The following is a 72,089-nucleotide window of genomic DNA, read 5'->3' on the forward strand; positions in this document are numbered from 1 at the left end:
TCTTTGTTGCACCACACATACCCTAATCCATTACTCCATGTCATTTATCATGAACAATTGCAGAAGCAATGAAGGACATTGCAGGTAGACCTAGAATAATTACTCACTATGTGCATTTCCATGCCACTGATGTTGAATCACTTGGCTAAGTGCTTTGCACATGTTAATTGGTGAAGGTTCATTACCTGACTGTTGACATGCATCAGGGAGTGACATGTAGAAATGTTGGAATCATGTGTGAGTGTGTACACTCAGTAAACCAATGGAATCTGTGGTTGCATGACAAAAAGGTACAGTGACGTGCCATCCCATTGAGAAACATGTTAAAGGCCCTCTTCAGATATTGGTGATTCCTTGAGCCACAACAACATTCAATGGAGTATTGCCTTTTAGTTGTGTAATGTTAGAAGGGTGTACCAATTGAGACAGGTGATTTCCCTAGGCCTAGCTGATTCATTGTGCTACGGATATTTGTAGACAAATCTCCCAGACATTTTGACCAGACTGTCTCCAGTGTACCTTTCAGTGAAAGATGTGTTATTTAGCACAGCAACATTAGTACAACTTCAATGAGACTATTTAGACAATGGACATATTGTGAAGTTACCACTGGTGAGTTTTTGCAGTGTGACATGGGTGTTGTCACCTTCTTCCAGCTACTGTAATTCTTACTGTAACATGGCTGGATTATTCACACATCATTTCATTATTATGTGGTATTCTGTATATGTACATTTTCTGATTGAGGGACCTTGTGTGGAATCTGTGAGAATGAACTTGGAATTGCCATAATAGTTAATGCCAACAGGTTACTGTGGGGTGCTACAAGAGCCAAACCATTCAAGGTGACACGGTCTCCTACTTGATCCATGGGTATTGTGATTAGACAACTGCACTCATACAATTGAAGTTTTCTGTGATTCTGATTTTCCTGTGTGCAAATGTTTACAGTTCATGTAGCATGCATGCATGTGGTGTTGCAAATGTTGGAGGACCTTTGGAGGACCTTGTGGCTGGGAGCTACTGTACATTATGCTAATGTTTTGTAATCAAAGCTGTCGTTTAAGTGTGTTCAGCCACAAGGAATGACCATATTTGTATTTGGCATTTCAGCATCATCACAGGCAAACGGAGGGGACAGGGTCGATATCAGCGGGAAAGCAGCTGGCCACAGTATCTTTGGTCAAGAAATATCAGACATGGAGGGTTCCAGTGCCCCAGAGGGTGAGGGGAGTGCCACGGCGGACACTGTCTCAACGTCATGTTCTTCTGAGTTGACCTCCAGTGGATACTCCCTAGTGGTGGTGGACCTACACCTGTTTCATCCTTGTTTGCCACCCCCAGTTCTATCTTTACTCTCCATGTTGCTCCCTGCCCAGTTGCCCAGGCCCGTTCCCTCAAGAGGGTAGCCATCTCCTTCGTGCCAGGCACCTCACCCTCTGCCCTTTTTACCCCTGCTGCCCTGAGTGAGGATGCTATTGACCTCCTGAGGAGCATCTCTGTGGGTCAGAGTGCCATTCTGCATGCCATCCAGGTTCAGGGAAGCCAGCTCCAACAGATGGTTGGGTACCTGTAAGGCATTCACAGTGCTATGTCTGGCCTACAGAGATCTTTTCAGGATCTGGCCTTCCACCCCCACAGTCCTTCCCACCACATTCCACTTCGCCATCCAATTTCCTTATTTCCATATCTGTCCCAAGCACACTCACACATATGCATGCACAAACCTCAACAGCCACAAGCAGCACACAGAAATACAAACACAAAAAGACACACAAGCATTCAACACTCACCCCACTCACAACCACCACCACATCCACCATACCCCCAGACACCACAGACACAGATCCACACAACACCACCACAGCCACACCCACAGACCAACACACCTATCACACCATACCCGCATACCCCAAGTAACACCCACAGACACAGCTACCACTCATTCCATACCCCCAGACACCACCCCAACACCTACAGACATAGGCACCACTCACACCATACCCCCAGCTACCACCCCAACACCCACAGATACAGCCACCACTCACCTCATACCTCCAGACACCACCCCAACACCCACAGACACAGCCACTACTCAGATCATATCCCCAGAAACTACCCCAATACCCACAGAAACAGCCATCATTTACCCCATTACACACACACCGCTCCAACACCCACAGCCACATCCACCACTCCCACCTTACACATTACATCCACATCACAGCCCACCAAGAGACGCAAACACCTACACTCACACATATAGACACCACCAAAACACAAACATGTTTCAGACATACACACACCAACACCAACAACACTTAAACCCACACTTGACACAAGCACGTCCTGAACCTCTCAACCTCTAATCCCTCCTGTACAGGCTACCCATTTTCCTAAAGAAAGTTTCATGTTTGGCCTTGCCCTTACCCCTATGAATCCTTGCTCCCAAAGCAAATAGGACCCTGCCCACACCCGAACCCATCCCTTCCATGTCCAAACCCTCCTCTGTGACACCTGCACTCCCCCAGACCCAGCCCTACCCCAAACAAACCCAAAAAGAAGCCCACCCCTCCCAAAGTGATGTCCACCCCTCCCAAGACCAAATCCATCCATTCGAAACCCAACACCACCCCACCCAAGGGTGATCTTTGAGGTACCTGAAATGCCCATTGGATGTCCCTTCCTGTGGAGGTTCCTGTGTCAGTGATCTGTGAGGAAAAGTGTGGGGCACAGCAGTGTGCTCTGCACATTTGGTATAAGGACTGGCCATTCCCCTTTTCTCCATTTTGTGACTGTTAAAAATAAACATCAGTTGGTTGTTTTGCTACATGTTGGTCCTGTCATTACTTTTCTACCTTTTTAATGTTGATGAATGGTGATGTGTGACTACAGCTGTGTTTGTTTCACCCTGATTGATGATCCATTAGAAGTGGTTGGTAAGATCTGACTTTGGATCCTGTGATGGAGTTACCCAGGACAAGGTGAAATGTTCGATGGATGAATGTGTGGGATATAATCCAATTGGGGTGGCATTGCATTGGGTGATGTTTCATATGATAAGTATTTCATCTTTGCACATGTCAACATCTGTTGGGTTACATTTCTCACCCTGATATTCATCAAGCCACAGTTCCTGTGCAAGTAGTGGTTTTGAGACATGTGCAAAGGAAAATGTGTCCCAGGGCAGTAGCCTTCCTGTGGTCCCCCCGATGCCGTCATAACTGTTCTGCAGAGATTGTTTACATTGTGATCTTTGGATGTTTGTCACACAAATTATTCTGCATCCCATTTACTTTGCATTCTCTTGCAATATTGCTGATTTGTGTGAGTCCATTACAAGGATTTTGTAAGGAAGGTGTGTCTGGGTTCAATGACACATCCATATAGATATATATGTTATGTCACGACAGGCCATGGTATATAAACAATGTGAGGGTGTCACTTCAATTTTTAGGTGTGATATTGATGAGGATTTGCTGTTATGTGACCCAATGTTATGAACACATGACTATCCCTGAAACTGGGATGCACACACATATCAAGTTTTGTAGAGTGTGGCGGTGCAGTGATCTGGCCAAAGGGGAAGTCATGGCCCTGTGATTGGGATATACGTTGTGTAACATTTCAAAAGGGTGCACAGAAAATATATTTGGGCCACGAGCACAGCCCACATACCAGGTTGATGGCGGCTCATCAGTTTGCTGTGGAGTCAGAAGAAATGAGTAAGTGTTTGGCTTACAGGTGGTTGCATCAATGACGGCATCGATTTTGTGTACCATCAAGCAGCACAGACAGTGGCAGGATGTGTAGGATTGGTTCCATGGTGTCAAAGGATGTGTGACACTGTCTACATGTAAGTTTTTGCCTTTTATGCCTCTGTTTCCACCAGCTCAGATGTGGTGATTGGATCACCACAGTCACAACAGCGGAAAGCAACATCATAATTGGTCTGGCAGAACTCTGGCAGTCCGCCCTCGACAGGCACATCGGCCTGTTTCGCTGCTGCTATGGTCTAGTGTTGCTGGTGGTGTTGGCACTACTGTGGCGGTCTTTCATCTATGCAACTGCATGTATTGTAATACGGCGGTCGGACTGCCAACACAGCGGTGGTCAAACCTCCGCCACCATGGCGATCCCCAGACTGCTTAATCAGACCCTTAGTCACCTGTCCTAAATTAGAAAAAATTATAATATAAGGAAGTAGGGTAGGGATACCCTGACCACCCCAGGCCCCAGGAGGGAGGGACCCGGAGGGACCACCCAGGCCAAAAAGAAGAAATAAAACTGCAAAAAATGCTCCAATCCCCCAGGACTCCTGTGGGATCGATAGAAAAAATGGCAGCTGGGTCACATTTAATAACCTTATGCCACAGGGAGCCCGCCCTGAACTGTGTTCATAAAGGGACGAGAGGCTGCATGACCCCCCCTCTCCGAACCTCCATAGGCCCTGGGGAGCCTCACCCAGGGTCAAAATGTGTTTATATGGGAGAAGGGCCATGTAGCGCCCCCTCCTGAGCATCCAGAACCCCCGAGCCTACTCCCAGGGCTGAAATGTCTTTTTACTTTTTATGGGGGGGATGTGTGACTCCTCCTTCCCAAGCCATACAAAGCCCTGGGGAGCCCAACCCCGGGGCCGATTTCTTTCAGGGAGGTGAGCTGCACACCCCTCCTCCCTGAGCCATTAATGGCCTTGGGAACCCCATTCTCTGAGGCAGCCCCTCCTCTTTAATAAGCAAGGCCCTGGGGGATGAGGTCCCCAGGCCCAGGCCCTGTGACCATCACTCTGCCACACTATGTGCAGGGTGGAGTTGGCTGCTTTTTGGGGGGGAGTGGCCCCAGGGCTTGGCTGCAGGCCAGGCCTTGTGGCCAACCTCCCACCACTCACAGCCTAAATCTGTGTGCAGCGTGGTGTTGGCTGCATGCGGGGAGGGCTGGCCATGTGGCCAAACCCTTGCTGTGCATGACTGAAGGCTCTGCACAGTGTGAGGGTAGCTGCCTTTACAGGGGCTGGCCATAGGGTTCAGCCATAAACCAGGCATTGTGGCCAATTGAGTGTTGGCCACAGGCCAGGCCATGCGGCCAAGCCCCGACATGTGTAGCCAATGGCTGTTGGAGTTATGTATTATATTGTAATTAAATATTACTTTACATGAAAAAGACCCTCAAAGATTCATTGAGAAAGCCAAAAGTTAAAGTAACATTATAGTTAAGTGTGATAAAAAAAAGTTTTTATTTATTAAAAAATCTTAAAAATTCACTGATAAAAAACAGAGGCTAAAGAAAAGTTATAGTTAGGTGAATTTGTCAGTGACAACATTAATATATTGAACTATAAAAGCACAGAAAATCACCACTTAAGGTTTTCAGAGCTAATTATAACTGGCGCCGCAAACACGTACTGCTTATGACCTGACATGTGACATCATGCATGACTTGTTTTATGGCATCATTTATGACATCACTGATGACATCTTGTTGGGCTTCGGAGGGGTGAAATTTACTATTCTCACTCCAGCCTACACAACAGTAGGGAAAGTGTTGTAGCTTGGAGGGCTTAAATTTGCTATTCCAACTCAATGCAGCACAACTGTAGGAAAAGTATTGGGTTTCCGAGGGGTAAAATATATTATCCCCACTCCAAACAGTGCACAGCAGGGAAATTGTTGGATTTCGGATGGGTAAAATATTAGGCCTGGGCTGAAGTTGTGGAGTTTCACTCGGTGAAATTCCACGGAGTTACATAAAAACTCTGCATGATTCTGTGGAGTTCGTGAGTGGGTAGAGTTCGGGCATGTTGCACTGCTCGTGCTGATTTTTAGCACTGGGAGCTTGTTCCACACTGCAAAATCAGTGCGAACGGCACCACGTGGCTTGTCAGAGGGCCCTGGTTTTTTCTGCCACTGAGTAGATTTTCTACTCAAGGGGAAGTTTTCTCAATACAAATGGTCGTAATCTGCTGTGACCACCCACATTGAGAAATCTCGCTGGGAGGCATTCTAGCACCTGAAAATCATGCTAGAGGACACAAATTCTCACTTGTGCTAAACAAATTAATGTTGGTAAGCCATGCATCAGAAAATCTCCACCACACCACAGATAGTCGAGTTGGGCAAATCTCCACGAACTCCGCTGGTGGAGTGGAATTTTTCACCTACCCCCTATAAAATACACTATTTCCACTCCATACAGCACAGTAGTAGGGAAAGTATTGGACTTCAGTGGAGTAAAATGTACTATTCAAACTCCCGTCTCTGCACCAGTAGGGAAAGCGTTTGATTTGGGAGGAGTGAAATTTACTATTCCCACTGCTTCCAGTGTAACAGTAGGAAAAGTTTTGGACATATGAGGGGTAAAATGTACTATTTCCACTCCCGTCTATGCAACAGTAGGGAAAGTGTTGGATTTTGGAGGGGTGAATGTGAGAAAACAGGGCTGATTGCAGAGGCCCCCAACTTTTTGCCCCCATTTGCCACTTTTTGCTGGTGTTTTCCTGACTCTGATGGTGCCCTGGGTACTGCTAACCAGTCCCAGGGCCTGTGCTCTGTGTAAACTCAGTATGCAAATTAGGCTAATTATAATTGGCTAAGTCAACCTACCTATAAGTCCCTAGTATATGGTAGGGCATGTAGGTTTAGGGACCCCAGCATAGGTAGCACTGCTGACGTGCCCAGTGTCATTTTAAAGGCAGGCCTGCCTTGCTGGTTGCTTTTAAATTAAAGTTACATGCAAATTCGACTTTTGAATTAAAAGTAGTTCAAAAAGTCTTAAACTACCTTATTTTTACATATAAGTCACCCCTAAGGTGTGCCCAATGTGCCTGTAGGTCTGGGTGCCATGTAACTATAAGCAGGAGACCTTATAAAAATAGTTGTATAAGCCCTGGTGAGGTAAAACAGCCAAATTCGTTTTTCCCTCATTGTAGTGAATGGCCTCCAGAGGCTAGAATAGGGAGACTTTATTTTAATTTTAAAAGTCCCCTTAAGTAATAGATACAAAGAGTTTGGTATCAAATTAATTGTTATAATAAATCCCACAACTTCCAGTTGTTGGATTTAATATAACTTGTTCAGGTAAAGAGTTTTAAACTTTACCTGAAAAGTTGCCAACTTCAGCCCTGCAGTGTTTTTGCTGCTGTGCTCTGATTGGCCAGCCTCTGGCAGCCTGGCCAGGCTGCCTTGATGAGGTGTGAAGTGGCCTGGCTTCACACAAAGAGATGTGCCTGTGGGAGGAGATCTCCCCTCAGCAGATGGTGAGGCAGGAAGGGGGAGGGCTGCCAAACTGGACTTCAAAGGCAGAGAAGGACATTTGGAGCAACCCAGCAACACCCCCACATCCTGCAAACCCAGACAATTAGGTGCCCCCTTGATTAGATTAGGAGAGGGGTGTGTTTAGGATTCTTAGCAACACCAGTGGGTGGGCTCAGCCAGATGTAACCTCCAAAAATCACTTTCAGCCATGATGGATTTTTGAGGAATGTTGCTCCCTGGGATTTATTTTTGCCACACTTCCCAGGAAGTGGTCATCACAGGGGGAAGCACCCTGCACCTGATTGGAGAACCAAGACCCCCCCTGTTTTTCACCCAGGAGCAGGGATAAAACTGGCAGACCTGCACCCACACCGCAGTTCCCTACCAGATCCCTACCAGGAAGAACTACAGAAGAAGAAGGACTGCCCTGCTGGACCCCTGGCCTGCACCCTGCACTCTGAAGGACTGCACCAGTTGCACACTTGGGCTTCACCACAAGAAGGACTTTGCCTGGCTTCAACTGGCTCAAGGAGGTTCTCCCTGTTTGCTACAGGTGAATAATTGCTAACCAGAGTCCCTTGCACCAACTCCTGAAGAAATCAACCAGCTGACCACTGTCCAGTGGCCAAAAAGGAGTTCGCGCCAGGTGCATTCTGGGAGTTGTAGTCCACCCCCCCCCCAAGGATCATCTCAGAGCTTCTGGAACCTTGGGGGGAGCTGTGGACCCCAAAAGAATCTTAAAGGAACATCTGTGAGAAGATCCAGAAGTTTGGAGAAGTTTGGAGAACTTTTGGAAAAGAAAGCTCCATAGAGGGACCGACCCGCCGCGGCAACTCTAGCCGGCTTGCCTCAACCGCAACCCGGCCTGACTTGCAGGTTCGTCCCTGTGAAGAAAATCTCCAAAAAAGAGACTAAGTCAGAACGTAGGAAGTTGACCGGGACCTCCCAGCCAGCGTATCCGAGGAGGGCTCCAAGGACGCCGGATCAAGATCCAGGTTTGCCCCGGTCGAAGGATTTTCACCTCGAAAAAACGACTAAGTCTGAAGGTAAAAGTCTCCACCGAGGGTTCCCGCAATGCGTATACGAGGAAGAGTTCCAGGAGGTCGGATTGGACTGGCAGGTTCGTCCCGCTGAAGAAAATCTTCAGAAAAGCGACTAAGTCCGAAGGTAAACTTTTGACCGAGGCCTCCCGTGGGCTGTAGCCGAGCCGGGCTCCATCGCGGTCGGCCTTAAACTTTGACTTTGCCCCGGTCGAGGAGCGACCAGATGACCAGATTGGCGGTTTTTGTTTCTAGGCGCTCGAAAACAAAAATTCTTTACAAATTCATATCTCCGGTTCCCCTTATCCGATTTTATTTGTTTTTGTGTCATTTTAAAGCTAAAATTATAGGCGGTCATTCTGACCCTGGCGGTCAAAGACCGCCAGGGCGGAGGACCGCGGGAGCACCGCCGACAGGCCGGCGGTGCTCCAATGGGGATTCCGACCGCGGCGGTAAAGCCGCGGTCGGACCGGCACCACTGGCGGGCTCCCGCCAGTGTACCGCCGCCCCATTGAATCCTCCAAGGCGGCGCAGCTTGCTGAGCCGCCGAGGGGATTCCGACCCCCCTACCGCCATCCAGATCCCGGCGGTCCGACCGCCGGGATCCGGATGGCGGTAGGGGGGGTCGCGGGGCCCCTGGGGGCCCCTGCAGTGCCCATGCCACTGGCATGGGCATTGCAGGGGCCCCCGTAAGAGGGCCCCTAAATGTATTTCACTGTCTGCTGCGCAGACAGTGAAATACGCGACGGGTGCAACTGCACCCGTCGCACAGCTTCCACTCCGCCGGCTCGATTCCGAGCCGGCTTCATCGTGGAAGCCTCTTTCCCGCTGGGCTGTCGGGCGGTCTGAAGGCGACCGCCCGCCAGCCCAGCGGGAAAGTCAGAATTACCGCCGCGGTCTTTCGACCGCGGAACGTAACCTGACGGCGGGACTTTGGCGGGCGGCCTCCGCCTCCCGCCAAGGTCAGAATGAGGGCCATAATCTATTGTTATAAATTGGTGTTAGACTTTTAAACGGTTTCCTGTGTTTTATTTAATTACTGTTTTGTGATATTTGAATGCTTTACACTCTGGGCCTGATTCTAACTTTGGAGGACGGTGTTAAACCGTCCCAAAAGTGGCGGATATACCACCTACCGTATTACGAGTCCATTATATCCTATGGAACTCGTAATACGGTAGGTGGTATATCCGCCACTTTTGGGACGGTTTAACACCGTCCTCCATAGTTAGAATCAGGCCCTCTGTCTCCTAAGTTGAGCCTTGTCACTCGTTGCCAAGCTACCAAGGGTTGAGCGGGGTTTAATTTACTGAGACCTAACTGGACCTAAGTGGAGGTTAGTGGCCTATTGCTAAGTGTAGGTACTTACCTGCCCTTACCAATAACCCATTTTCCAACAGCAAATTTTACTATTCCCACTCAAAACAGGGCAACTGTAGGGAAAGTGTTAACTGCGAAGAGGTTAACTTTACTCTTCCTACTGCAGTCTAAGCAAGAATATGGAAAATAATTCACTTCAAACACTTGCATATGTCAGGAAACATAGGGGGTCATTCTGACCCTGGCGGTAGACTACCGCCAGGCCAACGACCGCGGATGCACCGCCAACAGGCTGACCAACATTCTGACCCGCCGGTTTCCCGCTGCCCTGGGGAATCCTCCATGGCGGCGCTGCAGGCAGCGCCGCCATGGGGATTCCGACCCTCTTACCGCCAACCTGGCTCTGGCGGTTTTGACCGCCAGAACCTGGCTGGCGGTAATGGGTGTCGCAGGGCCCCTGGGGGCCCCTGCAGTGCCCATGCCACTGGCATGGGCACTGCAGGGGCCCCCTAACAGGGCCCCACCAAGATTTTCAGTGTCGCACCCCTTCCTCTCCGCCGGCTCCATTCGGAGCCGGCATCCTCATGGAAGGGGGTTTCCCGCTGGGCTGGCGGGCGGCCTTCTGGTGGTCCCAGCGGGAAACTCAGAATTACCGCGGCGGTCTTTTGACCGCGCAGCGGTATTCTGACGGCGGTACTTTGGCGGGCGGCGGAATGTTGAAAAAATTTTAAACTCTTAATAAAAAATATGTTCACATAAAAATATGTATTAAAAAACTGAAATGATGAATACATTTACATTATTAATATTCAATAAAAAATAATCAATTAATAAATAAATGCTATTCAATTATTAATTATTTAACTTTCCACCCTGTACCCCTACAAACGTAGCAGCCTGCACCTACAATATAAGTAAATAAAATACCTAATACACAGATTACATATTTAAAATGAATTAACTAGTTCACATCATAGACCACTAAAATCCTAGCATCTCAAATGAAATGCAATTAAGTAAGTATTCCAAAGGTACATATTTAAAATGCAGTTAAATCATTAATATACAAATAATAATTAATAGTTATTCAATTAATACTTAGTTACCTTCCCACATTATACCCCTACAAACGTAGCATTCTGATACTAAAGTATAAGCATATGAAATCAGTATTCCATGCTTTTCATGATTATAAATCAATTAAATAAATAAATAATTAACTTCCCATTCTACACTCCTACAAACCCACCATCCCACTAGCAGCCCCAACAAAAATATAGGTAAAATGAATAATTATTCTATAAATTACATAATTAAAAATCAATAGATAATTGTTAATTAATTCAATAGTGAATAATTACCTAATACACATCAATCATATAATTAAATTCAATGTATTAAATAATTCTAAATTAATTATTGTCTAATTAACTTCCCACTCAGTCCCCTACAAACCTAACAACCCACTACAACACTACAAATTACTAATACAAATTAATAAAAAATTCTAAATCACTTACAATTACAAGCTATAGTTTAGAAAGAATTTGTAACCTGTATATATATCTATAGCTAGTCACAAAATTAATATGCCAACTAAAATGCGATAAAATAATCAAAAAATTGGCACTAGCTTTACGAAAGATTGGAATCACCAGAGTTCCTAATTAAAAATGTTGGGAATTTAACATGATAATGTGGTTTACAGCAGAATGTGAGGTCAAAGATAACACAAGACAGGCAAGGTAGCGAGATGGGACTCTCAACCTATGAACTGAACATGGACTCTTAGGGCCAAATGTATCAAACTTTTTTTGCGATCTGTGATTGCAAAAATGCATTTTGGTATGAGTCAAGTCCAATTTGCGATTTGATAACTTGTTACCGAATCGCAAATCGGATTTGCGACTACATACCGATTCGGTATTAGGAAGGGGTGTGTCAAGGGCGTCCCTTCCTAATACCAAATCGCAGGGGTATGTATGATTGTTTTGTGACCAGGAATGCGGTAACAAAACAATCACAGCTACCACCAATTTCAAATTAGTGGTAACCCATTCGCAAAGGAAGGGACCCCTTCCTTTTGTGAAAGCATGCAAAAACATTTTTTAAGAGCAGGCAGTGGTCCCACGGACTACTGCCTACTCTTAAAAAATGAAAAGAAAACCTTTCATTTTTCTATTTTAAACGTATCCGGTTTTCCTTTAACTCACAAATTGCGATCTACCTCATGAATATTAATGAAGTAGGTTCATTTGCGAGCCCTTGAGAATCGCTATATGAATCTCTTTGAGTTTCATACATTCCAATAGCGATTACTTAATTGTGATTTGCAAAACTTGCAATTTGGTAATCGCTACTGAAATTAATGATACATCTGGCCCTTAATGTCTTCACTTTTAGTAACAATGATCATGACCACAAGTCATAAACGTACACACTCAATCTTATGTATTCCAATGAGGGCTGGTGGGCTCCGATTTAGGGCCTCATTACGAGGCTGGCGGTCAGATGGCAGTCAGATCTCTACAGACCTGGCGGTCCGAGCGCCCCATTATTGCAGTGGCGGAGTCGCCATGGTCCTACCGCCGACACCGCCAGGCTGCACAGCCATCCTGCAGCCTGGCGGTCCCAACGGTTGTAATCCGCAAGCCTTTCCATGGCCGTAAACACCGCCATGGAAATGCTGGTGGAATGGGGCATTGGGCGGGCCCTGGGGGCCACTGCACTGCCCATGCTAGGGCCCCTGCACAGCCGCATTGCGCATTTCACTGCCCAAATTACGGGCAGTAAAATGCACGATGGATGCTGTCGCACCCGACGTACCACAACATTGCTGCCGGCATCAATGTTGTGGTGAGTGATCCGCTGGGCCTGGGGGCAAAAATGCTGTTTTCACCTGCTGGTCCAGCGGAACACTCCTAATTTGGCAAAAGACCTCCAGTACTGGCGGTCTTTTGCCTACAGCGGCCTAGGCGGTTCTGTGAAAGGACCGCCGAAGTCGGAATGAGGCCCTTAACTTGTTGTTTGAGTTGCCTGAAAAAATAATAAAATGTGTTAAAAAAAAAAATCATGAGCCTATTAAAAAATCATTTTGTCACTAAACTGTGTTGCATGAAAGAGAAAGAGTACTTTATGTAGCCAGGATCCAATGCAGACACCCTTGCACCATTGTGCAGTACCTGAAGCATAGGATTTATATTGGCAGGGGTCCATTCTAGCTCAACACCTATTCTTCAAGGCTTGTTCCTCTTGGGATGTGTGCTGTACAATGAAGCACACTTTCAAAGTGGAAAAAACAAAAAGAAATACAAACATTTCTCCTTGTAAGGCCTACTTTGAGGTGGTGCAGGATTTTGGCAGATATCCCTGTCTGCAGTTCTTTGTAGATAGGGATCTGCGTCAAAACCCATAGGTGATTGCATGGGAATGCCCATGCACTACCCATGGAATGCCCCTTGACATAAAGTATGCAAGGTACCACATTGCTCAACTTTGAGTTACTCTGGGTTACTATCCAAAGCAAATTCCAGTTTGTATTAGATAGTAGATCCCACATGAACACTTTGTATCGGGTTTGCATTAGAAAAATAAAAAATAATACTCAGGGTTTATGAACTTCACAACTTGTTACAGCATTTCTTCTAAAGGATACCACATGAGTTAAAGTTGAAAGTCGTCAAATGGAGCGGTAGAAGCAGTCCCTGCTCAGTGTGATTTGTGTAAACTTTCCAAACACTGAGAACAATTCATAACCTTATTGAAATCTACATTATCATTTGCACACATTTTTTGAATACTTCATATTTGCAGAGGGTTGGCCCTCAATAATTATGCATCAGGATAAGGGTTGCCTAACATGTAGAATTATTCAAAAGGTGCCCCCTATTTTACTTCACAAATCACTTAGGGCCTAATTTAGAACTCTGTCACAAAAGTGATGAATATCCTGTCCGCCGAAAATCTAAAACCATTGAAATTCCATGTGTGACAGAGCAACCAGTCCGCCAAGTTCTAAATCAGACCTTTAGGGCCTCATTATGAGTTTGGCAGTCCCCCGCCCTATTACAAGTTCCTGCCAGTCTGACACAGTGCAATAGAGCATTCCCGTCAGTCAGAGTGGCAGGAAAAGTGCTACGAAATAGCACTCAGCTCTTTTAAAGGAGCTGAGAGCTATATCTCAGCACAAAGGTGGCCCCCAGCGCTAGTTTTCCGCTAGCCTTTTCATGACCTTTTCATGGAAGGATACCCACCATGAAAAGCCTGGCGGAAAGTGGGGTTGTAATCAGCTAGGTGTCACTGAGTTCAGCACCGCCCTGGCTGGTTACAAGCTTGATTACCATCACCCCTTCGGGATATGTGATCCCGGTGGGGATGGAGATCTTTAGGCAGGTCCTCTTGGCAATGTTGTAATGTGAGGGTCGACTGCCGCGGCAGTCCGACCGTCACTACAAGGCTGGAGGTCCTACGACATACCGCCTCGTAATGAGGCCATTAGTTTGGAAAATCCAAGAACATATGCTTTAGTGTTCTTGCATTTTGTAACAATGCCAACATGAGTCCATAACACAGACACTAATAATGGCTAGTTTTAGGGATATACACAATATGTTGATTTTATTATACAGTTAGCTTTCTTGACATATGTGGGCCAGATGTTGGAGGTGCTGTCCACCAACATACATGTGTAAGGATTGAGACATATTTTTCATTATCCAGTTTTGAACCAGGACAAAACAGCGAACGGCAGAAAGGAGAAGAGGAAGAAGGAGGAAGAAAAAGATAGGAAAACTTTCTGAAAGAGAAAAAAACTTGTATAGAAAAGAACCTGTAAGAATGAAATAACGAGAGGTGAAGAGAAACACGAGCAACTTGCAGCACCGGCTGTAGGCTCCTAAAAAACACACTTTAGTAAACAACACTTATTTTATTTTACAAGTTATGCTCTGAATATGTCCATCAGCTATATTGTCACCCTCTCAACATAAACGTTTAGGCTTATTTCATTCATCAATGTCCTTGCTACTTCTGAAAACTAAGATCTATTATCACACCCCAAGGGCACATATAGCCCACCTGCCATCACATCTGTCCTCCATATCTGATCACCAGAGGATGTGTGACCTCGCCTCAATTCATTCACATCACCAGTCAGCATTACTTTCGGTAGTGTCCTTCAGCAGCAAATATTTAACTATTGAGGATTTTTTATCAGACAAAACAAATTCCCTTTCTAAAATCTCAAATGTTTTACATTCATTCTGGTCAGTGATGTCTTGTCGTGAAATATAGTCCCTTTTCAGCCAGTACATCCGAGGAAGGGTATGAGATGTAAGAATTTTATGATTAAACCAAAGGGCAGACTCAGACCTCATTTACTTAATATTTACAGTAAGGTGAAGCCTCTTCAAACCAAGTTTTAGCAAATTTTATGACATGCCTGCATTTGTTTGGAATTTTAAGGTACATACTTATCGTTTGAGTGAAAAAGATGTGCAGTACAGATATAGCTGCAAAATCAGCACCAACTCACTCATTTGCAAATCTTTATATGCACATTCAAACAGTAGGGTCTTGTCTTTGTTCTTGGGTCACATTCATGTTGTGCCTTCTTATAGGGAGACCATGCATAGAAGGTTTAATAACAACTAGAAACAATACATACTTTTATTAGACTTCCAGGCCTATGGCAATAGGCAGCCATCTTTAAAATCCACTGATGACAGTAAATCACGCAAAAGGCCTGCAAGCAAACCTAGGTTTCCCCAAAAAAGTTATGGGCCTGCACGCCTATTTAGTTACACATCAAGCACTATTCAAACGAATCATACTTTGGCATACAGTTTGCGCAACAGTCCGTAGAGCGAACACCTCTACAAATGAAACACAGAAACTGTTTTTAGGCCATGCTATGATCGGTGTCTAATTTGTAAAATGACTTGTAGTCTAGCACACATGACACCATAGTTACCCCTAAAGAGGATAGTTTTATCAAGTAAGTTCCAAGGAGTCATATTTGTCGAAAGATTGCGGCTTTAAGAAGGTAGTCCTTTTGTAGCACTAATTAGCACTGAACATTATGAGTAATTCATGACAGTACAAACATGGACAAAACATGTTTGTGCAAAACATGAGCAAAGCAAAACCCCTCCCAATGTATACAGGAAAAAAAATCCTGCTGGGACTGAAATATTCCCTGTATAGTAAATCGGTGTGTACCTCTAAGTGAATGCTGTTTTCGAAAGTGGTATTCCAACTTTTTATTTGGCCTGTAACCACACTAATCTTATCCTAGTCTTTGACTGAGAGGGTTGCACCTAGCGTGGCCTCATAACTAGCACAAGGCAGTGTTTATTTCCTGGGTTATATGGTATATATGGTAAAGTTCATCTTTAGTGTGAACCCCAGATAGTTGGACTGACATTCTCTGTGCGTGCAGAACACGTGTGTGTGCAGTGGATGTGTGTTACATTTGAGGTAGTAGGTCTTGTGTGTGGTGAGATTCTTGAGTACTGGGACCAGTTGTGTCGATTTTGGATAGCTCTTGTTTAGCACAAGATCAATGGTGGAGATAGCTTCCTCCGATAAAGAAAGTGCATTGACTGTATTAAACAAGTATCTAGGAAGGACCCGTACTTTTGACTGTTACAGTTTATTATTTGATGAATGCTGATGACAGCCAGGTTTCGGAGATCTCACACTTCATTGCACCCAGGTTTTGGATGGTCCTCCTTAGATCAGCATAATTTCTACCTGCCGTGAAAGATCTCACCGTGTGCAAATGCTGTGTCTGAGTGGCAGCCAGAAAATTACATTTGAAGGAAAACCATTCCAAACTGGTTCCAAAACCTTAGGCAGTTTATTCACTTCTTCTGACTGGAAAATGAGTATCAAGGTGACCCCAAACAACCCCACTTTGTTCCATTTCCATGTTCTTCTTGACCAAGTAAGAGTGCTCTGCAGAGTACTAAAAAAACGTCTGTGCGACCATGGCTGGTGTCTGCATGACAGCTAGTCACCCAAAGGTGAGGGGACATCACCTAACGTCTGAATCTGGAGGAGTTGAGGGTCTGCTTAACACCTAGAAACATGCCTGCCTGGGAAAAGGAAGGAGATACCTAGCTGGGCAAGAGGACAGACTCCCCAGTAGGAGGAGCCCAACTTGTTCTTAGCATCAGAAACACTAAGTAAAAGTTGACTGTTAGTGAGAATGGTTTTTCGGTCTCTCTGAGTAGTTCTCATTGTGCACTGTACTAAATCACTGAAGTAGGAAGCAACTTTCTGTCGGAGTTGCCCAAGAATAACCCCCACCTTTGTTGATATGGAAGCCCTGTGCCGATTAGGAGGCTGCAACTGTCAAAGAGAAGAATCCACTGAAAATCTGTCCCAGAGGCTGCCACTGCAGTGACTGAGTATTTTGCCTGCAACTGGCCTCGGTAGATGCAACTTTCAAAGATGAGCCCTGTCCCAGACCAGTGACCTGTAAGTGCACTTTGGCTGCTGCAGCTCCATACCACTGAAGCCAATTCCTACAAGGGTGGGTTCACTAACCATGCCCACCAGTGCCGCCAGAGTCATACTTCCACTGAGCAGGTAAAGTGGGTTGTAACTGTGAATAGAATGGAAGACAGCTCACAGAGATATCTGCTGTGTGAATAACAGACGTTTTGCTCATATTAACTCTTTGTGGGAGACCCCATTGAATTGATCTGTGCATTATCCAATAGGGTAATCTAGAGTAACCTGCACCTGTGCTTAAATAATATCTATGCCCATAAGACATACCAGGGACCATAGACATGAGAGCTCCTAGACTGGACAGTAGGCACCAGAGGGAATGCAGTGCCTTACAGTAGATTGAAGATGAGATTTCACCTCTGTAACTGTTCCTTTATTGAAATGTGTGTGTTGCAATCTGGTTCTGCCCATTCAGTATGCCTGGAGTTTGGCTTTTTTGATCACCTGGTTTTGGATTTTTTACTGTGGGTGAGTCTCACAACTGTGTCTCACCCACGGTAATCACATGGCAAATGGACTGCATGTGTTTACTGCCAGAGTCCACCTTTTAAAAAAAGGCCACTGAGATGCAGCAAGGGTAAGGGGCATTTGGCTGGTTACATGTGAACACGTGTACACATGCATGCGCACCCATGTGCGGGCTGTGCATGGGAGACTACTGCAATGCACAGCCCAGTAACTCTACACAGGTAGCCTGGTGCAATGGGGACTCTGCAGTAGGCTAGGCCTTATAAGGTTACTATACATCAATAGGGAAAGTCAGTGTTATTTACTGTTTTGTCTATTGTGACACTTTGTTATTATACACATGGGGGAACTGCCTTAGAGAAAGTTTTGCTCTCCTTTGGCCTACAGAGACCATTGATGTTTTGAATCTAAGTGCAAACTGTGCAGGAAAATCAATTATGTGACTTCCAAAATGAAATCTGTACAGCTTATGGGTAATTCAGAGTTTTCATATTTTCCTAGCACAGCTAGGAGTCCAGGCCTTTTGTTACCCTGCTGTGCCATGTTAATTGTATTTCTCTCCAGCAGCAGGAGCAAAGGCTACCCCACACAAAAGGAGCAATTAAAAGTACTACTCCCTGCTCCTGAGCAGGAAAAGGATGGGGCGAAATGATCTACATCAATCACTCAGCTGTCACACTGCACCAGGGATGGGCCTGCCCAATCCCACTGAACAAGGAGAGTGCCCAGACAACTGGAGCAAACCCAGGGGCAGGGGCTTGCTTTGAATTTTTGGTATGCAAGGCCCTGGCAGTGATGTCAGTGAGGGGTGGGGCTGAGACCTCAGGAGCAGATATGACCTGTGGCTCTTGGATGACACCAATTTGGACTGTCCCAGCATGCTTTGCAGAAGGCTGGGATGGGGTGGACAGGTAATGTGGCACCCTAGGATTGGCCAAGGGTGCCTGACATCTGAAACCTTCCTTTCTCCTTTAAAAACTCTTTCACAAGGGGGAGACTCTTGCCTGCCTGTGGATTGTTCTGCACTTCACTTCTGGATCCTGAGACCGGCATGGAGAACAGGAAGGAGAAACCCCCTGTCCCTCACTCAGGACTAAGAACTTTTCCCAGTTGACCCCTAAACCAGTGTGCCTAACCAAGGGCCAGTGATGCTGGCACCCTTACACCCCCTGAGGACTAGTTAAATTATGGGACGGGCTTAGACTTTTCTGCACCCAGGCACCACCATCAGGAGTAGAACTGGTGCAGGGAGCCAGGTGAACTAGCTCATTGAGGACTGCACCACTTTGAAGGTGACAAGGGTTGCTGCAACTGCCTCTGGTGGATAGAGCTCACCACACAGAGTACAACGAGCCCAAGATCATCATAATCTGCCCAATGGGGCTAGCATTTTAAAATTTGCTGATCTTTGACCTTTCTCCGGCAGTGAAGCTAAGGGGGCTCCGCCTCACTTTCTTAATTTACCCCCGGGGTTGGCCAGGGTCTGGGGTTCAGCATAAGGATAATTCTTATGTTTGCCCCATGGAGGGTGTGTGCTCCCTCCCTTTATTCTTTTAAGCACCTGTGTGCCCTTCCTCCAGAGGGGCCAGAATCCTAACCCCAGTATGCAAAAACGCATTGTCACAACACTCCTCCCAGCTGTGGACATCCTGGCCTGCTCTCTGTGTCTATGTCTGGGGGGAGCAGGAGGCTGCCACAGACTCTAGCGGTTGCCTTCAGGAGTGGGCAGGCAGACAGACCTTGCTGGCTCCTGCAGCAGCATGGGACAATGCTGCCGAGGCAGGGAGCCGGAAAGGGTGGCCAGAGGTGGGTTCCCTGGGGCACCTCCCAACATGAACCTAATGAACCAAGTATAAATGCCTGATTAGCATTAACAAGAACGTTCATGTAGAATTATGATTCTTTAACAATTGCATGTAAGTACAAAATGGTGAACTTTAACCAATGGTTTGTTGCCTCCAAACCTTGCAAAATCAATAGACTCTCTTGATATGTTTGTGTGACCACTTTTGGGGGTTGCAGGTGATTAAACAATGTCATAAATGGTCATTTCCAACTGCCAATGCACATATTTGTAAATTATTGCTTAGTATTTCGTAGTGTGTGGGTAATAAATGTTCTTCTTCTTTTACTAAAGAAAAAGTACTGACTAGACAATCATTTATTGAGTATGATTATTGTGTGTCAGTGAATGATGATTTCTAACCCATATCACCTCCTCTTAGTAGGCCTTGGGCTGATCTGCCTGATTACCCTGAGAGAGGCAAGTGACACAATGGGGTGCTTGGTTCCCAGTAAGGACATTTGTGGGCATTTACTTGTGCAGGCCACACAACTAATAACCCAGTTTCCTTCAGTGTGGTATTTCAGTTTCCTGTGAGATTAAAGTACTTTCCTCTTTAACTAAAGTTAAGGGCTGAACATTACATTATTGGTTGACTGATGAGTTCTGAGCTTTGCCCTCACACACTACTTCACTGATAAACCTTTGACTGCTTGTCTTCCATACTCTGAGAGCCAAGTGCAAATAGCATGTACTTGGCCGAGTTTGCAGAGCCATAGTAGGATGGTTCTCCTGACCAGAATCAAATAACGCCAATTACCATGCTTGTGGCCCTGTAGACCCAGCCTGCCCTGTGACCCCTCAAATAGGGTCTGACAGAACACACCAGTACAATACATGTGATCCAGAACCAGAGGCCATATCATGAGCAGTTAAGCTAAGTGCCCTCCTAAGCATCTGTTTTTGGATTTTGCTTGCACTTTCTAAAGCCAATGCATATAACTCAGAATTTCTCTGAGTTGATGCATGAAGTGTATGTAACACATCTGGGAAACAGCTTATGGTTTCTAGCTTGTATTTTATTTTGTGCAGCAATGCGCTCTGCAGCTACACTTCTATGGGGCTTATTACAAGTTTGTCAGAAAATTCTAACCCTCGCTCAACCCATTGTTGCACACGGGTAAAGTCCCCAGTACATTTCAGCAGGTCAAATTTCTTTGAATTTAACAGACGAAAAAGGTCCAGTGTTTACCCAGACCTAAAAATGTTGGCGCATTCAGTACTAAAATCAACACGTTATACTCATTAAGTTCTGAAATTCAACAGATACAATTAAGATATCTGATTTTGCCAGGTGTGACAAATAATCAGGCCCTATGGTGACTAAATGCCTCTCTTCCCTCCTGACACACTCAAGGTTTGTGAATGGCAGACCTTTGGATACTTTTCTGTAAACAACGCTTCCCCTCCTCTCTGTTTCATCATGTTTTTGCCTAGTGTCTCCTGCTGGTGTTTTTTCACATCCTTATTTGTTTTTCCTACTCTGTTCAGTGTTTGTACCCTTGGGGCAGGGACATTTCAATCCATAATGCTTGTGAGTCATGTCACTGTTTCCCAATGGTTGTAGGAGGTTCACCTTCTTTACCTTTGCTGTTTTTTTATTTGCGACAGGTTGGGCTAAAGCAAGTGCGAGAAACCACTGGTGGGTTTTTGCATGCTTCCACCCATGGATTTTGGTGCATCTCCAGATTTACGATTAGTAGTAGACCTGGGAATGTGTCAAAATGCTACTCCTCCCCAGGTGAGGCGTTAACACGGATAAATATATTTATTTCTTATCATTTTTTCATCATTCTGCAGCACACACAGAAAGAGAAAATGCAGCTCAGAATTGTTTTTGTGCAGGAAGGGGCTCCTTCTTGCATTAAAACAATCCTGCCTACAACACACACACCCTTGCAACATGATGCAAAGGTGCCTGCATTAGTGGTAGGCAGCCAAAAGTGTGCCAGTGCTAGGAAAGGACAGGAATGAGCTGTATAATTGTAAATACATTGCATTCCTGCTCTTTCCCTTTCATGCAGCGCAAAGAATGATAAATCTGTCCCTGAGTGCGCAAGGCCAAAGGTGGTGCACATTGATGGTTGGTTGTATGGGAAGTTGCATGTAGAGCATAGCCAAAGGTCAAGCCCTGCAGCCAACTCCTGCTGAGCCTTTCAAAAGTCTGCATAGAACAAGGGGTCAGTTGCATGGGAGGCTTGATGCAGACTAACCTTAGCTCTGCAATGGTGCAAACTGGGGTTGGTTGAATGTAAAGTGGACACAAGGTCTGGCAGAAGGAAACCACTCTTGTGAACAGCAAGGGTTTCCCGATGGACAAGCTGGGTGCAAGGTGAGCTCAAAGATCAGATCCTGTGTCCAACTCCTGCTGTGCAGAGCCAGAGTCAGGAGTTGAGTGTAAAGAAGTCTGGATGAAGTACATGGATTGTTGAAGGTTGAATGCCACATACTGTACGTTCAGCGATGGGGGTTTATATTAGGATATGCTGGATTCAGGTTTTATTATTGTTTTTTTACAGAAAGATCTATGGACATGTGCAACCAGACTGCATGGATCCACAGATAATAAAACAATCTTATTGGTAAGATGGTTAAAAAAAATATATGTTAGAATATCCCTGATAAGGGTCTATGAGTTTATAACGATCCATTAATTAGTGACAGAAAGTATTCATTATATTTTTACCCAAAACACTTTTCCACAGAGACTTAAATACACTCCACCTTTAAGAAAGGAATCCGATGTGTCATGTTTGTGGAGACATGGCATGATTGCATTATTACTATTTCTGCAGGCTTGATCAATCTGTGGACAACAGATTTTGACCACTTCTATTACTGCCTCTGCGTGATCTTCGAGACTTTGAAATGCTGACTTATTGTCAAATGAAATTGCAATCTCTATCATAACTTTTATCACTGTGTATAATTATGTTACAGATGATGACACATTGAAATGTTGTCTATCATAGGTAAACTTGATGTAATTTCATTATTTTTATTCCCTTGAAACCTTTGCAAACAATATCCACAACTTTAAGGCCCATGTCAGTGTGCGAGGATATATCTACTCTTCCCAGCACTGGTTGAGAAGAGCTCAAGCTATCCAGGCATGAACTTCGACTCTGCCCAGCAAAGAGGAACATAGTAAGATTATGCACTTTCGAAAATGTCTGCAATAGACATAGATTGTAATTGTTTTTTTTTCTAATAAGAAATGACATTTGGTTGGTTCAGAAACAACAACTAGAGTGCAGAGTACTTTGGAGTACAGTCTATGTCACTTTTGTACTCTATGGCTTTTATAAAGAAAATACCATCCTGTACCTCTGGAATAAGCTACAAATGTCACCAAAAGTTCAGCCAATAAAGTATGATGCGCTGCATGTTTGAAAAAGGCTAAAGTAAGATGAACTTTACTCTACAGTTACAGGCCACATTATAAAATTGCACGTTTCATATTTCATTGCATTTCTCTTACAGTACTTGTTACAGAGTGAGAGAAGCAGGCTTCTGGAGAAAGCATTTCAAAAGATTTACCAGCGTCTATTGGGAACAAGCAATATATTTTGTGATAGAACAATACATCTTTTGAAACAACTCTCTCGGTGAACTATAACAATGCAGAGAGACTTTATGGACCTGGCATAAAGATGGAGCAGGGGCTCCTCTTGGTGTATCTGCAGGGCCCGGAGTGAAACATGCTGTCATGTGGTTCAGAGGAATCACCCATGAAGGCCAGGAAATGTCAGATTGCAGACCAGAAAGTTAGTGTAGTGATTCAGAGGAATAGGCAATTACATACCCTAGGAAAGGGCAGACACCATCAGGTTAAGGGATAAGGAATGAACAGATAAAGCAAGACAACCCTAATGTACAGTATATGAGCAAGGAAAGACTCTAGAACTAAACAAACGCACTAGGTTACATCTAAGGTTGTACATAGGTATGACCGAACTTCTACATCAAAAAACGTAATCTCTCTGTATACGTTATTCTTTCAGATAATCACTCAGCAAACCACATATAAAGGGGGAAAAATTACATGATTCTGTATCAACACGTTAGGGTACAAACTAGAATTGTTCTTATACACAAAGTACAAAAAACATGCATTTGTGGGGTCTCTAGTAAGAGAGTGAAGATTCCTAAGAAAATATCAATATCACAGTGTTACAATTAACGAGTTTAAGACTGTATGTAACACAAGACAAAATCTAGAGCAGCAATTACATCTTGGGATCACAGAGTCACCCAAGAAGAAAAGGAATACGCTTATACACAACGTAGGACAAAATAGTATACTTAATGAGCACAATAATCCCAAACAGATTACAAGGTGGTCAGCAGAGAAATCTGCTCTAAACAAGCACAGAGTAAGTCGGAAGAATTTTTAATGCAAGCATGAGACCAAATGAAACAGGGCGGTCACTAAGACACTAAGAACTGTGGTAAACATACAAGAGGACGGCATCAGTGTGAAACTGAACAACCAACAAGGAAGGACACACAGAAGAATGCTAGGAACTGAAGCAAGCAAAGCAAGGAAATGTTCGAGAGTAAATAGATTTGGACAAGTGAGAGTAAAAAGTGAGAGATGTGGACTGCAAAGTAAACTGGAGACTGCAAAAGAGGACCCATAGGCAATGAGTAGATAAAAACAAGAAGCAACAACAGAGACTGAGGAGCAGAAATAGTAGCTAAAGACAGAAGCAATATGAGTAAGCAAAAGTTCAGCAGGATCAGAAACAGGATACAAGACAAACAGCACAAGGAAAAGGTAACAGGAATAGAAATCACCCTAAGCTAAGTAGAGAGGGGACAGTTCAAAAAGCTGATCCTCACAGCAGAGTTATGACCCCAAAATCAGAATATCAAAATGCAATGCACTGCTGCGAAAAATCTGCAGCATTGTGCAATCGAGCAGTACAGAGATTCTTTACAGAAACAAGGCAATAACTGATCAGTAAACAAGTAACAAGAGTTCCAGAAAAGTTCAAACATCAATGCATGAATGTTATTCAATGTCGGCATATAAGCAGTTCCAAGCAGCAGTTGGTCCAGGGTTAAGTCACATGATTGGGCTTCACAAAAACAGCCACAGGTGTGTGTAATCCCGTTTACTCACATATCCTGAAAGAGGCCATCCAGTACTGAGGAATAGCATGGATAATCTTACTAAAAATATTGCACAATGGTTGCCAAGTCGTCATGAATATTTGGCAGTGCATTTTGGGAACTGTGGTACTCGGAAATACAAAATTTTTCAATATTTGAAATGACAGTCAAGCAGAAGCTTGACTCTGGATGAGCTGTGGTGGCATTTCTAGGCTTCGGTTTGTCATGCACAGTGCCTTCCAGAGACAGAGAGATGGAACTGTAACACGTACAGCTAAAGGGGTTTCTAAATGAATTCAACATATTTTGTGTTCAGAAAAACAAGTGTTTAGGAGGTATATATAGTCAAATGTGCATTTCCAATATTAATATATAATCAACTTAAACACACACCCCAAACATAAGCTGAATCCACGGTTTTTGGACTGGCACTGTGACCCTTTAGGTAAAGTGAGGAGTTCACTCTGAAGGATTTGCAGATCTAAGAAGAAAATATAAGTCTGGCACAAAGTGAAGAGATTTGTAATGTATTCTAACTTGTATGTAGCTAAAAGTGACAGATGTCTATGATTAAAAAGTTGTTTCTAGGGGTAATTTATACTAAACACAAGCCCTTAATAATGGGAATATTGAGCAGTATCCACAGATCTTAGTGAACAACTCATACCTGAGGATCTTTGTCTCCCCTGAGGTGGTGGTGAGACAATTTATTATCTGTGATTTCTAAAAATAAATTCATATTGTAGGAAATGGCCATCTTTTGTAAGGTAGACCCCCAGTGTTTTGCCTTATCTGATTTCCCAGCTGTCAAACTTTGTGCACTTTACCCCTGATAACCAGTAACGTGCCTGTGCTCCCCTTCAAACATGGTTGAGTTGGCATGGTCATAAGTAGTTTATTTAATGTACCTCTAAGTCCCTAATATATGTACGTAGTGTACCCAAGGCTTGTGGGTTAGGTGACAGTAGTGGACTGCAGCACCTATTATGGACATCCACTACAGTGCCAGTGCTATATATGGATTGAGGACTATAATTGTAGCCAGTTTGGAGCAGTTAAAAAACTGCAGTTCAACCTGCCAAAATAATTTCTTTTGACTAGTCTAAATCTTCCTCTTAAGTATTATTAAGCCACCCCTAACTAGGCCTCATAGCCCATAATGCACGGTGCATGGTATAAGAAATTAGGATCTGCAGAAACTCAATGTTGGAAGGCAGAAAACCAGTGCACTTCAAAGGGAAAAATCTAGAAGCTGACACCACTTCATAGGAAGGCCCAGGTATAAATACTGGTCCCCGGACATCAACTCTTCAGTACACTTCTGGACCTGTTGATACTCTGCCAGGAAGAAGGACTACTGTGCTGCTGAAAGGTCTGACACTCTGCTGGACTGCTGCTCTGAAGGACTGCTACCCTGCTGTGCTGACCTGCTGCCCTCTTGTCTGGATAAGAAGGACTGGACCTGCACCTATTGAACCTAAGACTCTAAAGTTACTCCAAAGGCTAATTGGCTGGCCTCCTGACTACAGACACAGGGACAGAAAGCTCCAACAACCTTGAACGTAGCACCTGGACTCTGCCATCTGTGCATCCTATCCTGCCAAATGATGCCAGCCCAGTCCTAGGCCCTTGGACGTGAACCTGAAGGTGCTCTGCCACCCCATCTGTGGATGCAGCAGAACCGACGCATCACATCTGCTGTAAGTATTCTCCAGACAGAAGGATTCCGCATCGACCTCGCAGCCCGCATCGGAACTGCCATCTGTGTGAAGCTTTCCAACACAGGCCCTAGCATCACAAATTCCTCATTGACGTCAGCATCAATGATGGTGCATATTCATGCTTCACAGCCTCACAGATCCTCGGAACTGATGCATTACACCTACTGCGCGACACATCCTTGACGCCGAACTTCACATCACAAACCCATGTCGATGGGATCCCTGACAATGCAAGACCTCACATCATAACTCCTCAGTACCTTGGGACCAACGCATCGCCTTGGTTGTGTGACACATCCTCGGGTAGAAATTCACAACGCTCCACAGCCAGGAACGAAGGTACTTTTGCTTAGAGGGCCTAAGTGGGTCCCTGTAGCAAGCCCACCCACCACTGTGGTCAGACTACACTTGAGATTTTGTCCGGGTCCAGCACGACAGATAACCACAGTTGCCACTTTGTGTAGCTTTAGTTTAAGATCTCTTTTATTGAGTTTAAAGGTATATGTAACAAACACAACATCTCCCACCTACATTCAATGGCGGTAGGGCATCAACGTTGTGCATCAGGTAAGGAAGGGTAGTAAACAGGGGGGGTAGTAAAGGGTAAAACAACCTGTGATGACTGCGTATGATGGTGGACATCTAGTAGGTCTAAATTAGGGAACACAATTAATGTTTGGCCTGAGTCGTGTGGCATTTAGTCCATCCTCGCTCGTCTACATTGGGCTTGTGTCATTATTGGTCAAGTGAAGGATATGCTAATACAAGGGACATGTCAATTCCCTAAACTTGTCCAAAAGGTAATGGATGCAGGGCCCCAAGGTTTTTTCAAACAGTGGCAGCAAACTTGTTGTTGTTTTTTTCATTCCTAATCTGTCCCACAAATTATGTAGCCAGTCTGCATATTTTGGAATTGTGCCCAAGCCCCAGTGGGAGAGCAACTGCTGCTTGGCGGCACCCAGCGCCAGTGTACTGGCACAACCTTTAGGGGACCTAAGAAGGTATGTTTGCAGGTTCGGGAGCCTCGATAAAATGTAGCTGGGGAATCGCGGGATGCTTGTGGCGTATATTTTGTCTATAGCTTGTAAAACAGTTTGTCAGGAAGAGTCAATTTTGGGACAATGCCACAGTATATGTGTAAGCATACCTGTCTTCCAGCTGGCAATCCTCTCCGGGGTATAGTACCAGTAATGGTCTATTTTTAGGAACAGTTCTGTAGTATTCGTGTTACACACTGAGACCTGCACCAGGTGTAAGACATCCAGCCACTCTCTGTGAAAGTGCGTTCGCATTCTATTAGTCACCCCGGCCATGCAGGGATTCTCAGTAGAAGTGGAGGTGTGACAAAAAAGTGTAAATATCAGATATGTCATTTGTCAGATGTACGGTGAGCAACCATCTCTCAAACTGGGTAAGAGGTTTACTCACATGGGGCAGATCATGGACAAGGAGACCCAGTGGCGAACAGCCAGGTATTGCCAATATGCCGTTGCAGAGAGGCCCTATCCCTCTTGGAGCTGAGGAAAGTCCACAACTCGATTTATATCAAAGAAGTTGTCAATTATTTTGCAATTGTATTGGATTGCCAAGGAGGGTTCAATCAGCACAGCTGGGAAGTCTGTGTTCCCAATAATCAGGGTTTGCGGAGATATGGTGGTAGACAGACCTTTCTGTGTTTGCACATTGTCCCAGACTCCCAGCATGTGAATTCTCCAGATATGGACTCCTGCCACTGCTTGATTGATAAAATCGTTGTCCCAATCCACATCGAGTCAAGACCACATGCGAAACATGTCAGTGCACGCCAATAGAGAGAAGAAGAGTGGGCAGTTGAGAGCGTTGAGTCTTATCCAAGAGGTGGCAGAGTTGCTTAGTGTTATAGCTGCAGGTTCTTTCCAGGATAAACCCAGTCTGATCCAGATCCTCCAGTACCTGTATATAGGGGCACAGTCTATTCACCACAATGCATGTAAAAAACTTGCCATCGAGATTCAGTAGGGTAATAGGATGATAAGAGGAACAAAGTTGGGGATCCTTCCCAGGTTTCAGGATGACTGTATTTGTGCCTGGGGAACATCCTTTTTTCCGACTTTTTTTTTCCGAAAGTCGTGGTTAACGAAAGCGCAACAACGCTTTTTTTAACCACGACTCCGTTTTTTTGTGCCTTAACTACGTATGTTCTGAACAACGAACATGCGTGGTTAAGGTACAAAGAAGTGAGTTGCCGAAGGTAAGTGGTGGGTTTAGGTTTTGGGGAGGGGGTGGGGGGTCAGGGGGTTTTAGGTTTTGGGGTGGGGTTGGGGGGGTGGGGCGTTTTTGGTTTTGGGGAGTGGGTGGGGGCTCAGGGGGTTTTAGGTTTTAGGGTGGGGTTGGGGGGGTGGGGCATTTTTGGTTTTGGGGAGTGGGTGGTGGGTCAGGGGGTTTTAGGTTTTAGGGTGGGGTTGGGGGGGTGGGGCGGTTTTGGTTTTGGGAGTGGGTGGGGGGTCAGGGGGTTTTAGGTTTTGGGGTGGGGTTGGGGGGGTGGGGCGTTTTTGGTTTTGGGGAGTGGGTGTGGGTCAGGGGGTTTTAGGTTTTGGGGTGGGGTTGGGGGGGTGGGGTGAGGGATGTAGGGTGAATGGTCCCTATTGCTAATGATTTTATCAGGAATGCCTTTACAATGAAATATCGTTGTTAAGGCATTCATGGTAAAATCATTAGTAGTAGTAACGAGGTAGGTGTTCCGACCTCGTTGTTAAGGCAGTAGTTGTTTTTGAAGTCGTTGTTTCGTCGTACAGTCTTTGTGCCTAGTTGCATCGTGGGGGTGAGTAAGCCTGACGCACTTAAGTCATTATATAGCCATGCCAGCACAGGGCCAATATCGTCTCAAACATTTTATAAAATTCTGCCCCAAAACTGTCATGTCCTGGTGCTTTAACCACCCAGTGGCACTGTATTGCCAAAAGTACAGAAGTACTTCAGTAGAGGTGATATCTTTATCTAAACTGGTGCTAGCTCTTGGGGGATTTGAGTCAAAGAGACTGACTCCAAATATGCCTCTATAGCAACTGAGTCAAGCTCCTCTGAGGTATAGAGGTTAGCGTAGAATGATTCAAATTCTCTAAGGATCAGCTCTTGCCAACAAGTAAGGGGGCCATCAGGCAGGCTTAGTTCCTTCACTCTATGTTGCGCTGCCTGTGAGCGGAGGAGGTGGGCCAGAAGACGTTCCTCCTTATTCCCCTCAGCAAAGTACTTCTGTTCTGTCCGCAACAGTACTTCACCCTGTCCGTGTCCAATGTTCTCAATTGTTTACTGGTCACAGGGAGGGGTCTCCTCATTGCTAATGAGCCTGTGAGTCTATGTGAGGCTTTGAGTTTCCTCATTTTGGGCCTGATTCTAACTTTGGAGGACGGTGTTAAACCGTCCCAAAAGTGGCGGAAATACCACCTACCGTATTACGAGTCCATTATATCCTATGGAACTCGTAATACGGTAGGTGGTATATCCGCCACTTTTGTGACGGTTTAACACCGTCTTCCAAAGTTAGAATCAGGCCCTTTGTCTTCTAATTGTAGGCATTTGTCGTGTTGAGGTGCACAGCAATGGTTATAAACTGGCCCCTCACTACTGCCATTTGAGTGTCCCAGAGCAGTGAAACAGGGGTTGTCGGTGTGTCGTTTGTGGCCAAGTACGACTCTACCATGTCCCTAATTTCTGTAAGTATATCATTGTAAGTGAGAAGTTTAATATTAATTGCACCAGAATTTCGGGCCGGGCTAGAAAGTGGGGGGAGGGGGGATAAGGCTCAAGCTGATGGGTGAGTGATCAGAGAGAGCGGCCACACCAATCTCTGTCAGTGACGCTGCACTGGTGATGTGTGTTGATGTAAGGAAACAGTCTATAGGTGCATACGTTTGGTGGGTGGCAGAAAAACAGACATTGTTTCTGTCTGTGGGATGTTTCAGATGCCATATATCCATCTGGCCTACCTCCTTTAACCAGTCCTGAAAAATCTAAGAGAATGCACCAGTCTGTCCATGACGATGGATAGATCTCTCCATCTGGAAGCCATGGACAATGTTAAAGTCACTTTTTACAAGTATGTTGATGTCTGAAGTAGTAAGAATTCTTCCAATTGCATCTTTAAGAAACGTTTCTTGTTGTTCATTAGGGTCATAAATATTCACCACTGTAATCCTACGTCCATGGATGTCAATGTGTAGGGAGAGAAACTTCCCCAATATCTCAGCTTGTGTGTCTATCACCCTCCCTGGAAAGTGTATAGCCACTAGGAGTGCAACCCCAGGTCATCTCCTGATTCCAGCAGAAAAGTACTGGCAGACACACCATTGAGACTTCAGTTGTTTCCAGTCCACCCTGAGCAGATGTGTTTCTTGTATAAAGCAGATGTCACTTTTGGCCTATTGGAAAAGAGAAAGAAGGGCCACCCTTTTCACTGGGTCGTTAAGGTCTCTAATGTTAAGATTAAGTACATTCACCATCATGAAAGCATGATTGAATACCTGAAGTGTGCCCCCGCAGCATGATTAGGGGTGGGGTTGGGGCTTCTCCAAGGGTCACCTGTAGATAGTGTCAGTGTTGAATATAGCTTAAGGAGGTTGTCGCTAGGGAAATAGGGGTAAACAGATGACAAACAACCAAAATAGTTCCCCACCTGGGAACAGAGACAAGCATGCCTGGAGTGTCCATAGCTATGAACCAAAATGGTGTTACCTCGTTGACCATTAGGGGTTGGAGCTTCGCCGCTACAATACAAGCAACAGCGGCCTGCTACCCATCAGCGATCCCAGGTAGATAGTGAGATATTCATGGGCCGCCATTCTGGGGGCAACCCTCATGAGTGGTACGTAGTCAGTATAAGCAAGTGCAACAAAATGTTAATAGTCTATGTCTTCCTCCGACGCAATGTCTGGGTTCTGAAGATAGCGGATCGGTGCAGCTCTCTCCTTCCTGCTCTCAACTTCCAAGGGCTTGTGTGGTTGATCCCTTCGGTGTTGAGGATTTTGGCGATGTTCCTCCTTATGTAATGCCAGTTCCTGGGTCAACTCCTGTGGTTTAGGGTCTCCTAAGTGCAAGTGCATGTGAGACAAGGAGTGGACCTCTTCTAATGTAAGAATACTGTGTGTCTCTTTATTTCAAACAAACTGTAGATGAAAGGGGTGACCCCATTTATATCGAATCCCCTTCTCCTGGAGGAAATCCATCACAGGATGAAGAGACCGGTGGTGCTGCAATGTCATCAACAAGAGATCCTGGAATAAGCCTACTTTGATACCCTCAAAATTGATTGAATTCTAGCCAAGGACTGCAGGTAAGATCACCTCTCACTGCTTATAATAGTGGAGTCATGTGAGGATGTCCTTTGCTTGGCCTGGAGAGTGGGCAAGATGGCCAGCCCTGTGGGGATGATCAAGTAGTATGTCCTGACCGCTAAGCGCTGCGGCCACATGGCAGAAGAGGCGGGTCACAAATTCCTTGAGGTTCCCTGAAATCACCCACAATGGTACTCCCTTGATGCAAATGTTGGAGTGCCACAATCTGTTCTCCAAATCCTCCAGGTGGTATTGCAGTTCCTTATTGCTGTCCTGCAAAGCAAGGATTTTGCATTGGTGGTGGTCCAATTCCTCCTCTTAGGCATCGTGTGTCCGCTCCAAAGAATTGACTTGTTGTCCCAGGTCAGAAACATTTCTCTTGAAGTCTTGACTTCTGTTGCTCTTTCCTGCTTGAGGGTGGCAAAATCTTTTCTGAGGACCCCAAAGAGCTGTTCAAAGAAGGATACTGTCATCGGGGTAGTATCACTATCTAAACCCTCTGCTTTCTCAGTTGCACCTGTGTCCACAGTTTTTCCTTTAGGAGGGTCTATCTTCTTTGTCAGTGTCTTGGTGAAGAGGTCTCTGAAGGAGCCTTCCTTTTGGTTATGGCTTTCCAAGGCCCTTATATTTGAAGTAAAGACTTGTTGATGGTGGAGGGGGGGGCAGTCTCATGCCCCAAGCAGATTCCAAGCTGCTGTACCCACCAGGGCCAGCAGCCTCACCCTCAGGGACCTCCTAGCTTCACTTCAATACCACAGGTCCTGTGGCCACAGGCGGGAGTCACAAACAGTGTGTGAGAGCAGCTGCACTTCATAGGGTGTCTCTGTGTCTCTTCCTCAGGGTGGGGGTCCAGTCCTGAGTCACCTGCCTTGTGTCTGTAATTCAAGGCCCTGCGGCTCTCCAGCCCCTACCCAGGGAGGCTCCGCTGCCGGGCCCAATGACAAAGCTGCCATTGATTTCCTGACAGATGCTATCCAGCCTTAGCACACGGGGCAGGGAGCCTGTGAAAGCAGCTCAACCAATGCGCCAGCCCCACAGAGAGGCACCAATACTGTCCTCTTCCCCAGGTCAGGCTCAGATCGCCAACACCTTTTGTGCCACAAAAACTCCTCAAATTACAGTGCCTTGACCGCCACAAACATGCAAAGGCTGACCTGTCCTGATGGGAAAATGGCCTTTACTGTGAGGCTGTAACCTGTCAGGCCATAACCACACAAGCATTACCACACTTGCCTGAACCACACATGTGCCTGAACCATGCAAATGTGTGGTTAAGGCACCATGCATATGCGTGGTTCAGGCACGCAGTTGGAACAGCCTGGAGAGGAATGAGGCGGCAGGGTAAGTGAGGTTGGGGTGAGTGGGGATGGGGTTTAGGACAGGGCAGAGAAGGTTGTAGGGTTGAGGGGGGGGTAGGGGTAGTTTTTAGGACAGGGTGAGGTAGGTTTTAGGGTTCAGGGCAGGGAGTCAGGGTAGTTTTTATGACAGGGTGGGGTAGGTTTTACTGTTCAGGGCGGTGCAAGGGGGTCAGGTTAATTTTTAGGACAAAGCGAGGTAGTTTTTAGGTGTCGGGCGGGGGTGGGAATGTGAGGGGGTCGGGGTAATTTTTATGACAGGGCAAGGCAGGTTTTAGGGTTCAGGGTGGGGGCAGGGATCAAACTAGTTTTCAGTACAGGGTGGGGTAGCTTTTAGGGTTCAGGGTGGGGCAGGAGGGTGGGGTGGTTTTTAGGACTGGGCAGGGTAAGTTTTAGGGTTCAGGGTGGGGGCAGAGGGGTCAGGGTAGTTTTTAGGACAGATCAGGGTAGGGGTTAGGGTTCAGGGGTTTTAAGTTTGTTTTTAGGACAGGGTTGGGGTAGGTTTTAGGGTTCAGGGTGGGGGCGAGGGTCGGGGTAGTTTTTAGGACAGGGCAGGATAGTTTTTAGGGTTCAGGGCTGAGGTGGGGGTGTTGGGGTACTTTTTAGGACAGGGTGGGGTAAGTTTTAGGGTTCAGGGTGGAGGCAGGGGCCAGTGTAGTTTTTAGGACAGGATGGGGTGTGTTTTAGGGTTCAGGGTGGGAGTGTTCGGGTCAAGGTAGGTTTTAGGACAGGGCAGAATATATTTTAAGTTTCAGGTCGGGGTAGTTTTTAGGACAGGGCTAGGTAGGTTTTAGGGTCCATGGTGTGGGATTGGGGTAGTTTTTATGACAGGTCGATGTAGTTTTTAGGGTTCAGGGTAGGGTGTGTAGGGATCAGGGCATGGGGTGGAAGGGCAAGTTTTAAAGGTGGGGAGGGGTGGATTGCAGAGTATGGTATCAGCTGTAAGGAGGCAGGGCGGGGGACAATTTACCATGCATGTTCCTTTACCAAACACGCTTTTACAACTAAATTCATTGTAAGGGCATTCATGGCAAAGGTATGAGTGGTAAAGACGCGGTCATTGTTGTGACTACGTTCTTAAGTCATGTGTGGTTCAGGCATGCATGAATCCATCATACAACCGTCCTGACCTGCTGACTCAGTCCGCTGGTGGGCGCTCCTAGACGGTTAAGTTACGGCACAATTACCTAGGGGGTAAGGGTGCTGGGGCCACGATTAGGGCCGCAGCAGACGCTGCAGGGCTACGAGAGGCAGCATGATAACTGGGGCCACCGCTGCAATCTCTGAATGCCTGTCCTCTCCAGACTCAGGCATTTCTGCCTCTGCAGGGCTCTGCCTCAAAATCGGAGCCCTCAGGGCTCACATGGCTGCCACCTTGGGAATGTTGCAAGTGGCCGAGCAGCCCGTGACTTTGCTGCATTCATGCCTGTGGCTTTAAATCAGTGGATATTTGGGAGCCAGCTGGCTCCAGCAATGGATCAGCCCAAAATGGTGTCTATGGATGCCCGATCCGCTCCCAGACGATCACCAACAGCTGAGCTCCGAAGGAACACTCCTAAATGGGCGCCATCGTGACCAAGCCCCCACTTTGTGGCTTTTGGTGGAATTTTCACCGAAATCTTTAAACCTCCATTGGATTTTTGTAGTTTTGGTCTTGTTTTACTTATTAAAAATTTCTAAATTTTTCTAAACTTGTGTGGGATCTATTTGTGATATGTTTTTGCTATGTTACTGTTTGAAGTGTTGCACAAATACTTCACACATTGCCTCTCAGTTAAGCCTGACCGCTCTGTGCCGAGCTACCAGGGTATCAGTGGTGAGGATTTGGACTTGTATTTGTGCTGTGCCATAAAGTAATTTTGTGGGACACTGCCGCCCCATATTAAAAGTTCAAGATCAAATCCTCCCTAGTTTTCTGATTGGCTATTTGTCCTTTATCTAAATATATGTTCCCTATTTCTTTGTTTTAGACCATGGAAGTGAAAAGGCTCAATGTGAAAAACCTCACCGGGTTGAGCTGCAGAAACTTTGTAAGGAGAGAGAGCTATGTGCAAGAAAAAAGACAACAAAACTAGATCTTGAGACATCCCTCAGCGCCAATGAGAAAGTCACTAAGATGCAATCCCAGCCTGAGGATGAGGATCCTAATGTGGAGCATCTTGATGAGGGGGGAATTCATTTGAAAATGGAGGATGGCCTGGCAGTATGCCTTTAGCAGGATCTCCCAGACAAGGGAGCTGCTCTACCCACTGAGAAAGAGTGAGGGCAGGCAGCAGTGTTTCTTCTAGGTACTTGTCCCTGAAGGAGCTGGGGGACAGGAAAGCAGAAAGGGAGTTCAGATTCCAAATGGCTAAGCCTATGTCAGAGGAAAGAAAAGTTGAGAGAGCCCTGACAGAGAAAAAAAATGTTGCTGGAGTATGAGAGGAGCCTAAAGGAACTGGCAATAAAAGCTAGTCAAACCACGGAAACCAGCAGCAATGGTGGCAGCTCACTTGTAGTGCTTGAAGGTGAGAAGAAGGTCTACCGACCCAAAGGCCTGTTGTCCCACTATGTGGTGGGGGATGATACTGACAAGTATCTTGCTGCATATGAAGTAGCCCTGAGGGTACACACGACCCCAGAACATCAGTGTGGGTGTGCCTTTTGGAAACATATTCCTATAGTGGGGAGAGGTACACTACTCATTCTAGTGGTAGATGGCCAGACCAAGCATGTTCCATGAAAGCCATCCTGTCTTCAAGTATGGGCTGACCCCTGAGATGTACTACCAGAGGTTTAGGTACTGCCACAATCTTCCAAACCAGTTTTGGGTAGACTTCACAGATTACTCTAGCAAGGTACTAAATGGTTGGGTGAGGGGCAGCAAAGTTAGTGATTATGATGGGCTGTACAACCTAATTCAGCAGGAGCACATGCTCAATATTTGTTTTACAGAGGTGCACCAGAAGCTAGTGGATAGTAAGTTGACTGCTCCCAGGAAGCTTCCTGAGGAGGCAGACATCTGGGTGAGCACCTGGGTATATAAAAAGTTATCTGGGGGGACCCCCCCAACAGGGTGGTAAGGTTTCCCACCAGAAAAAGGAGGGAGAATAAAAACAAAAAGGAGTTCTCTCAAGGCCTACAAAATAGTTAACAGAGGAAAGAGTCCCAATCCCAATCTTGCCACCAAAAGAAAGGTTTTGTGGATAAAAACACTGGTAAGTTTGTCCTTAAGTGCTATGAGTGCTACTAATATGTTTATGTCAAGGGAGGTGCTAAGTGTTCCATGAGGGTGCAGTCTCCAAGTGGTGGGCAGTCCCAGGAATTGGCCAGTCAGTGTGGGGGGTTGGGCAGCTGAGGTTACCTTAGTGTCCCTCGGTGATGGAGAGATGGTACCTAAGGCCCACATTCCTGCCAATACTTCCAAGTATAGACAGTGGGTCACCATCAATGGGCAGAGGGTCGAGGCTCTGAGGGACACAGGAGACAGTATGACTACTGTCAGGTTTCACCTGGTGTCCTCAGAGCAGGTGCTACCCAATACAATCCTCCAGGTTGTAGTAGCAGACAACCATGAGAGTCACTAGCTAGTGGTTATAGTTCCCTTTGAGTGGGGGGTCTCAAGTTCTCCTAAGGTAGCTGTGAGCCCTGCCATGCCTGTGGATTGTTTGCTAGGGAATGACTTGGAGCACACTGAATGGAAAAAAGGAGAGCTCAAGTCCTATCTAGAACTTTTGGGGTTGCCTGAGTGGGTCTGCGAGACCACATGGTCTGTGGCTGCCCAGGAGGAAAGTCAAGAGAGCTTGGAAGAATGGCCCAGGCAGCTGCAAAGAAAGGGAAGGGCAGGATGTGAGGGAAGCTCACCTTTGAAGTTCCAGCAGTACCTGTGGATGGAGCACTGGAGGAGGTTGTCCCGGAGCCCATCGGGCAGGAAATTGCCTCTCTAGGTGATGTGCCTGAACTTGCTAAGTGGCAAGTTGAGGGTGGGCCCACAAGGAAGGAGTTCTGCAAGGCGCAGAGAAAGAACTCAACCCTATATGGGCTAGGGCAGCAGGCCAAAGCCCTGGCAGCTGATGACATCCCTAGAGATCACCGGATCTACTGGGAGAACAACCATCTTTACAGTGAGCCTAAGGCACCTATGCATGAGACACCATGTGTGCTGGTGGTCCCCCAATGTTACAAGGACTTCCTATTGGGTCTGGCTCATGGGATACCTTTGACAGGACATCTGGAACAGGACAAGACCTTTGACAGGCTTGTCACCCACTTTATTTGGCCCCAGATAAGGGCAGCCTCAGATGCTTTCGGTAGGACTTGCTTCACCTCCCAAATGAATGGAAAGAGAGGGAAGCTCAAGGCTCCCGGGACTCCCATGCCTTTTATTTGCATCCCCTTTGAAAAGGAGGACATCAACATTGTTGACCTCTTGAACCCCAAAACTGCTTTGGGCAACAGGTTTATCCTGGTTTTGGTGGACCAATAATACCACACATAAGTGGATCATGCAGTATCCAGAGGCCATCCACCTGAGGACCATAACTGCACCTGCAGTGGCTAGGGCCTTGATGGGGATTTTTTCCCAAGTGGGTTTCCCCAAGGAAGTGGTGTCAGACAGGGGCACCAACTTCTTGTCGGCATACATGAATGCCATGTAAAAGAAGTGTTGGGTAACTTAGAAGTTCTCTACACCTCACCAGATGAATTGGCTTTTTGAGAGGTTCAATAAGACAGTCAAGGGCATGGTTATGGGCGCCCATGAGGTGGAAGTGGGACGTCCTCTTGCCCTGACTACTCTTTGCCTACAGGAACAAACCACAAAAAGAAGTAGGGTTTAGCCCTTTTGAACTCCTCTATGGTCACCCAGTCAGGGGACCTCTCAATTTAGGGAATTTGGGGTGGGAGCAAGCTCCCAAGAGACCCCCTCAGGATATGATTAGCTACATGCTAGCACTCTGCAACCAAATACAGATGTTCTGGAACAAGGCTTCAGAGAACGTAAACACTAACCAGGTGGTGCTAAAGCAATGGCAGTCTGATTTTGTTGAAAATGCTTGTCTTTTCAGAAAATGGCAAGGTGCTGCTCAGGACAGAGACAAAATGAGTGTACTTGTTTGAAACTGACAATGATTTTGAGGGAAAACGAGTACATTTGCAAAATGTTTCAAAATTATATTTGAATGAGAATTAATTCTGATATGAGGACTGTTATTGATGATGTAATTACATCATTTCCTTCGTAGGAGATGATAATGACTGACCCATGGAGGCCACCAATAACCCAAAGGTAAAGCATTTCATTATTTCATTATGACATATGTTTCTTCTTTCTTAGATATGAGCCTTAAGGATAGGTAACCCCCAAACTGATTTCTAGATCTGTCTTCTGGCAATAGATCTTTGTAACTTTTTATTTCCCCATTTTTCCCTGACAAATATATCCTCATTTATATCATATGATGAATTAGCTTTAAACAGGAAGGAACATTGAATCAAAGAAAGTTTAATCCAGACATATTATTTATGCTTTCATAAACAGTGCCGATGGATGTATTCAAATTATATGTCTGAATTATTTGAACATGTATAGCTTATGACTTTAACAAATTTCATTTGGAATTTGAATTGCAAATGCATCATTTGGTTCCCTTATTTCAAACTATTGAAAATGCATAGATTGGTTTTGGCTTTTTCACCAGATTGTGAAGTATTGGAGCAAATTATACTGCTACCATGGACATCATTTAAGGGTTGCTAGGGGTCCCAGCTGTGACCAGTGGCTTGCCCTGTGCTACCCCTGGCACTGCTTTTGTGACCCTGGCCTCAAAGGTGGCAAATTCAATGCCAGGAACACAGTTGGAGCTCGCCCTTATGGACGTCAGCTGTGGAGCGACTGGGCGTCTCGGATTCGCAGGAAAAGTCTCGGATTTTCACCAGCTGTCCCAGCAGATTTTGTCAAATTTAGCTTGTGTCCCAGTTTTTAAAGAGGGTTTCTCGAAAACGGTGTGAGACACATTTTTAAGTGTGCCACAGCAGGGCTAATTAGTAGATATATAAGATAGCAATATGATTAACTGGTATGATACTGGGTTTTAAAATAACATTTATGTATTTTCTTAATACATATTCTGTGATTCTATGCTGATGAGTGCTGTCAATCTCTGGCGCTAGGTTGGTGTAAAATTGTAGTCCTTCTTCTATTTTTGTGAAATGTCATTCTAGTCAGCTGGGGCTCCACTCTTTGTTTTTTGACAATTTTTTATTACATTTATAGTGAATAATGATATTGTATTCACTATTTGTGTTATAAAAATGAAGTACAATTAGCTGGAATATGCATTTCTATGGCAGCTAAGGTAAGTAAAAATGTCTTTAAATGTATGTTGTATGCGTGCTTGCCAGTAAGAGTGTGATTATGTGAGAGTGTATGTAAGTGTGAATTTGTGTGGATGTATACGTATGTGTGTGTGCAAGTGAAAAAGGAGGTCAAAGGAGATGTGATATCACTTCCGGTACCCCTGGCATTTTGGTGAATTGACGTCCATGATTGCTATCTGCACCAAGAGTCACATTTGTTTTCGAATTGTTCTCTAGGTGGCGAACCCTCACCAATGTTGCCAGATTGGGCTATTTCCCGCACAAATGGGAGACATTTTTCCCATTTGTGCCAGAAAATAGTCAACTGGCGGGTGGCTATTTTTTGGAAGTTGTGTGGATTTTTTTCACCTCGGGCGGTGCCTCCTCCTCACATCGCTGCTGAGTGCCGAGTCTGACTCGTCACTCACAGTCAGTGCAAGTTCATGCCATCATGGTCCATGATGCATGAACTTGCACTTCAGTGAGGACGATTCTGTCACTGTGACGGTCACGACACAACAGACTCAGTGGGCGGCACCTGCACAGCAGCGAGCCTGCCTGTGCGGCAGCGTGGCACATACAGTGGTGGTGGCCTGTGTCAGCCAGTCAAGGCAGGCAGGCAGTGCTGCACGCAGTGAAGTTGTTGAGTGGGTGGAGTCACACGATGACTCACATCACATGCGTCACTATCCGAGTGAGAGTTGTGTGGTGACTGACGGTGCAGTGAGTCGTCGTGTGATGGAAATTGTTGTTGGGGCAGAGGGCCGTCAATCTAGTGGCACACGAAAGCACTACCAATTGATGGCACTGCCAAAAATTATTGGCCTGCCCCGCGGCATTATTTAAAATGCTGGCTGCGTGGGCGCGTGCGAGTGCGCACTGCCACTGACTGGCTGCGCACGTGATGGTGTCTGGTGTGTGTGGGTGGCTCTTCTCTTGGGCCGCACCGCGAGCCTCAGCCTGCATACGTGTGGTGGTGGGCCCCCTCTTGAAAAGTCTCTTCTCTTGTGTGCTTGGACCCCGAATTAACACCAGCCCCAGAGTGCGAGATTGGGGCCCGGGAGAGGGGAGACACCCCCTGGCCCCTTCCTGTTGTGTAGACGCTACCTACAGCCCCTACCTACACTGACGTGCAGCCGGTTGGTGCGCAGCTGTGGAAGACAAGGTAAGTGTGCTTCGATTTGTGCATTTGTGACTTGTGAGTAGATGTATTCCTTATTTATAATATTCAGGGGTTATTTGTGGATTGAGAGTGCATTGGATCTAAATCATGGAAGGACTGAATAAGAGTGAGTGGCATCCAGGGTGGCATAGCCAGTGCTTAATTTGTAAATAAAAACGTGCTGGTGTCCAAAGCTATCCTCTTAAACATGCGGCTGCTGCAATGAAATGTGCAAACACAGAATACTAGGGCCGAGTAATCCTGAAGCCATGCTGGGCCTCTTTAGTCCATTTTAAGCCAGTGCCTGCCATTTCACCTCACTCCTGCAGCGTTCTGCTCTCTCCCTTTCTGACGCTTTTTTTAAATTTTGCATTCCTCCGTCTTTCCCATATGTGTCTTTTGCACGCAATAAATGCTTGAGGCATAAAAAAAAGTACCGGCCCTCAACAATAAGTGCCCGTGCTCTGCACCGGAAACAACAAGCACAAATTAAGCACTGGATGGAATCACATGAAGGTTGGTGATGACAAAGAGTCATTGTTTTCTACTCATAATACAAGGGGGTTACCAGCTGAGTTGTGCAGTGCGTGCTTTGCAGCGCACTTAAATCAAAATAAACAATTCAGTTTGGGTATTACTTAAACCATTTTATCTGAAACCTTTTGGCACGTGTGGTAGCAGTCTACCTTATACTGCCTGTAATGCAAGTTTAACCTAATGACTTACATTTACAGAGCACACAATTCTCCATTGCACCAACTAATATTAAATTCTTTGGCTTTCAGTGCAATTACTAATAGAGGTTTCATAATATACAGTGATTAACTTAACTTTTCTATTTTTTTTATTTAAGGCTTGAGTTATGTATGTAGCTACCTGCAACAGAATATTTTGGTTTTCTTAGCCACACGTTTAACCCCGCACCATTGAATGCAGCATCACTGTTCCCATACTTTTTTTTAATGCACTTTGCGCTGTGTGCTCAGCTGATTTATTCATTTATTTCACTCCAGTTGCATGCAGTGCAAGCACAAATGTGGTCTCATTGGCTGAGCTAAGCGAAATGAGGGTACGTGGTCAGTGCTCAGCCTCACTGCATGGCTCTGTTCATGATCTTAGTGCTTAAATTATTTACATCACTTCTTGTCATGCTCTGCTCAGCGTAGCCATTGCTTGCATTTGACACAAAACACTCGCCCTTACCAATAATTTAAGTTTAAGTTCACAGAGTTTGGGTCACTGTATTCTGGCCTCTGGTAGGAAATGTTTGCTTCAGCCTACGATTGCATTATTTCAGTGTTTAAAGTTTGGGTTACTTTTTGGGCTGGGACCGGTTCATTTGGGCTTACTTTGGGCTGATCATTCAACAGCTTTGGGCTTTAGAAGGCTTTTAAAGTCTGCCAACACTGGCCCTCGCCCCAGTTTGAGGAGAGGAGCCATGCATGTTTGTGTGTTTTGTTCAGTGTGTGGATTTTGCTTATTATATATTTAACCAGTACTTGTTTTTGAAGCTCACCACTGCAGGGCTCCTCGTAGTAGTTCGATTCACAACTAGATCCAGGGAAAAGTGATAAACTTGTTCCCGCAGGGCTACTGACTTTTTTTTTTAATTTACAAATAATTCCAAAAGAGGTCTTGGACAATCTGTTATTTTCTTATATTTTCTGAAGCACCCTACTGTATAGTCCAACATGCAAAATGGAAATCGGATATACAAACCCACATGCAGAAATGTAGCTTTGCACAATTGACTATTTCACATCTGAATGGATTTTTATTTCCACGTAGGAAAAGTATTTTACCGGGAAGGGACGACCTTTAAGAACGTTCCTTCCTTCCAGGAAATTTGATGTGGTCCTTTGCTATTCCTTTCTGGAAATGCACGTCACTCCTATCTTTCCTGGGGAAAAATCTGTGTGCATTTTCTGGGGTGGGAACATAGTAAATTGTTGGTGAATACTTTCAAGTATACAAATTTGTGGATATTCACCTATTCTAAATGCCCTCAAAGTCCTCCCTACCATTTGATTAGTGAATGCTCAAATTCCAGAGAGTGACTCGGCTTCATAATTGACTAATCACATTTTCGAGATAAATGTTTTGATGAAACAGACATTGGCCCTCAATATAACCCTGGCGGTCAGTGACCGCTAGGGCTATTGTGGCAGTAGTACCGCCAACAGGCTGGCGGTACTGCACACCACATTTTGACCGTGACGGTACCGCTGCTGTAGCACCGCCGGCGGTATACCGCCATGGAGGTTCCGGCAGGCGTAATCCGCCAGGGCAGCGCTGGAAGCAGCGCTGCCCTGGGTATTTTGACTCCCCTTACCGCCAGCCTGTCCATGGTGGTAGACACCGCCATAGAAAGGCTGGTGGTAAGGGGACTCGGGGTGCCCCTGAGGGCCCCTGTACTGCCCATACACTTGGCATGGGCAGTGCAGGGGCCCCCAGGCACAGCCCCACTGCACATTTCACTGCCCGATTTGCAGGCAGTGAAATGTGCGATGGGTGCTACTGCACCCGCTGCACATCAGCATTGCCGCCGGCTCTATTACGAGCCGGCAGCAATGTTGATGTGACTTTTCCGCGGGCCAGTGGACTGTAACAGTGTCAAAATTGGGAGCAAGTAATACTGCCAGCACTGGCGGTATTCTGGCGCCCGCAGCCTTGGCGGTCTTCATAGAAGACCGCCGAGGTTGCAATGATGCCCATTGTCTACTCATTTGTGCTGAACGTTGGCATGGAAAATACTTTTAACATTTGGCCCTTTGTTTTGTAACATTTGGAAACGAACCAATAATGTGATTATCGATCCACGTATGGATTGTGAAATCTTCAAATGTTGATATAGGTCTTCCCTTCCTATAGTGTGTTTTTATAACCTGAATAGTTACTATTAGTGCTGTTCGTGCTTTTGTTATTTTAAGAATAACTTTGCTCACACATAACCTGGAGGGCTTTTTGATATAGTCATATCTTCATTATATTATCCCAGCTGTTCTAAACGTTAGAACTGTTTCTCACAGAAAAAATGGCTGCACAAAACCTCCCTGCAGCAGTTTTAGGAACGCAACTGAGGACAGCCAAAGTGCACAAAGTGTCAAATGGTTCAATAGATGGTTCTAGGCAATTTTTGTTGCTAGTTTGCAATATCTTGGCCCCAATATTTTTAAAGTGACTTAAAAATAAATGTCAGCAGGAACAAATAAGTCTGTTACTAGCCCAACGCCCCCTGCACACACCCACGATCTAGTCACTTGTATAATTATACCCTGTGTGCAATAAAAGGTCACCTACTCACGAAACATTGGTTGCAACACAAGTTGTTTTGATTCTCTCCATCGTGTTCCCCGGCATCTTGCTTGCGACACCACTGTCTGTACGGTCATTATTTTAGCTTTGTCATTGTTGACTGTTCTTATCCCAGGGCGCACGCTACGCCTGCTTGTTAGTCAAATAAATATGTCAGGACTTTGCAGCAGACTTGCTCTGTTTGTTTCACCCTACCAGAGAACCATAAAAAACTAAAGCTGATCAAATCACCTGCATTTTTGATGTTTTGTCTTCCTTTTGGATTTTAAATTAGCTCTTTACACATTGCCTATGTTGCCTTGTTAGACAACTCTCGCCTTTCAATATTCACCCGACCATATTAAATGAAGTTCAGTGTTTCTTTAATTATTAATAAGTAGCCGGGGCGTGACATTTTAAGTTCGCTTGTAAACACCAGTTGAAACCAGAAAGAAGTACTCAATGTTTCACTTATATCATTGTCAGTGAACTGTAATGCATTGTTAATTCAGGTGAAGGCGTTATTAACAAAATATGATCACTACAGAGACAAAGGACTTCAGAATTGTTTGCTTTGTCTATGGATAGATTTAATTTGGTCACACGAAGGAGCGCTCAGTAGACAGTGAACCATCCGTTTGCCCTAAAAATCTGGAATACTAGCAGCCAGAATTTGAATCCCCACATCAATTTACTAGGACTACTGACATTGCGGAAATGTCTTACTAATGGCGGTGTGCTATGCAGGCGCTAGTCAACAATCACAATGACAATACATGCTTATGGCGTACAGTTCTGCATGTGCAAATGCCTAAGAAAAGTGCATTTTCATGTGATATATTTTTTCTCTTCCCCTGGGAATATGGTATTTACCACAGAGAAACCCCTCTCTCCTCATCCTCACCAAATTATAGCGGTGTTCTACATCCATTCCCACCCTGGATACAAATTTACTCCTGTTCAGGATGAAATCTCTCATTGTAGACATGATGGAAGTGCTACATGAAAACGTTTTAAATGTCCACAATCACGAACACTCGGTGTACGTCCACGTGTGTGCAAGGCACACTACTCTTCTAGGGGAGTAGTTTTGCACAAACATGGTATTACATCACAATGGCGTAATATTAAGTGTAAGAAAGTCTATTTTTGAGTTTAAATGTTTGTTCTGTGAATGCACAATGTGAATTGAGACTCATTAAAACAACCTACTTTCATACCTAACATATGTCTGCAAACTGCACTATGAATTGGGCCTGATGTATGTATTTTCGTCGTTATGATTATTCAGAACCATATTTCATATGGTACAGAAAAACTACGAACCAAAATATAAAATAAAATTCATTAAACAGAAGGCAGAGTTTTCATTGTGATTGTCTGTTTTTGCGAGTAGTAGGATGTCCAAAAACCTCTACAATGAGTGTTCATGCCTCTAAGTTTTGTTATTGGATTTTACCATTTCAAAACCATATATGCTATTTTATTATGTTCATCCATTCATGAATCCGCTGGGTAAATATCATCAATGTAGAAATCATATTGATGTATGGAAAGGAAAAGCAGTCAGTGCCGTCAGTACCGCAAATGCAGTCTACTCATCTCCTTCATGTGTATTCGGGCTAGATGTAGGAAGAAATGGGTTTGCGACTCGCAATTTACGTGCGCAAACCCATATGCAGGATGGTGTCCCTGTGAATCGCAAGGGGGTCGCAAAGACCCACCTCATTAATATTAATGAGGTGGGTCGCAATTTGCGACTCCCTTGCGATTCGCTGCACTCACAGGGATGGTGGCCTGCTGGAGACAGCAGAGCACCATGTCTGTGACTGCTTTTTAATAAAGCAGGTTTTTTTTTTGTATTGCAGCCTGTTTTCCTTAAAGGAAAACGAGTTGCAATACGCTCGAGAAAATGAAACTATTTTGTTTCATTTTTTCAGAGTAGGCAGTGGTCCATAGGACCACTGCCTGCTCTGAAAAAATATTTTCAGAGCCATTCACGAAGGGGAAGGGGTCCCCTGGGGACCCCTTCCCTTTTGCGAATGGGTTAGCACCCACTTCACATGGGTGCTAACTGCGAATTGCTTTGCGACCGCGTTTGGGGTCACAAAGTAATTCTGCATCGCGATGCGAATCGCAAATAGGAAGGGGAACACCCCTTCCTATTTGCGAGTCGCATTCCAATTTTGCGAGTTGGTAACCACGTTACCGACTCGCTAAATGGGAATGAGCATCGCGATGCGCGTTTTGCATGGCGCAAACAGCGAATTTAGCTGTTTGCGGCATGCAAAACGTTTTGTACATCTGGCCCTTCATTCCTTATTATCTGAAGTTGCCACAGTTATCTCACCTGTGTTATTCAGAAGGTCGCCCTTATTTGTCCGCTCTGGTATCATCTTTTCTACACTAGATGGTTGCTTGTATCTCTGTTCTCATTCTTCATATCTCTCTTAGGTGTTATAATGAATCAGTCAGCAGCCCTCCCTTCCCGAACCCTCTCCCCGCATTTGGGAAGCTTGTGATGCCAGTACCAACCACAAGTGCGTTTCCCAGCCCAAGCTGTAAAATTAGATCTATCTCTGACAATGCACACCTTCCAAGAATGCATAGTGGGTGTTCCAGGCATTACAATAGCAGAGGCCTGCAGGACAGCTGATTAAAGTGCAAAGATGGGTCAGATATTTATTGTGGATGAAAAAATGTCCACTGGGCAGGAAATTAGGCTTTAAGATAGAGACTTTTAAGGCGAGTGTCAGAACAATGAAAATCATAATAATAATTTAATCAAGTGGCATTTCATCAATATATTTATGAAGGAATGTTAAGTATCACTTCATAGCAGGCAAAAATATTCTTATGCACAAAATGGAGACCCATGAAATATCTCATAGATTGAAACAGTTTTGAACCAAAACGGTTAATAAGAGAAAATAAACTGTAGCAAAGGAAGAGAGGAAAGTAGCATAAGAGGAAGCAGTGATCCCCCTGTCATCTAGGGAAGGCCAAATAAGTGCTGTCTGTGAAGTACCAAAAGTGGTGGAAGGAAAACAAATAAGTGGAGAAAAGATGACTGTTGATTAGGAGATACATTAGTGGAAGGCACCAGTCTGTGAAGCAAAAAGGCATCAAAAAGACACACAACAAATCTCCAGTACCTCAGAAAGCATGTCAGATATTAGTTAATTTTAGAAGTGTTAAGTGTTATAAGTGTTATTTTGCTGGGCTTCTGTCAGTGACGGCTGGTAATATTAGCGCATAGGGGGCTGAGGCCACACGCACACATATACACTTACTCACACCCATGCATTCATACACATGCACACACACATCTATTAACAACACACACTCACTCACACATCTATTCCCAACACACACTCTCTTACTCAAACAGACATACATATGCACAGACACGCACCTAACATCAAAACACAAAACTTACCTTCACTACCTTCACTGGAGCTTCCTGGGATTGAAGCCGCAGAGGTTCCTGGAGGGTTTGGAATGCTGCACTCATCACAGAGGGGATGGAACCAGTAGGTTTGCTGACCCCACCCCACTCTGTGATGAGATGTCACTAATTGACACTCAGCCCAAGGCACTTCATGGCTTAAAACTCAAGTGTCCAGGCCCAATGAAATCAGTGATGCTCCCCCTCATCACAAAGGGAAGGGCACTTTTGACAGGCTGAGGAGGACACACCATCAGGGCAGTGAAATCCTCAGCTTGGCAAAGTTCAGCTCAGGTAGCCAAGTGCCTGCACATTTAACACATGTCTAGTTCCTGGCGGCCCGACCTAAACAACAAGAGTGTCTGTCAGACTGACCTTTGTTGGGAAAACAGTGACGGCGTGGCCCCTCAGCTCATACGGATGGGGCACTGCTGGCTTCTATCTTTTTTTCTTTCGAGGTTATTAGATTTGGACATCAGACCTTATTTTTAGACTGGGTGCATTTTTGTTCAAATAAGGAGGATTAGCTAATTTTTACCAACTTTTTTATTTTATTTTACTTTTTTACTTTTTCCTTGATCCGTTGATTTTCCACCAACATTTATTTATGTTATTCATATTTTATGTTGTGAATGGATTCCTTGAATTGACTTGTACAAGGTTTACCCTTAAAGGAATTTTACCACCCTTTCACTGCATTGTTTGCCTTTGCTTTGCTTCTTGGGACATGGTGATGTCATAGACATCCAACCACAGAATGCGAGAAGTGGTTGGAATTGTGGCCCTGATTGATTTAAGTTAGTTTGTTGTTTTATCTGTAGCAGTATTACATTATAAGTTGCACTTTGTTTTTTAGGGAACAGTGCATAAACTAATGGACTGTTTCTATTTTATGTTGACGATGTATTGTGTATATTTGACCAAATGGTGGAGTGCATGTTACATATTACATGCCATGTTACATTGTGTTAAGGTTAATAAATTGTTATTGGCATACATAAATATTCTTTCATCGTTATTGAGGTTGCTATATTCAACAAATATGTATTTTTATGTGAGTAGTAAGTGTTGGAGAATATCTATATCTCAATATTTTTAGGTGGTACTGGTGTTTCGTTTTCTGTTCTAATTATTCTGGATATTATTATTTTTAGGGTTGGTATGCCAGGGAGTTGATCTGTTGCTTGAACGGGGATAATATTTTTAAAAATTGTTCCTGTTGGTTCTTGAGAGCTTGCACTGGCCTCTTTTAGGCCTTGTAATATATTTCTGACATCCATTTCAGAAATACTAGGGGGATATCTATGCTCCCTATTACTTTCAACAATTTCATTTTTGGTGGCAGGCTTGTCAGAGCATTAGCTCAACTAATATTTGGTGCATTTTCAGTGATTTCTTTCCATTAGTGGTGCCCTCCTTACTATAAGTGTATTCTCCATAATTTAATAACATCTCTTTTTAGGATTTGATATGTATTACTGTTTATAATGTTTGATTCGTGGGTTTTAGAGCATAGAAAACATATATGTATATATTTTTTAAACTATATGTGATGTTATGTTTATTGTAACATTTTTACATTGTGGGTGGACATTTTAACTTATGTTCTGGATATTGTGTTTATTTCATTCTAGTCATTCAATTTTCTTTTGTTGTCCTCTGTTGACAGTAAACATTTGTTAGTTGTAGTGGTATATTCTTTAATTTAGTTAGAGGTTACGTTGTTTTTTTTTATTTCTTAAGTATGTTACAGCATTATTTTTGTTTAATTTTAGTTTTGTGCTTTGGTTGCCATATTTACTTCAAAGGTGGTCTTTTTGTATTTGAGTAATTCAGTGTCCATGTCTATGTTTTCTTTTCTTTTTAGCATTTTTCCTTCCTGCATAGAATCCTCTGTTAATTTGGAGAAAGATGCATGTAGCATTGTTTTATTTATTTGTTTTCTTAACAAATGTTTGTCTATTTATTAATTTTGTAATTTTTTAATAATTGTCGAACTTACTTTGTAGTACTTAGTGGTTTGTTGAAGTGTTGCAGTCTTCTTTTGCGGGTTTGCAATCTAGCAGAGTGTTGTTGACCTGCTTTAATTCCTTTTTTGGGAGCATTTTATTGCAGGGTTTTGTGGCCTTTTTATATTGTTTACCAATTAGAAACTCATTTACAGTTGGTAAATGCTTTGAGTTTCATTTGATCGGTTAGTTGGAGACTAGCTTGATTTATTTTTGCACTATTTATGGTAAATGCTAATTAGTGTTTAGTTTATTTATTTGATGTGTGTCAATATAATGTTAACAAGTGTTTGTGTGTATGCATATTTGATGTGATACTATGCATTTTGTTTAGAATTAAATTGATATTCCTGTGTTTGATATCTTATTTTTTAACATTGTTCTTATGTTTCCTTAGACAATGTGTAAGCAATATCTGTTATTTCTTTATTTTTGTTTACGGATATTGTTGCACTTTAACTGATTTTTATGATATTTTTATGAGTGATATTAGATAAGGTTCAAATATTAATTTTTTTGATGTGATATTGAATGTCATGATATAGTGTGACACGACCTTCATTGGCCCAGTGTGTTCCGTTTAATATTATATCATGTTACCCAGAGTTTGCCAGCATTAAATGCATTTTAGCAATACAAACGAGGGGGGTGTGGCCAAGATGGTGGCCAGGGTGAACGTTTAGTGTGAAGCTCTGCTCAGGGACCTACGAGAATCCTTACTTACCCATTCCATCGAATCACCCAACAGTACCTGTGCTGGCCTGAGTGTGCCCTGCAGGTGGCAATGCCTGATGGCTCTCTTGTTTGCCAACAGGGGGCACGGTGCGGAGGCCCGCAGCACCCAAGCGGTGGCCTGCTGAAAAGGCTGACCTGCCTTTAGGGGAATCACCCTGAGCAAACACCTGCTGCTGAAGCCTGAGCCAGCGTGGATGGAGCAACCAACAGAATTGTTTGCAATAAGGACACGGCAGACTAATTTCCGGCCTGCCCTCCAGCAACCGAAACAGAACCTCTTATTTACGGAGGGCATGTGGGACAGGGTGAGCTGCTGGGAACCTGAAAAGCAGCTCCCTGACTGTCCTGCACTACCCTCAGGGCCTCACACGCTCCCCTGGCTATGTAGGAATTGAGCCCACAAGGCAAATAGCCACGCTGCCACTAGAAAAACATTGGTGTTCCGCAAATCTGTCAAATGGCAGTGCTTAAAGACACAGTGAGTTGAGGCATTGCTCAGGCCCTGATTGAGCCTCAATGTCTGTTTGCCCATTGCTCAGTCCCACACCTGTTGGACCCCGGACCTCCTTCTCCACCAACGATCGCAGCAGGCATCAACTGTGGATGGTAGGGCCCACAAAGTCACATGGCTACTGTTATTGTAATTAGGCCCCTCAAGCCACGTTACTCTGCCAAGGCTACATCAAGTAATTGTGGGAGAACTATTAAGGCAACTAAAAATTGATGAAGGCTTCCCTGCAGGCATATTAGGAAGGCCCACATCCCCCCCAGCAATGTGACAGTGTTTTTGGGTTGGAGTCACCTCCAACAGCACGCATGTCTCTCTAAAAGAGGAAGAGTGACTCTGTACTTGATCAATACAACCTAGAAGATATGTGGGGGTCAAAGTGCACACTCCTGTGAGATGCAGGCTCAGGTCTCTGCTCTGAATTGGGTGACTTGGCATCAGACTTGCACTGTTGATACTCCCCTTTCTGTTGTCTCCACCGCCTAGGGCCGGTAGAGTTATTTGGCAGTGATACATGTGTGCTACCGCTGCAGAGTGTTCAGGGTGAAGCATCCTATGTGGAGGGACTCTAGTAAAGGTCTACTTTTTCTGACTCCAGGCTCTTAGCGTCAACAACAAGGGGACCTATAATTCTCCACGTTTTCCGCTGTGGCACGGACTATTACCACACCACAAGATGGTGAATCGGAAAAGTGTAAGGCCCTCCCTGCCAGTGGGTGAGGACCTGATCCCCCCCTCAGCTCCTTCACACAGGACTGCAACCGTCCATCAGCTGCTAGATGCCACTTTCCGCACACACTCCACCCAGTTTGAAAGGGTCAAGACATCCCTTGAAGTCAAAATTTACGTCACAAGACATAAATCTCCTGTGAGCAGACCATCAGGAAACTGACCAACAGGATCGAGGAACCTGAATCATCCCTGGTCACCCCGCATCCTACTGTCCAGGAGCTGCAGATGCAAATGAAACACTTGAGTGCAGAAGTGACCTCGCTGCACTGCAAGGCAGAAGTTGCATAAGGGCCTTCGAGATGCAACAATGTCCTTTTCATGGGTTTTCCTAAATGGGCAGAGGGCCCAAATGTGGAACTTTTTATTGAAGAATGATTAATGGACAATGTGCTTGGTGACAGAATACCAAACTTTTTCTTGATTGAATATATGTACAGGATTCCAGGCTGGCCACATGCCCCTCCAAGACCACTTATTGCCCACCTCCTCAATTATCGGGACTGTGACATGATACTCCAGTGTTTTGAAGCCAAGTGGCTTTGAAAGTTTGACGATGCCTCCGTCATGGCCAATCCTGACTTCACAGCAGAGGTACAGCAGATTTCAGAGCTCTTACACCAAGGTCAAACTGTGTCTTCATGACCACTATGTTAAAAATGCCTTGTTGTTTCCTGCAAAACTCAGAGTAGTGGAAGGTGAGACATCTCATATTTTTGCTTCACCAGAGGACGTCTGGACATGGCTACATGACAAGGATATGGCCAAACCACTGCAGGGGAGGGCTGAGGAGTGGCAGGCATTGCAGGCATCACAACTTGTACAGAGCAAAACACACCAGGACTCAAGCAGTGGAGGGTCAGGCTAAAGCATTACTGGAGACCACCGAACACACTGCAGACCCCTTCACAGTGCTCCAAGACAAACATATAGCGGAATCTGGCTCTGATGAGGGGAGCTCCCTTGGCTCCTCTGCTGACTCCACCAAAGGACTAGTGCTCACCCCAACTACGGCTGTTGATCTCTGAAAAATGAACCATCGCCTGCCACACGCCCAGCTTTTGTCACAAGTGGCTCAAACAGCACTCCGATCAGTACATCCCACTAATTGCTGATTGAAGCATAGTTGGCGCTTACCCTGCTCTGGGTTCACTGAGGCATTTACAACCTGGGATACAAGGGGCCTGATACTTGTACACCGATGAAAGTTGCCGAAGCTCGTGAACTATCAGCTTCTGAAAATATTCTGCCAGCAGTCTGTATATATTACCGACAGGGGAATTGGATATGGTATCACATCATAAGGGCTGAGGCCAGGAGGTAAGAATCTTCCATAGAATCTGCGCTCCACCAAAAGACTTTCAAATTGGCAAGTTTAACCCACGCAGGTTTTTTGTTCTATAGATTGTTATTTGGTTTTTTTTGGCAGGTGGCCCGTTTGGCAGCTGGCCAGGTTGGCAGGTGGCCCAGGTGGCCTGGGGGGATGGTGACCAAACTATTTTATGTAATGTGGCATGTTTGTTTCAGCAGATCCGAGATGGGTTGACGGGAGGTGGGGGGTCAAAGGAGGAAGAATTACTTCATTATTGCATTTCAAATGTGGGAGGGTAACACTGTGGTTGTGTTATCGCATGTTCAACTACTGTACCTGCATAATACACCATGAGCACTAAAGCTGACATGATTGCTCCACACTCTAATGTGCTGACATGGAATGAGCCTGTTAAGGCGACGCATATGAAATGCTATCGGATTCATGCTTATCTCAAGTGCTGCCACACGCACATAGGCATATTGCAAGAAACCCACCTCACTGACATAGAGCTCCGGAAGCTCAGGGCTAAATGTAGAGGGCAGGTGCTTGACACAACCACATAGGCACTTGCTGAATTGGGTGGCACCAGAAGTCCCCTAGGTTATGGAGCGATATATTGCAGATAAAGGGAGTAGATATGTCGTTCTGGAGAAATACGTAAATGGGTTTCCACTAGCACTGGCAGGGAGAGACGCACTCAATTTGAGCCACTGAGAATTTCTTGCTACGCTCACACCTTCTCCTTTTCACGACCCGATAGTTACCTGCATCTGGGGGAGCAACTTTAATTGTGCGCTAGACATAGACCTTGATAGGTCCCACCCACCACTGCCTGGAGTTCTAAGTAGGAGAGTGGCTCAGGGGTTCACCTCCTGGATGACGAACAGAAGGCTCCATGATATATGGCGTCTTGGACACCCCATGTTGCGTGAATACTCCTTCTGCTCTCTGGTCCATGAGCTACACACTTGGATTGATCTGTTTCTCGGATCGGCGTACCTGGCCCAAATGGTTGTGGGGACGGAATATTTGCCCTGGACCTTTTCGTCCCACTGCCCACTGCAGGTTGAACTGCAATGGGGCAGGTCGCACATGCTTTTCCCCATGTGTCATCTGCAAACCCAGGCACTCTCCGAATCTCTGTTTCTGGAGGAGCTATCAATGTGTATTGCTCAATACTTTGAGCACAATAGAGACACCACTCCCCTTTGTGCTTCAGAATGGGATGTGCACAAATTGGTGGTGAGGTGCCCTTGCCTCTCAGCAACCTGGGGAGTCAGGAATGTGCTACACGGTGAATTGAGGTCAATGGAGTCTGAACTGTGCACACTTGAGAAGGAGATAGCAGTTCAGACGACCTGCCCTGACTGCCTGTGGGACCTCCGGAAATTATACAGAGAAGTAGACATGCCCAAGCAGACATGACTGCAATGGCCAGGCTGCATACTGAAGGTGACCATTTGGGTAGACTGTTGGCATGGCTTTGTTCGGGATAAACACCAATGTACCCCAGTTGGGGCCATCAGGCTAGACACTGGCTGTTTGGCCACAACACAAACAGCAATTATTGGCACTTTTCCGCGACTACTACCACATGTTGTATGCTGAAGGGCCCACTCCTGCCTCTGGGAAACTGGCAGCCTTTCTACACGATCTCACCCCGACTCGGGTCATCTTACTGGAGAAGGCCGAGCTTGATGAGCCGATTTGGCTTGAGGAAATTCAGGCTGCACTAGGGCAGATTGCCCGGAACAAAACACTGGGCATGGATGGCCTACAGGCTGAATATAGTTCCACCTAATCTGCACTTCTTACCCAACCCGTGCTGGATATTTCAGAAGGCAATAACTCGCAATCAGCTACCGGACTCCCAATGTGAGGCGCTCATAGTAGTCCTACCCAAACCAGGACATGATCCACTTGATGTTCGCTCTTACAGGACACTGTCCTTGGTTAACTTGGACTATAAAGTGTTAGGTAAAATACTTGCAGACAGACCTCTCTCCCTTGTTAGCACTTTGATCCATGAGGCCCAATTAGGCTTTATTTCAGGTTGCATTATTTGTCTAAACGTTACACACCTCTTAAGAATTCTCCACATGAGAGAGTGAGAGTACCTTAGATATTGAGAAGGCCTTTGACACCCTTAGTTGGGAGTTTCTATTGGAGACCTTACAGTGCATGGGTTTTGGTCCAGGGGTTGTTGAGTTGGGTTAGCACTTTGTACTCTAACCCTCAAGCCTTAGTGAAAACAGAACAATTAATTTCTGACAATTTTCCTATACATAAAGGCACCAAACAGGTGTGCTCACTCTCGCCGTTGCTATTTGAGATAGCAATGGAACCTCTCACATCCCATTTACGGCTTCACACATGACAATGGGGGATTCCAGGCTGAGATACACACGACATTGCATTTCCCTATGCCGAGGATGCATTGATATATGTACGAAAGGGTGTGGCCTCTCTTCTGGATTTATTGGTATTGCTAAACACCTTTGGTGATATATCTGGGCTTAGAGTAAACTGGACAAAATCCTGCCTGTTTCCCCTCACTCAGAATCCAGCACCTTTGAGAACCGCCCTCCCAACCCATCACTTACAATGGTGCCATGTTTCCTTTAAATACCTAGGGATACAAACATATAATTCCAATGACGACCTCGCGGTGGGTAATCTGGGTTGTGTTATTCGATCTATCCATGGCTCACTCCCCTTCTGGTACTCACTACTGCTTTCTCTCTTGGGAGTATGGTGATAGCTAAGATCCTCATACTTCCTAGGCTGCTGCACTTTTTCGCTGCATTACCAGTAGTGCTCCCCAGATACTTCTTTTGTGAACTACATGGATTAAAGCTAGAACTGCTATGAGGGAATGACCAACTCCACGTTACACTGACTACAATACAACACCCACTAGAAAGGGGCGGTGTAGGCATGCCTAACTTTGAGTTATTCTACGTTGCCCCACAACTACCATGGCCCCTGCATTGGCTTAGCAACTCCCCCAGGGTGGAAAGAACATTGATACGAGTGAGATTAGGCATACACCTGGCTGTCGGGCTGTGCGTGTCCTCCATTAAAGGGATTCAATCTGATGACCACAGCTCGCTAAGTTGGCGTAGGCTCATGCAGGGCACATACAGGGCGCTGCAGCTCTGACCGTGCTCCCTTTGGACAGCAGCAAACGTAGTGACATTTGGGGACTACTTTAACAAGAGGTCCTTTATGCTCTAAGAAGACATTATGGAGACTTACATAATGGGCCCATGGCTATTTAAACTTATCATGCCATTCACTAAATGGTGTATGATACCTGGAAAGAGGATGAAGCAGAGCCACCATTGTCGGTCATCCTACATGTGCTATTACTGGGGGTAGATCACAAACTTACTATTTCCCTGTTGTATGAAACCTCAATCCCAAGTGCCCACACGGGTATGGAGGAAACGCTAACTTGTTGGAATGAGGACCTACCTAGGCCCTTGCCCCAAAAGTCATGGTTGAGAGCCCTTCAATATTAATGGAGGTTTTGTTCAATCCTGGTTTCCAATTCACCCAATGTAATAATCTGCACCAAGCATACCTATCCCCCCAGTGTTTTAAGCACATGTTCTCATTGACCTCTCTGAAATGCCCTCGTTGTGGGCTGCAAGACGCAGGGTTTTATTATATGATGTGGGATTGTCCCCCCCTACAATATAACTGGCAAGAAATAATTGTGATGACAGCGGATCTAGTGGGCCATGTATTAACCCTCACACCCAAAACCTGCCTATTTGGGCTCAACCCTAAAACCAAATGGGACAGACACCTCCATAGTTTTATTGACCTGACATTTGTATTGTTTAAACTGCTCATAGCAATGCAGTGGAAGGTGCTCACCACACCAGACACCAGTAAATGGCTCCAAACCCTGCTACAATGAGCCCAAGCAGAAGTAAGTGTGCTGCGCTCCCTAAGGGACAGAGGCTTGGGTTGTAGATGTTGCAAAACATGGGATGTATTTGTGATCATCGTAGAAGCCAAGAATTATACCTCCCCCGTTGAGAGGGTGGTTTACCACCACCATATCTGACCCTTTAGGGCATTACGGTGCATAATACACACACTACATTGGTTTGCATATGACATAGCACTCCCACAGGTATTTAGCTCAGTTCACTGTCTAGTGGGCTGCCATCCCCTCCTCTCCACAGACTGCATAGAGAATTGATTGCCCCTCCCCTGCGCACGCCCGCTACCTTGTCCTTCCTTATCCTCATTGTGGGTGATTATACGTTCAACACATGTGCATTGAACCTTATTAATATTGATCGACTAATGTACAATATGCATGTACTCTGCAATGCGGGTATTGTTTGTTGCCCTCAGCTGATTCTGTGGGCTTCAGTGTTCCCTTTCCCTACGTCTCTTCCCTTGACTCTGCAATAGTATATGAATATTGTAGGACTTAAATGTTTAGGATATGTTTTACAAAGAACGTTGATTCATTTTAGGATCAATTGTGCACCCGAGACTTTGAAGTCCAAAACAAAGCTAAAGGTGAGATATGTGACGAGAAATATCCTTTTGGATTCCACGGAGGAGCCACGGAGGCAGCCAAGATTTAATCAGTAGCATGACATTGTCAGTTCAAGCTTTTACAGTTAGGGCTGCCCTTTCTAAAAACTACCAGGCAGATATAATCTGAAAGACAATCCTAAAGATTTGGAAAAGTCAACTCATGACACGGCTTCTGAAAAGCCAGAAAGCAGTGTTTCGAGATCAAGAATGATCTTTCTCTCTTTGAGGACAATAAAACTGCAATTCGCATGCAGAGTTTTGGTCTTTCATAATTTTTGAGCTTCTCCAAGCATTTTATATCACTTTTTCCTGAATAAAAACCACAAAGTAGTAAGCTTTTCCAGCAGCATGAAATTACTGAGTTGCACAGCGAAGGGAATCCTCTAATAACTTCAGCATACTTAGAAAAGGGTCAGCAAAAAGTTGGTTGACATAGATGCTAGATTAGGTAGAGAGGATTACAAATAAACATCGAAGGATATGCTTTTATGGCAAATGAGACTGTAGTCCCAATCTTTCCGTTCCTCGTCATGCTAAAATTGCTTGAATCGTTGCACAGTCTGCAGGTTTCTATTGGATTTTCAGTGCTATTGTTTCTACTACATTTGTTTGTTATAAGTCTAATGATGGTGCGAATTGAGGCCATTAAATTAATCATTTTACTTTTGATACAAATATAGTGGTTGATATGCTTTGTGTTTATACAAACCAAGCCTGATTTTATGCCAATATGAGAGCTGTGTGTGTGGGGGTGTAAGCAGTGCTTAATTTGTGCTTGTTGTTTCCAGTGCAGAGCACCGGCACTTATTTTTGAGGGCCGGCGCTTATTTTTCAGCCTCAAGCACTTACTGTGAGCAAAAGACGCATTTGGGAAAGACAAACGAAAACAATGGGAAAAAGCAGAAAGCTGCAAGAGTGAGCTGAAGGGGCAGAGAGGGGCTGTAAATGGATTGAAGAGGCCTGAGATGGCTTCAAGATTACACTGCCTCAGTATTCGGTGTTCGCACATTTAATTGCAGTAGCTGTTTGTTTAAGACGAGATCTCTGGGCACCGGCACGTTTTTATTTACAAATGAAGCACTAGGTGTAAGTGTGTGTGTTTGTGTGTATATATACCAAAACACTATCATTTCAGGCTTAGACTGCTGCATTAAAGCAAACTACTGGGTAGTTACCAAGTTAAGGTGGGGAGCGCCTCTGTATAGAGCACTCTTCAACACCAGCAACACTTTGAATCTGCTCACCTCAAATGTCTGTTTTTCTAGCAATGTTTTTAAGCATCAGATTAGCACAGTGCAATCCACTCTGAGCTAGAAAGTTTACAACGTTTTTTGCCATTTTAATTTTTACAGCAAAGACTTTAAGCATAGGATTAGCACAGTGCCATCCATGCTGAGCTGTATAACAACAAACGCCTTTTATCACTCCAGGTATAGTATTACAGCTTTGGACTGGTAAATAGTTCTCCAGATCTGGGCTCTAATTCGAAATTGTGGTGTCTGATTAATTTTTCTTCTCTTTTCCAAAGGTTGAGGAGGCAGTAAATCAAATTATTCAAATTAATTGCAGTATAACTTCATAATCACAAACCCAAATTCTGAGACCAACTTTTTGTTCAAGTGGCTTTATTGAGACTCAGAGTGAGACTTACTTATGACTTACATATGAGTCTCAAAATTGTTATATATATATATATATATATATATATATATATATATATATATATATATATATATATATATATATATATATAAAATAACCAAAGACAAATCAAAATGTCTCAGAATATGAAATTTAACTAACATGTAACAGACCACTAATTCAATAGCAGTAATGCAGAAAATAAGGAAAAACTATTGATGCATAGAATTCCAATCCACGTTTGCCTAGCCACTTACTCTAGACATCCTAACTATGTTAATATTCTGGAGGTTCAGAAAAGTAGTCAGCACAACAGAACTACTGGAGAAATTCCCATCAAGAGACGTATGGTGGCAAGAAGCCACATAGAAATTGACATTCAAGAGAACTATCCAAGTAGGTCTGCTCTCACTTAATGCAGAGAGAATCTTGATCTCACTGCTAACTAATCCACATTTAAATCTTGATTGTTCAAAGGATGATCTCATGAGCAAACCTTTCCATGTTCAAAAACATGACTACAAATCAAACATAGTTAATTGGCGTTTGGGCCTTCTGGGTTTCAGAGTTGACCTTGGTATGCCTTCATGTCCTGGAATTTCACAAGAGTTACATCTTCCATCCTAGGACCGGCCTTTTCTTATCATCCCAAACAATGAGCTCCCTTATTAACTAGGTCTTGAATGTTGACACCTGCAGCTTCAGAAAAACTTTCATAAACAGACTGCACTTTGAAGGCTAAAACACATAAAATAAGGCCTGTGTTTACCAGAAAATGATGTTGCGCGATGCTGTGCCAAAATTGGCAGCCCCACGCTCCGTCATTTTCACAACACAGGGATGCGCCGAATTTAATTGAATACAGTGCACCCCTATGTTGTCCCCCATGCTGATGCTAAATTTAGCTGCCAGAGCCAACACAGGCATTGTTGCACCATCGTGCAAGGATGTCTGCGTTGAGCTGTGTGATTTTTTTATGTGAGATAAAGATGTCCCTTCCTTCACATAAACAATCACTAATGATGATTTGGGACTTCTCTGTGTGCTGCATAATGCAGCACACACAGAAGTGCCAAAGCATCATTTTGAAATGATTGTTTATGTACAGGAAGGGACACATCCCACAGATAAACAATCATGTCTAGCATTCAGCTTTTTCTGTGCATGCTGCAGAATGCAGCATTCATAGAAAAAGCAAAAAACAAGGAGGAATAAAAGTATTCCTCCTCGTTGAGCCTTGCTAACACCACCCCTAGGGTGGCGTTAGATTTTGGTGCTGCCTCAGGTTTATGAAAACACGTAAATCTGAGGCAGCGTCAAAATGCAATGGTAGTTGCTGTGGCACGCCTACAGCAACATCAATTGCACGCCCCTTCCACGCAAAGGGCTGCCTGTGAAGGGGTCATATTTACAAGGTGGCGTTAAGCCACAAAAAGTGGCTTAATGCCACCTTTTAAATATGGTGCAGGGCATAGCGCCACTGGAGCGTCACAAAAAGTGACGCTCAAGTCGCGCTAGGGGCTCATAAATTGGCCCCTAAATGTATAGGTCTTCAATCCAGCCAAGTTAACTAAACATGAATACTCTTTCAATTTAAATTAATAATATGTCTCTTTGTGCAATTTGCTTGAATAATCTACTGTGCACCACGTTAAAGAAACATTTCTTTTCATTAAGCAGCAAAACAACCACCCTTTCATTGCACGTTTTATGAGGCATAATGGCACAGCTAGACTAGGCTCTCTCAAGTCCGTCCAATCCCACCTGGAATTGATAAAAGCAACTCCTGACACGTGTTTCGCTGTCATTACAGCTCTTCAGAGAATTGTAACTTTGTCCAGACACAAGAGAGCACCCAGTATAAATCAAACAATACCCATTCAGATTTAGAGTGTCACATAAACTATGCAAAAAAAAGGGAGAGAACTCAGGATATGTCACAAGTTTAGCTGGAGAGTGCTCCTGTATAGACCACCCTTCAACACCAGTTATAGTTAGGAAAACTTTGTTTCCATATACAAACCAAGTTTAAGCTATATAAACTTTAAACATTCTAAAGTTAGACTTATAACTTTCATTAACAATTTATGCACCATCTTCAAATTATTATAAGTAGTGGACCTTGTTAAACACTCTTTTTAGCTTACTAATCAGACAACACTAACAACTATATTACGCGTGTGTGTGCGTGGGTGTGTTTGTGTGTGTGTGCGGTGGCTTAGAACCTAGAAAACCAATGTTTTGATTAATAATGTTAACAGGGTGCGGAAGATTGCCATGTTATTGTCAGACATTATTTTCAGAGCTGCAAGTTGACATTAGTCATGCATAAAAGATAAACACCTTACATCTTCCATTCTCGGAGAAGATGCAGAACTAAGTGCAATAATTAGAGCAGTTGCAAGGTCATTGAGTCTTGCACAAATCAGGCTTGAAAGGACATACAAGTGCCACTTTTGCTTGCTTTACATGTGTTTTATTTACAGATAGCTTAATAGTGTTCCAAAGCGATGATATGAAAAGCTGTGAAGAAGTTCCCCATCTCTTCTTCATAGAAAATCATTGGAGAAGGCCAGAGAAAGGCTCTGTTTCAATATACAATACTCCCCTGCGGATAGAATCTACTCTTCCAGGATCGTGTGACTCAATGCTCTATATCTATTAATGAATAACTTGTGATGAAGGGTAAAGGACACTTTCTCGTTATTCTTTTCTTTGAAGAGTGTATGCTACATACGGCTTGTGTGAAATTTCAATTATGCTAGTATAATTTGGGAACTTTTTGAAATTTTGCGTTCTGCTTGTAACACGAAATTCCCCATAGTGCCATTACACCACTTTGAGTAAATGTTTTCAGTTTTAAATTAGCCCTCTTGCCAAAAATGGACTTAAGGATGCATTTTGCGATCAAATATAGTGCAAAATGACAGGTTTTAATTTTGTGTAATTCTGTGAAATGTTGCTTAATTTTGGCATAATTTCTCATAAACACTCAAAAGCAAATTACATGACTTTTGCACACTCCTGCGATATATATTGACCCATGTGTGCATGCCTATTTATTCAGTGTCCTATATCCATTCACTTCCAACATTAATTATTTATTTTTGTTATGGGAAAACCGTGTACTCACAGGGGAACTTCTCCCGTTCACTAGTTAAATAGCAGATGCAAAGATAATTTTCTTGACCTTATGATCGTCCATAATGGCAATAGAATCTAGACTTCCCTGTTTAAAAAATACTCAGGAGAATAACATTCTTTCACAGTGTGGACGCAACAATTCACATATTTTTTGCATGTCACTATGCCTTTTAGAGAGTACTTACATCTATGCTGTATCAGTAAAAAGAAAAAGGACTTTTTTTAACTAACTGTGAGAAAACCGTTTGTTAGTTGGGGTGGGGTGGATGGTGGCCCACCACAAGTAATACTGTCACTATTCTTGTTAGGCCTAGCAAAGGTTTTAGTAATTTAAGCCCTAGTTCAAACCCAGGTAGCAATGGCACAGAGCAGGAAGGCTTAATGTAGGAAAATGTGTTCAGCATTTAGAAGTGATAAACACTGAAACAGTCAAAAACACTACCCAATAAATAATCTCACACCAATTTACAAAATTCGAGATTATTTAATTAACACAATTATGCCACATGAACAAAAATCCAAATGGGGATGGGCAATATGAAATGTTAAAGTTTTTAATAAAAATAGGGCCATAAAATTGAATGTGGTAATCCATGGGCAACTGGTCATGCAAGACCAAGACAAGCATAAGGTTTGTGGCATGACCGCAATGGAGCGTGGGTCGGATATCGGATATGAAGTCCAGGTTCATCTCGGTCAGATGTTGTACATTTTGACACAGCAGGGCAGGCAGCAGGCTGTGGCCCAAATAGGTTCCCTTAGGTTGGATAGTTGTCAGATGTAGTTCCTGTGAAGCCATTGGCTTTTGGTGGGAATTCTCTGAGCAGGAGAAATTTGAAATTTGTGCCCAAGGAAAGTCCCTTGAAGTTCAGATATTTCTGGAGCATTCTCCAGGTGAAGATTTCTACCTTCAGACATAAGGCCTGATTTAAATGTTAGTGGATGGGTTACTCTGTCTCAACAGTGATGGGCCAAGTTACATATGAAAATATCTTAAGTGGCTGCTTTTTCCTACTCATTTTCAATATTTCTCTATTTCAACAGTTAGTTTCCTTGGGAAACTCTTGAGGGATCGACACATATGACCCCTTGCTGAATTTAGAATTTTGCCTACATTTCAGAAATGTATAGCTTACCTGGATCCCCCATGAGTTTCACACTGGTTTCCAACACAAACTTGAAAGCAAATAAAATAGATAAAATGAATGCCAAAACTGTGTTAAAAAATAGATTTTTTTGATTCAGCTCTGAATGTTCCTAAGAGCTCGGAAGATGGTGACTTTAGCACAGTAAACCGATGCCATTTTTATGAGAAAAAACAGACAATTTTATCCAGAGCACTTTTCTCTATTTTGCAAAACAGTTACTAATATTTTTCAAGCCCGTTGGTCTGATGCAGAGTGTGCACAATTGACATCAGTGTCTTCATAATTTTTTTAAATACAACTCTACGATACATCTGCAGTCCTGAAAATCTAAATTTGTAGATCTTAAATTCTTGATAAAATGGAGAAGCATCTACGTTTTAGTCCCGCCTGGCAACAGATGGTAAAAAGTAATCAGTTGAAAGGTGCATGTGGTTTCTGGTCACTAGTTGTAAATGGTATCACGGCTACCTTTTATTTTCTGAATTGTCATGTGTCCGAGAAAGTGTGGTTATCTAATCTAGGGTGTTTTTCAAAAGATTACCCTTCCCCTACAGATATTGGAGGATAATTCAGTTTAAGGCACATAAATCCATAAAATGTAACATGAAAAAGAGAATTCCTAAAATATTTAGCGTTGAGGTTGCTGATCAAATCTCTACTCATTTGTTTAGGCATTTGTAGATTTGGTGGGCACAGCGCGAATCCCTTTGTTTAGTCAGGCTTAATCCATCCTCTTTGGAGAAGTGAAATAATAAAACTACTATATAAAAGGTATGTGACGTTGACTTCGCTTTTAACAATTTACAGCGGCGAAACATTGTGCACTAATTCTACACCAGTTCTTTGAGTTCTAGATGCTTGCTAGCAAAGTGATCCCGCCAGAGCAAGTTTTCGTCAGAGGATGAGAACCCACCATAATAAATGTGCTCTTTCACTTTTAACAAAAAAAGTACATATAACAAGGAGCTTTGTACTCAAATTAATGAACTGCTGACCAGTCGTCATATCATACTATACTAAACGCTGAAAAAATGGGGGATTCCATGGAATCGGCTGTATTTCCTAAAATACTTCATTCAGTTAATTGGCTTCGAATCCAGTTAGGTACAAGTGGTATCCTATCCACAAATATGTATTCATAATAGGCTGAAGCTCTGGTAAACCCCTGATTTTTTAAATCTATTTTTGGCCAGCCTCCCAGAATATCTAATCTATTACACGATGCTTCCCTCCAAGTGTAAACGCTATTCCAGTTCATATTCAGTTGTATCCTGATAGCAATGAGCCAAACGTCGGATGATTTTGGCCATGGTAAAAGGGGCTCTGGATGCTGGTAAACAAGGGTCGGATGTATTGCTTCACACAGACTGGTCGAGCATCTTCCACATCGGTTAATAAAGATCAAAGTCGCCACAGGTTATATATGACCCCGTGGCAGTTGCACGAGATGAGCCCAGATAGAGATCATACATGTCAAAGAGGCAACAACACTCCCTACGCAGGATGTATGCATCTAGGATAGCAATGCTGTGGTGTAGCCAGTTACTTAAGATAAGTAAAGGTAGAATAAAAAAAAAATGCTACCTACGAGGTACCCCGTTACCCCTTGGTTATAGTGATTTTCTAGCTATGAGATATACCAAAATCTGCGTGTAAGTCTGCAGCCGTGACAATTTTATTGGTGAATAGTGGCTGTATGCTGATGGAAGGGCCCTTACCCAAAAGTGTCAAATTGGGTGAGTGATGCTCTTTGATGCAAATCTACTACTAAAACCTATAATTTGTTGATTATTGATCATAATAAGCCTACATTTTGGGAACTTTTACACAGTTACTGCAGCCAATATGATTAGTCAAGAAGGCGTCATGGCACTTTCTATGTCTGTTTGCCCGAGCCAGTTACACTGTTGTATTTAATTAAATAAATAAATAAATAAATAAACACATGCATACATAAATAAAACACTCTGGAGTATCTCACTATGTATGATTCCAAAATCGTGTATGGGGTTGTTTGTAAACGTGTACTGCATATCTGTAAATTTTGATCCATGTGGCTTCTTTTCTTTTTCTCTTTTTAGGGTCGAGCCTGCGTCGCATGCGCTTGCGCATGCGTTTCGCTAAGCGAGACGCTTTAGAAATTAAAAAGGACTCGGAGCCCTGTCCACTTCACATCAGTGTTTGTCATTGGCTTGTGGGCTTGCCTATTAGAATCTGCTTGATTTCATTAGTGAAAGGCATGCATACGTTATGCCTTTTCCAGTGGATAGCCCTCCTCGAGCACATCGACTAAGTACAGAAAACATGCGAGGCGCGCTGTTTTCCGTCCGGCTCGTGGACTACTTTTTCTCTATTTTCCCAGCGCGATCTCGCTTGGCAGAAGTCGAGCGCTTTACATAATATGGACCCTGTTACACAGTTAATTGCACTTTTTCCGGTTAGTACAGAAATGCACTTTTGCAGATAGGTTTCATTACCAGTGAAAAGTCGGGTTAGGAGTTTACAACGCTATCAGCTCTAACACGAGCAAACACGAGACCCATTGCATTGTAAATGCTTGTTTATTCCTGTTATTATGATTGTGTCTTATGTACTACAAACGCCTCACGCAGAAAAATAATAATGAAGCCAAATGTTAATTGGGTTACAATGACAGATTATTTCCCTCCCTATTGCATATAACATAGTACTATGGCCCTTATGGCCCCTACAGATACTCAACCTATTGTGTTGGCAACACCATTATTTGTGTTCATCCATACAGGGATTGGGAAAACCAGTAATGACTTGCCAGAGAAGGAAAGTTAAGGAGATAGACCCTAGACAATGGCAGGGATTAGAAACACGTATCCTCCAAAGGTACGCCCTAAGCCTAATTCTGATGGATATCTGTGCACCACTGAAGCCATTTTTAAGGCTCCATAGGCGATTGAATGCCAAAATATCAACAATAAAAATATCATTGTACAAACATATTGTTGTCAAAATACTGATAACGAAAATATTGACTTTCAATGGAAACAATATAAAGAGCAAAACATGTTGACTACCAAAATATCACCTACAGCTCTTCCTTAGATAATTTAGCTATTCTTTGGAGCAGCTGTGCATGAAACTTTGTCCCATATTTTTTCCTGGAGTTTCATACTGAAACAGCCTGTGAAAATAATCATAATTGTCTCTGATTTAATCAATCCCTTTTCAGATATCTGATGATCCTTAAATTATTGATGGAGATATTCATGTCCAATTAACCTTTGCTTTTAATGTTTCTATAGCACTATGTTTTAAGCATTATAGGAGGTCCAAGCCAAGAAAATGACTGTTTTAATGACTATGTAGCCTAAATGCATCATATTCTTTGTTAGTTGGATCATATCAGTATCTGCCAGGATTCTGTAATATGGATGTCAATGCCAACTCTGTCCCTTCCCATGAGTATGACTACAAGTACTCCAACAGAACTATTACTACGTATGAGAAATTTGGAGAAACAGGGAAGAAGAATAAGGGAATCTAGAAACACTGATCACATTGACTTCTTAGGGCTGCTATCTTCACTTTATAGTTGTCCAACACCTATGAGGAGACACAGTATATTGATAAATCAATCAAATTGCTGTACACACGGTTCCAAAAAAGCAAAAGAAAGTTCTTTAGGATAGAGGTTTCCAAAAGAATCAGTATGCTTGAAGCAGTATATTATCTGTGGACAACAATTGGCAGCACAATATTATTGGTACATCCAAGTTAGTTGGTAGTATTCAGCACTTTTGGCTAAGGGAAGGTATCAAGGACAGCAGGAATAATAACTCCAGCAGTGGACTCAGAGCAGGAGATAGTAGCAACAAACCCATAGAGGTATACGTCTTCAAAGGGAAACCAAATGGAGTGACCAAAACAATAAAATTGCATGTGGAGGGAAGGCCGGTGTGAACTGGTAGGTGATCAGAGAACCTCAACAAAACCCGTTCTCAATATGTTCTCAGTTGTGTTGTCTCATTCCCCCTTGACTTGCAAGTACTATCCTATGCCATCTTGGATTGGAACGTCTTTGTACTCTCCAACGGATACAGGTACCCTGATGAACTGGGAAATATGCTGATATTACCAGCATTTCTAGAATCATGTAAGGTCACCACAATCCCCATGTTATTTTCTCCTAGCTGTGGATTCTGATTTGTCTATGAAAAGTGTGGGACCTTCTTAGAACCCTGGCAGCATCAGGATTACTCTTTTACAGATAAATGTAAATGGCACAAGTTTAATTATGATGACAAACAAGCAGAATCTTTTCCTGTCCCTAATATCACAACTGTCATTTTTTGCTTCCATTACGTAGCTAAGAAACTCACCCCCCTCAACCCAATCTCTATTCTCAGAAATAAAGCATAATCAATTTACTGATTACTTTGATTCAAAAATAGGTACCATTAAGGCCTGTCTTGAGGAATGCAAAACTGCCCTTTCATCACCCGTAAACAATGACACCCCTTCCTATACCATTACAATCCTTTACTGAGTTTGTATTCTTGGAGGCTGATGATTTTATCTCTGTAGTGAAGGATAGCAAACCGTTCATCTCACCACCCAATATTCTTCTGGGTAGGGCTCACAAAGATCTCTTAATGTCAGGACATACATTTGTGAGATCCCTTAAATATGGCTTTTTATCCCTTGGTGCTACTAGTCCAAGGTTTAGGGGGTATATATAATTATATATTGAAAAAATCCTTATTGGGTAAAATTTGATTTCAGACAGATTTCACAACCATCATACCAAGCAAACTTGAGCGGGCAGTGTTCAATCCACTCTCCTAGTTGGTCTTCTGTGCAACATACAGGCCTGCTTCCATACTGGATGCAGCACTGGGTTACTGGTGGCTGCACTCTTAGTTGAGTTAAGTAGTAACAGGGACCAAGATGTCCCTGCTGCATGGAATATACTGGAAGATTGGAAAATCTCTGTGTCAAAGGCACTATTCTGCTCTGGCTTCAGGAGTTTTTATCCAACAAATGTCCCTCTCATTTTGTCTTTCTGAAGCTTCAACACTGACATGCATAGTTCCAAAAGGCTCCGTCCTGTCCCCAAAGCTTTCAACTTTTACATGACTCCACTGGCACAAGGTATGAAATCATTTGATTTATTCCTGTTATATACACTAATGATAGTCAAATTGTTTTAAAGATTACTGGGGATTTAGGACAATGGACCACTAGTGCTTGCAAAAAGTAAATTCATACTTTTTTACATGCTGTACCATTCCAAACTGTACAAGTGCACTTTTTTTTTCTATTTTCTCCATGGGGAAAAACACCCTTCTCCCACTATACAGCAAAGTTAGGGAACAATCCATTCCATGTTTCACCAGAAAAGGGAGCTACTCAAGGACTTTGCTGAATAGGAAATGACCATTTATGGGGTGGGAAGGAATCACATAGGGGTTTATGAATGCCCCCAAACTGACAAGTGTGTAGGTATTTACAAATGTGCAAGGCAAGCTACAGCTTGTAACTCCCCACCCCTTGTGAAGGTTTTTTACCATTGCATGCACTGTGTGGCATTCTGCAACACACATAGAAGGAGCAAATCACAATTGAAGATTGTTTTTGTGCAGGAAGGTGCTCCTTCCTGCACAAAAACAATTACCCCCGCAATACAGCCATCCTTGCACCACGGGGCAAGGGTGGCCTCTTTTGCACATGGCAGCTAATTTAGCACCGGCGCAGGGGGAAACACAAGAGTTCTCCATATAGGTTTAAATATGGTGCAGACCTGCATTTTAGGAGTGACAAAAGGCGGCTCTGCAGGTTTTGGCACAGCGACCGCACTGCGCCACTTCTAGTATATGCACCCCTAAATGTCATATAAGCAGCTTGTCTTATGGCCACCACCTATTTTCCTTATGCTATTGGCTTAGATTTGTACATATCAGTTTGGATGTTCTCTGTGCCTGGGTTTTTACCACTTGTGTGCATACTGTTCACTAAAGAAACACATTTTTATCGAAAGGTTCCATCTGGGCCCCTCAGATACGCAGCCTTTGGCCTTATCATATAATGAATAAAAAAAAAGGCCACAAAAAATGTTTCATGGTAGAAAGACATTTAACAGCATCCAACAGAAATCATAATACGCTATACAATATTTCAGAAAGGATAACACCCAAGGACCATATATGCGATAATGCTTATTACACCCCCTTATTTTAGGCTCTCTTTCAGTGTCCTCAGACTGTGCGGTGGCATGGAATGCCACATAAACACAGGCATTCAGCCGTGTGTGCATGCAAAAATAATACAGCACAGATGTATACATTTCAGTCTGAACAGTAATCCTCCAGGAAATGTGCTGAAAGCCCTTGCATTCTTTGTGATTATATTCTGCCTGGGGTACCCCTTTTAACATTTCAGTGATTAGTCTCCCTGTCAATATTATATATTTATTCCAACAAAAACACGCATGTTTGTAAAAGTACTTGCCATGGGAAAGGTGACAAAACAGCGCATCTTGAAAATTATTTGCAGTCTGTAGGGTGGCGAGGTAAGTTCTACGGTCGCCGCAGAAATATGTCGAGATGGGTATATTATGAGTTTGAATTAAGGAATACCGAGTCGACTGTCCTTCCAAGCTGGATAAGTTGAGTATTAGATGAGTAACAAAACGTTTGTAATTTCCAGCTCTTCGAGCAGTAGAGATGGCATTAACTTCCATGTTTGCTAGCTACTTCTTATTTTGTTCTCACTGGTGAGCAGCGCAAGACAGTAAATATGTAAAGTACTTCAAGTCTTCTGTACAAAAATAATGAAATCAAATGCTTATGGCTGAGCAGCCTCCAGCAGTTTTTCAGCCTCGTCATGTGTTCTTATTTTAAAAACCACAAAATAAAATTTATAATAACTTGTTTCCATATAGTGCTTCCTCCACTACATTAGCCAGAATGCCTATTAAATATAACACTTTAGCTAAAAAAAAACTTTTCTGTAGTGGAGCGTTCTTCGGAATTCCACGCAATTCCAACCACCCAGCATTCACACTTCTCTCAATAAAAATAGTATCTCACACCAAAACACAACATGGAGGCTTGAATGTTTTATCATGAAAATTAATCAATTCTGTTGATGTGAGCACCTGCAGTATTTTGGCTCTGACCTGACCGACACCTAGGCAACCTACCAAACTCAGACATTTCTGAAACCTAGAAATATAGGGGGATGCAGGGTGGTGTGACGTCCATGGATCCCACTAAAGTTTCTCACCAATAATGCCCTTCAAACATCAAACTTTGGCTACAATCACACATTTCCACACATTTCTGTGACCAATGTTCCAGAATCTGTGGGAATCGATAAAATTCATATCACCCAGTGTACTCATACCTCCTCCTGGTATCCAACTTGTGTAGGTGGGCCAACCACCTGCAACAGCTACCGGTGAAAAACTGTTTGAAGTCAAAGTGGTTCCAATGAGGTCTTGACTTTGTAACAGTTTTCGTCCACTCCTATGACATGTGTTAGGTCCGCCCACACACGGGGCAGTGTTTCAGTTAGAATAAGTGTGGAAATGCATGCTGGTATGACTGGATGTTGGCTGAAAGTGACCAAGTGAGTGCATTTTGTTCAATGAAGTATGCTAGGATTCACGCAGGCACACCACCATGAATTCCCATAGGTCTTAGTAGGATTCCTTGGTTGCCAGCTGACCCAGAGCCCAAACAGTGCCACCATTCACCAATGAGCGGAAATTGGAATCTACCATCTCTCTGTCAGCCTATAGGTCAAATCTATGGCCAAAAAATCTAAATTTCATCTCCTTTGCCAGACTTTTGGGGATTTATTGGTAGGTGTGCATCTTGATGCCAAAAGACACTGCCCCACACCCTATTCTTTTTTATTTTGTAAAACCTATCCCTGCCATCCTGTGGGCTTTCTACACCCTTTGGGGGTCACATTGTGAGTAAATCATCCAATTGCTCTACCACATGAAAGAGTGGAGGCAAGACTGTTAGGGCTTTAGGAGTTGTGGATACGGCCCAAAGTGGGTTGGCCCCAACTTCATTCTTTTTTTTTTAAATTATTAACGGGTATAGTGGGCTTTGTGTACATGGAGGAGGTAGTTTGGTTCAGAAAAACTGTAAGGCTTTTTAGAGGTAGGAGTAAGTCCTGATGCCTGGGGGGGGCTGCCCAGTCCTTTTTTCATCTTAAATAATCTCATGTTTCTGGTGAGCTTTTTGACCCCTCTGGAGGGTAAATTGGGGGTAAACACCCCTCCCCCATTTTCTGTGGGACACTACTGTTATGGATCAGTCCCAGTGCCAGGTACGAGTGACCCCACTCCATTCTTTAAAAAAAAAAAAAAACACAATAATCTCCAGTATCTATGGGGTTTTCTTCCTTGGAGGGAATATTGGTGCAAACCCTCAAACTGCCTCTCCGTGGAGCAAAAAAAATCTAAAGCTCTTTAGGGACTGAAATGGCATATTCAAAGACTCTCAATTTTTCTTCATGATCTGATTAAAAATGAATGGAGATCCTGAAAACCCCTGTGTAGTACGACACCATGAATACGCACGGTTGCCAAATCAAAAACAAAAGAGGAACTGACTATCCTCATGCAATCAATCAATCAATCAATCAAAGAATGTATAGAGCGCGCTACGTACCCTTTAGGGTTTCAAGGCGCTGAGGGGGGGGGGGGCTGCTGCTACTGGTCGAAGAGCCAGGTCTTGAGGAGTCTCCTGAAGGTGAGAAGGTCCTGGGTCTGCCGCAGGGGGGTCGGGAGGGCGTTCCAGGTCTTGGCGGCAAGATAGGAGAAAGATCTTCCACCGGAGGTCTTGCGTTGGAAGCGGGGAACGATGGCGAGGGCGAGGTTGGCGAAAAGGTATGGAGAAAAATGGTTATGACAAATCAATCACTGAAAACCACTCTGCTTCACATGAACCTGAAATAAAATCACTGCTGGCTTTGGCAGTACAGGATGACAGGATACTACAATTTCATTCACTTTTCTCGAATCGTGAACTATGCGATATTTCCCACTTGGCTTTCGCAGACCCATAATTGGCGAATTACATGGGCTGCCAATCACTTCTTTTAACACACCCTGCTCAAC

Source organism: Pleurodeles waltl, chromosome 8 (assembly GCF_031143425.1).
Source record: "Pleurodeles waltl isolate 20211129_DDA chromosome 8, aPleWal1.hap1.20221129, whole genome shotgun sequence".
Lineage (NCBI taxonomy): Eukaryota > Metazoa > Chordata > Amphibia > Caudata > Salamandridae > Pleurodeles > Pleurodeles waltl.